Genomic DNA, 54,402 nt, shown 5'->3' on the forward strand with positions numbered 1-54,402 from the left:
TCTCTAGAGAGAAAATCTTCAAGGAAAAATAAATCATCATTGCAGAGTGACTTAGCAAGAGTCAGAACGCCCACATTTTCTGAGTCGACTGTCGCCAACCACTTTGCTATCGATCGCCCACAAATTGATCAATTTGATCGAATGAGGAGTCACACGATCATTGCAGAGTTCGCGATTCCAAGACACTTTTCCATCTTTAGACGCGTCTGCTGACTCTCACACGTTTAATCGTTTAATTGACTCCTGGCTGATTCTCAATTTTCACGATCAAGAGATCGCGATCTTACTCAAATGGTCACCTCCACAAAGTTCTTTCTAGTCATTGATGCGATCTTGAGATAGCAAAAAAAAAACATTTGCTTAAGCAAGGAACATGATCATTCTGTTTTTAGGCTTGTTGTTAATGGAGCTCATATTAAAATATTATGATAAAAAAAAACTTATAATTATTGCTTATCTTTGTTAAAAATTGTGCATATATTAAGAAAATTTTTTTTGGTCACTCTCTCTTTAAAAAAATCCATTTGAAAAATTTGAACAAAAAGATGAATATTTTCTAAGAAATGCACTAAATTTTATTTTTTTTTTTAGAAATTTTTTGAAAAACTGTTGATCATTCCAGATTTTCAAAATCTTTGAACAGAAAAATTGCAGACATTTTACATCTCTATCATTTTATCAAAGAAACACATTTGGGTTATAGGCTAGTTCTATTAAATTTTGATTCAAATGATTTATAAATTTCACAAATTTGTTTTAATATAAATTCGTATTTGCGTTCATTGTATAAGCAACAGTATTTTTTGCTATTTTGTGTATTAAAATGGTGATAGTTACTATTTGACTTCTTTGGTTATAATCATCAGGTATAAGTAGGAAGATAATGGTCTTTAAAAAGCTAACGAAAGCGTTCTAGAAACTTTTTATACTTTATAAAATACAGGATTTGCAATTTTCGGATTAGCATATTTTGTCCAACATGCCCTTGTGTAATCAACTTTAAACATCATCATAGAAAATTTATATAAGAGTGAACATTCTTTCTACTGTTAGGGGAAAGTGGGGCACTTTTAAAATTGGAATTTCTCACCAATTTTTAAATAAAATTGAACCTTATCGTGATAAAATTTAGCTTCTCAATCTGTTTGTGCAGCTATATTATATCCCGATAAGGCTCAATTTTATTTAAAAATTGGTGAAATATCCCAATTTCAAAGATTCCCAAGTTTCAAAGGTGCCCCACTTCCCCCTAATTTGAGATTAAGATTTAAAATTATAAAGTTAATACTACCTAAACTCTGATCTTAGATTATCGATTTCAATATTATTCACCCCATTATAGGAAAAGTTCTAGGTTATGTTAAAACTAACCTATAAAATGAAGTTCAAGACTTATGTTGCGTTCAAGAATCTTTTAATTTACTACCAATAAAAATTTTTGATAATTTCTTAGAAACGACTAAAATCCAAAAACTGTTTTATTTATGGAAAAGATTTTAAAAATTACTAAAAATCCAATTCTTGCCAAATAGAACGACTGAAAGATGTATTATTTTTTAAATGAATAACTGGACCTTTTGAACTCTAAGCACAGAAAATTTCTAGACAAGATCGGTATAATTGAGCGTCATCAGCGTTTAAGTAAGAATCCAAATTCCAACTCAAAAATAAATTGGAAATTTTCATCTAAATAATTAACTCAAAAATCTATTTCAAATGTATCTAAGGAATATAACAGTAATACAAAGTAAAATAACCTATTTTAAAGATAACTAAAAAAAAGTTTGCAAAAACTCGCTGATCTTCAAGAGAGAATTTCTTGGAAGTTGCATTGAAGAAATCGCCGTGAAATTCATGCAAATAACTTGCGATATTTTTGGGTTATGGAGCAATTGTGGTATCTTGTCTTGACCATAAACAGATGCTTCATGTAACTCCCCAATTCGTGCAGTTTCCAATGAAAGTTGTCCCTTTTCATCTCCATCCATATATCTTCTGCAGACATTTGAAGGTGATTTAACTAAATAGAAACAAACAGTTACAAGAATTAATCATCATACAAAAAGAAACTGTTTGTAAAATGGAAATTCACGATCTCAGAAGTGATCTACTGTTGATTCATCCAAATGATCTTTCGTCAGAGAAAACATGTTAGAATTTTTCTTAAAGCAGATACTAAATTTTTGTTATCACCCACACTTTTAGCGACAATTTGGGAACCAATTGGATATCTAATGAGTTCATTTGGCTTCTTTTTGTGTCAGATTGTTGGTTCCCAAAAAAAAATCAACCGCAAATGATGTCATTCGACGCATTCGCCAATATATATTTTGCTTTACACACGATCATGTCGGTTATATTGCAACAAGTGGGCGCTTCTGGAGACCTCAAGTCCGAGAGCATGAGTGAGATGGAAGGCGAAAAAAAAACAAAGCATTACTCACTCATGTCTTTGGGAGAGATTAAGAAAAAAATACTAAAGAAATTACCATAAACATCAGAAGAAATTACGTGAAGAGTATCTCAATGATGTCCACATAAATGGACAGAGAGAACTGATAGTGTACCAAAATTAAAGGAAATTCATCACATTAAGTTATCAATTTTGTCTCAATTTGTGATCTTTTTCATTTAATATTGAATTTATTACTTTAGGTTATTTTTTGGACGGATTAGTGGTATGAAAGTTGGCGTAAGTGCCATTTAATGTTGGTTGTTTGTTCATGAGAATCAGATTATTTGAGGTGACAGAGCATATTTTTCCAGGGAAGTGAAAGCTAAATAAAAGACACATGGCTCAAGGATACGTAATATAATCATATTTTCTTAGTCTTAAGAATTTCTTAAACTAGGCAATGTTTCATTTCAAAGTAAACTATGGAAAATTTAGTAAAATGATTCCCTAAATATTAACGATGTACATTAGTTTAGAGACACTCCGCTTTGTACGGTCAACCAAAATCGTTTAACATTTTCACATTATTATTATTATAGATAAATTTCACTAAAGTTTTGGAAATTTTCTCTAAAAGAGTTTTCGGTCTTTTCTAAAGTAATTAAAACTAATAAATCAAGCTTTAAAATGGGATGTTTTTTGTGAATAAAATATAGTCCTAAGTGTCATCTATTCCGAGCCAAAAAAAAACACCTAAATACCCAATCTGTGATGCAATTGTAAAGTGATGATTCTTACTACTATGTACTCAAGTAATTTGTAATTTTTTTTTACAAATACATGGTGCTAGTTGTAGATGTAGTCTACGAGCAAAGTTAAGGTTGATCATAACTAATCACTATACCGACAGATAATCGTAACTCAAAAACGCAGATATTCAGTTTTGTGCTAAACAAAGAAAAAGTTTGTGGAGGGTGCTACTTTAACACTTGATCTTGAGAAAATAATTAAAAAGGGGACAGCGCGCTACTTTCGAACGACTCAAGCTTCGGACGACTCTTTTTTTTTTTGCAATGTTTGTGATAGATTTGGCTCATGGCTCTTGTCAAGAAATTTGAGGTATTGGATTATCTATTAAAATATGATATTATAATGGGTCAATTCATTAAGAGCATATTTAAAAAAAATGGGTTGTTCGAAGCTTGAGTCGTCTGAATCTGAAGGTATCGCGCCCTCCCCTAATACGCGTCATTTTTTTTAAAGAGGCCTAGAGCGAACAAGCACCCCGGAAACAACCAAAGAAAATTGACTTAAGCGCTTCAGAAATGGCAATTCCTACGCACAGGACAATAGGACCAAAAACAACAGATAAAGCCGATCTGCAAGCAGTACTGTATGAAGATGATAAGATTACCATACGGGCGTATTAAATATGACTCACCAATATATTTTCAAGCATTTACAAAACGAAAAAAATCAAAATGTAGGAAAATCAGTACAAGCGCTACAAGCGATGAGAAATGGTTATCGATTGTGTATCCAAAACCTAAAGCATCGTAGCTTTCTGGCCAAGCGTCAAAATCGATAACACAAACGAATGCCTTGAGGAAGAAGACAATTTGCGTTACAGGGAAATCATATAACACCACGTTCTGAAACTGAGTGAAACTATCAATGGACATTGTTACCATTAAAAACCGATTTAATTCAACTATAAATTACTCGAAGAAAGGTTGATAACGCTCCATGTTATTGCACTTATGATCCATCAGACAAACAACAAAATTCTGAATTGGGATGTGCTACAGCTACTACTATGTATTCTCTAGACCTGGCCTTTTCCGATTATCACTTATTTCGATCAATGGTGCAGGCTTAAACTGCACTTGATCAATTTCGAAGAAGTGCTAAACACGGTCGTTAAATGGCTTCGGGCCAAAGACGGCTTGGTTTATCGATATGATCGATATGATGATGATCGATATGATATACGATATGATGGCAAAAATTGTGTCTAGCGAAGACCTGCTTTAAATAAACCATTTCTTGTATATCTCTAGAAATTTTATACCTTTCTCTGAATGAGAGAATTCAATAGTTGAGGATGTTAGGACCTTTTAAACATTTTAGAAGAATATCAAGTTTTATTCTAATGAAGAAACTAACTCTGAAGAATTTTATTCATGTGCCAAAAATTCTGAAATTTCCTATATTTCTTAAAAATGTATGGCTAGTAGTAAGACTAGAGTTGGGGAAAAGTTGTCTACCTTTGAGTGCGCCAGCCTTTGAATATTTCTTAAATTTTTCTTATTTCATTCTCTGTGTAATTTATTTCGCAATTGACAAGAAATATATCGCAGTTTTGTGGAAGAAATGAATAAAAATTTACCTAATTATGTTTAATTTTATTCTACTTCTTTAAAAAAAAAAGTAAGGGATGAGCCCAAGGGTGAAGCCTAATTTATAAAGAACCAAATCCCTTAGGTTTAACCCGAAAAAAATTGTAATAAGGTGACAACAGTACTTGTGGCCTGTCTTCACACAGCCTCTTCGCAAAACCGTCACAAAATGATTTCGCAAAGGCTCAAAATTGAAAATATTTTAAGTGTTATAATAGCACTTCACATTTTGGTTGGTTTTGAGAAATAGTGGAAATTATTTTATCCTACTTCAGTATATATTTTCGGAAATCCATTTTCTAGGAGGATATGGCATTACTGTTATCTCAATTAGAAATTAAGAAATTAATCTTTAGAAAACGTGGAATCAATTTTATCTCACACTATACAGTATTGATTTTCGTAAGTCCGTAGGAGAAAATTGTATTGATAATAAGGTGTTCTTCAAGATAGAACAGTTTTTATCTGATTTATCCCATTTTCGTATTGATTTTCGAGTGTTTTGTTATTGATTCTATCCCTTTGAGGTATTAATTTTAGGATACTCTGCTATTGATTCTATTCTTGATTATATCACATAGAGGTATTGATTTTAGACCTCCGGTATTGATTCCATTCTAATGTGGTATTGATTTTAACGGGTTCCTGTATTAATTCTATCTCGAAACACACTGAGATCAATACCGAAATGGGGTAGAAACAATATCAGGAGGGGAATTCTGTAACGCTCTGACAATGTCATATGACAAATTGGGTTTGAATTTTAGGAGAGCTTTTTCGAAAATGCGATTCTGTAGCCCTGACATTGCCATTTCAGCTCACGTGGCATTATCAAAAGTCACATATTTGAGATTTCTGGCAATTCAAATTACAACGAATTTTGTTAAACAAATCAACCAAGACGTACTGTATTTTCATAAAATTATCAAGTAAATGGATTTCATTAAAAAACCAATGAATTGCATTTTCGAACTCAAATGATATGACAAAATGGCTCGATTGGCATTTTCAGGTTTCGAACTCACGCGTGCTAATGCCACGAAAATTACAGAATTCCCCTACAGGACACCCTAATTTCAATATCAAAATGGGTTATAATCAATACCCAAATGTCCTAAATTAAGTACCAAAATGATATAGATATGGAATCAATACTCTAAAACTAATACCAAAATAAATAAAAAAAAAATAATACTACAATGAGATGAAGTCAATTACATAAAATCCTAAAATCAATACTGATTGTTATTAAAAATAAATAAATAAATTAATTAATGGTTTGAATTATTGAAAGAGATTTTCTTGAATATCTTCTTTGGGATATATCCCAAAGTACCTTAGAATTTAATAGCCACAGGAGTTTTTTTAGTACTAAAACTAACCCAAAAAAATAAAAAGTAATATTTGGCGGTAATCTCTAAAAGGCGTGACCTAAAATCTTTTCAAAGTGGAGTTTACTGAGTAAATTCCAAAATTTTCACCATGTAATAGATTTATAAAAAAAAAAAAACTGATATTGTATAGTAAAGCATTCTACACATAATATTTGTACATGAAAGTTTGGTTAAATTTTCATGTAATTTAATGTACTTTTTTTTACACAGTTTTTGAATTTAAACCTACCTTACATAGATTGTTAATTAATTTTTGGAGCATGAGGTGTCTGACCTATTTTAATATGTTTTTGTATTCCATAAGCAGAACAAAGCTTTAAAACAATTACATCTGCCATTGTATTTGACGCAAGTGAAAGTTTGCAAAACTTTTGCTTTTTTCAAGTGTATTTTTTTTATTTCGGATATTCTAATGCAGTGTCCATTATACCTGCAGCATGCCTAAACGTTTAAGATTCGAAACTCATCGTTTTTAAACTATCCCGAAAAGTGAAGAAGAAATGGATAGAACGGATAGAAGACATTGAAGGCATCATTTGTCATGGGTTAAATTAATCTAGAGATTATCGGGAGACACTTCTTAAGTGAATAATTGTCGTAGGACATCGTAAAAGAGTAATAGAGAGAGCAGAAAGAACATTGAGACACTCCAATATTGTGTAATTTCGAATAATTTATGCCACACACGCATCTAAGTAATTTCCGCCAAGGCCTCAAATTCAATTCATCATTGAACTTCCTTCTTTTGCGCCATCGTCATGTCATTCTAATTTCTTTCCTAAGCTCGAGGTGCTCGGAGGTGGACTCTCGTGTGGGTTTTTTATAGGTTAAACGAAATCATTTGCCGGTGAAGTTCATCGAACACTGAGCCTCTATCAATATCTGTTTTTGCATATTTTTTATAGTTTCGGCTTTTAGCACAGAATAGAAAAAACAACATTTTTTAAACATAAAAATTATTTTATTGAGAATTCAACAATTTCTTAATAAGAGGGGGTCTCTTTGGCAAGATTTCCGTGAGAACAATATAGTTGATCACACTTCAACAAACATCGTGGGTAATTTCAACAAAAATTCACAGTGTTTTCCATCGTTGTTTGCTGGGAAAAAATATCCTTAAAATAGGTTTTTTTCTCTTTTTTTTTTGATTTTGAGAAAATGAAAATACCGTTGAATTTTGTATATTTTCAATTTGATCAAAATTCTTTTACATACAGTGTACATTTTTTATTCGTCAGTCTATTTTTTGAAATATTCAGAAGGGGTGTTTTTTGTCAAAGGAAACGTTTTTTAAATAAAATTGTTACATTTTTACATGCAAAAAGGAAATTTGTAGACAAATTGCTTGAGTAAGGTCTTACAATTTTTTTTAAAGTAAATTAAACGTGAAAAGTATTGTTCACAAGATTTAAACAAAAACATTTCGAAATTTGATTAAAGCATTATTCACTAATATTTGATTTTATAGAATATTTTAGTTGCATTCCGTTTTTTGATTGGTTACAGCTTCGAAAGATTACAAGCTCCAGCCAATCACAGAACGCAACGTGGCAAAATGATTTTATAAAATGAAATATTCAATTAAATAGCAACAATATGTAAAAATCAATTTTCGTGTAAATTTTTAAGCCACCGAATAAATAAAAAAAATTAACACATTAAGCTCAAGAAATCTTCTACAAATAACTCTTTTGAAGGTATATATTAAAATCTATTCAATTGAGCTGAATGTTCACTTAATTTAATACATTTAAAAAACAATCTTACAATGTCATTTTTTACAGTTGGTTTTTGTTCAAATCAAACACCTTAAAATATCTACAATCAAAATACCTTTCAAAGAAATGTCAAAAATACAATAAAAGGGTCTCGAGCACCAATTTTTGGATTTTCCAAAGGTGGAAAACCTAAACAACTTCCCCTACTGAGTCATAAGAAAATTCTTCGCACTAATGCTTCATGGATTTGACAGCATAAAAGGACCGTTTTTCTACTAAAACCATTCCCGTAGTGTCAAACAAATGTCACAAAAAGCCCTTAACACTTGCATCACCAGCCAGGGAACCAAGTGATATGCCGGGCGACATGAAAATCTCCACAAAACCTCCCCAGAACTCAATCATTCTCGAGATTCTGAAGGGCAGATGTTATGGCCAAGGCTCCACCCGGGATAAATCTCACAAAATTATCTCCCACCAGAGGACCCATGGCAAAGAGCCCTTGAGGGCCTCTGAGAACGCGGTTTGTGTACTTATCCACGGCTATTGGATTGTTCTTCCCATCGAGAGGTGAATGAGGATCCTCACCCAGTCCTAGACTGGTCACTAGGTCTTCTGAGGCGCTTCTAGTTGGTTTAGCAGGACATTCGCAGGCTCTTATGCCCTTTTCGAAGTTATGACCGCAGATTTTCTTGTAATCCGGTCGTCGGACACGCTCACAGAAGTTCATATGGCGACATTTAACACAGAGATTCTTGAACCAAGCCAATTGACGTCCGAAAAAGGATGTGTTCTCCTCAATAGGTGGCTCTGTGGGGAACTCTTCAGTTGAGTGAACAGAGGACGTAGCCAAAGGCGATAGGAAACGTAGATCGGGGCGAGCTCCAATTAAAATGGCACAGAAGGACACTTCGAAATCTCTAGTTTCACCTGAAATAAATAAATACACTACTGTTATTATCGGTTTTCGTTTTGAAAAATGAAATTTTTCGTTTTCATATCCTTACTAATTCATTGACTAACTCAATTTTACAATAATTGGTTCATGTTGGATCTAAACTGGATTTCATTTTATTCATAAACTTATATAAACTGGAGCTTCGGAAAATAAAATATGCTTTGAATAAAATTAATCTGAAAACTTCTAAACGGTTTATATCTAAAAAAAAAAGGGGGAAAAACGTCTAGAGATATTGTTTTTTTTATTGGGGGTCATCGAAGACCGGAAATCGACATCTTTTACCGTTTGATCTCTGAGAACAAATTTAAGGTCCAGTAAAAAATTTTTCCGAAAATAATTATTCAAAATCAATACTTAACCGGTTCATTACCGATGAAGACCGATACAGCCGGGATCAGAATTTCAATACCTTTCCAAAAACTCCAAATTTAACCAAATCGGTTGAAAAATGGGCCCTGAAAAGTGGTTAACCAGTGACCTTCAATAATTGAAAATGGCGAATTTTCCTGTCATAAGTAAGTTAGGGCGAAATGTTCGCCTGAACTACCTCTAAAACATATCCGAAAATCACTGAAAAAGCTTGGACCAATTTTGAGAAAAATTTAAAAAAAAACATGGTTTTGGAGGGGTTAGAGGGGGTGAGGTGAAAAAAAAACGTTGAGAGATCTTGTTTATTTATTGGGGGTCATCGAAGACTGGAAGTCGATAGCTCTTATCGTTTAAGCTCCAAAACAGTGACAAGTTGAAAAAATGACGATTATATAACTGCTCTCTCTTTGAGTTCGAGCAGTAAAAAAAGTATTAATCTCTATCTTATTTAACAGTCCATTCTGAAGTTTAAATTTAAATTGTAACATGGATAGGGTAAAATGGAGTAATTTGGAATCCTTTCTAATTCGGAATTTTAAGATTTCCTCACGGTTTAAGATAAGCAAAGGAATTTTCTGCAAAGGACGATATATTTATTTTTTATTAAATTAATTATTTAAATTAATTAAATTAATTTAATTTAATTTAAATAAAAAAAAATTAATTAAATTTAATTAATAATGAAAAATCTATTAATGAACGACTTATTCGAAGATCACAAGCCCTCAATGTATGGCGGTTTGAGATAACTGTTTACTGTCTAATTAACAGGGTAAATATTCTGAAAGATCGGTCTGAGTCTTTAGAAATACCCTAGACCCTATACACACTTGCGACTTAAGTCGAAAGACGGCTTAATGGAATTATAATCAAAATAATGATCAGATAACATTTCCATCAGTTTCCGACTAATACGTTTCTCGGCTTAAGCTGAGAAACTGTTTAGTTAGTAGAAAACTGCTGGGAATCTAGTCAAATGGTGTCTAGGTCATAAGGCTTGTACTTCTTCGTGGTCTTCTTTTTCTCTTAGCCCATCTAAAATAGCGAGGAAATCTCAAAATTCCGAATTATCTCGGTTTAGCCTATTTGACATTTAGCAATCCGAACCATGATCGAAATATTTAGTAGCGTATGTGTCTCGGTTGGGGAACTTTTTTAAATAAAGTATTTTGCTCAGGGGCTTTAGTATTGAAATGAGTTCCACAATCGAGATCGAAGCCTCCGTGGAACATAGACTGTAACCACCGTTATAATCTTATTGTAGCCTCATCTGACTGAGAGATATATCGAGAATGCATAGATCACGAAGGGCTCATCCTATGATCCATACAACCATTTAAACAGCAACTGTGGACAAGACTGTGGAACTTATACAATAGGGGAAACTGGGGCAAAAAGTCACAAAACGGATATTTTATTTTTTTACAAGCTACTCGAACGCTTCAAAAATTTCTAATTAGCGCAGTTTTATAGGAAATTTACCGCTCTATAACTTTGTGAAAGTAATTTTCCTCTATTTTGTAAGGAAATACGTTTATCGAGCCAATTTCTAAAAGGTAATTTTGTGACTATTCTCAAAAATGCTGAGGCAAATAGAACCAGACATTGGGTATTATCATATTTTGATTCGCTTCATTACAGGCTTCTGTAAATTTGAAAAAAATACCTAGAGGACATATTTTCATAGAAAATTTATTCATCTACACCTTTGAAAAAACACCGTTTTCTCTGCGAGAAAAGTGACAAAACGAGAAAAGCCCTTTCAAGCTATTTTAGAAAAAAACACACAAAAGACTGCAAATCGTTTGACCAATGCAAACAACAAGCGGCGAGACATGATAATGACGCTCCTTTTCGCCGTGAGACATCAGAAATTGCTACTTTTTGCTCTATACCTTTTGTTACTTTTTACCCCAAGTGGCCATTTTTAATAAAAGGATTTCTGGAGAAAAGAACTTTTGTGAAATTCTAAAATAGATAGCGGATTCGTATTCAAAAAATCCAAATTATTTAGAAAATATTCACCAGTGCATCAATTTTGGAAAGTAAGTAGGTAATAATTGTTATCTTCTGCAAGGAAAATATTTCAAAAATAGGTCTAAAAATTTCGATATTTTTTATTTGCTAAATTCCTTGTTCGAATTCTAAGAAACTTACGACATTGAAGGTCTATGGAGGCTTTCTATAAAAAAAAATTTGAGCTGTTACCTTTTTTACCTTGGAAGATAATGAATTTTGAATTTTTCGATTCGTGACTTTTTGCCCCAGTCTCCCCTACTTAGGGCCTTGACAGACCTGAGGATTAGCCGACAGACGGCTTAGCGTAATTATATTAGAAATAATAGCTTTAGTGCATTTTCATCATTTTCCACTAAATCGTCTCTCGGTTTAAGTCGTAAATGTGTCTAGGGCATTAGGGGTCCCAGATTCGAAGAAGATTGTGTTTAATTAAATAATCTTCATACTTATAACAAGCTTGGGGAATTAAAGATTTTAAAGTCAGTAAACAAGAAGACTGAGAAGAAATATGAAGCTTTTTAATTTCAAGAAAGATTTTTAGGACCCTACCTGTCTTGATGTGGCGAACTGTTACCCGGCGTCGATCCTCGCCAGAAGAAGAAGGCACAGATACAACATCAGCAATTGTATGCTCTGGTAGAGGGGTGTAACAACTATGAGCCTCATGGGGGCTCTTCATCATCCTGTGTACTTCATGGTATTCCGGATACACATTCTCAGGCAGCATCTTGTCCAGTCCGGCTGTTCGGCTTCTGAACACATGGATCACGTGTATCCCAGATTGCCGGCAAATTGTTATAGCGTCGGCAGCACTTAAGCCCGCCCCGACGATCAAAACGGGTTTTAGGGTGCGTCTCTCTGACGGCCGAATAACCTCCAAGGCAGCTTCCAAATGGGGCAGTTCATGCTTGAGCCAAGGGATTAAGAGGCGTTCACCCCGAATTCCCAGACGATTGGCCAGGTCTGATGAGCCATTGGCTAGTACAACGTTGCGGCACAGAATGGTAAAGGCTTTGTTCTTGCGGAATCCAGTGACCATCCACCGGGCGTCCTTGGCCCTTCCACAGGTCTCTCTTCCTGGGAGACACCGAAAGGGTGTGATAGATGTGACTGTGGCGTCGTTCATAAAGAACCTCTCGAGATCCATCTCTTTGACGTAACTCTCATAGTATTCAGCCACTCGGGAGATTAGAGCTCGGGTTTCCACTTCTTTTGAGTGGTTCTGCCTTATTGAAGCCTTCCTTGGAGATGTCGATGATTTCCGTCTTTTGGTACATTGATGACAAAATGAAGAATCCTCGGTCAGGTTATTATTCTCCACATCAATCTTCTGACAGTGCTTGTCGGATGGTTTCCCACACGAACACTGACCATTTTCTCTTTCATTGCCTTCTGCAGAAGGTTTTGATGGATTCTTTGATTCCCATTCATTAAAACCCAGTCCCGGTAGAGACATCCATGCTGAGAGGGACAGAGTCCTGAGATTAGGATCCATCTTGTGCCATGATCCTCCAGCTCTTCCTTTCCCCATAACGATATGATCGATCTGCCATAAGAGAGAATTTTAAGATAAACTCTTAAAAGTTTCTTTTTTTTTGTACAATAAATCCCCTAAAAGTAGATTGAATATAACAGAAAGTCCAGAGAGCTTTTTTACGCACAAATCGATCACAATCGATATGATCGACCGTCTTGTTAGAACTTGAAAGACCCACACAGACGCAATATTTGAGCGTAAATCGCAAAATTGATCGCAAACTGAGGTAGTTGACCATGAAACTTCTACACTGTGTCTCTGAACTTCGAGTTCATAAACCCTTGGACTTTTTTATGCGAACGCTAAAGCTTTTTTGCCGACTGAACTTTGCTCATCTCGCAATGAGAAAAATATGCGGGCTAGAGTGATAAGCATTTCTCGGGGGTATTTTCGTGCAATTGTTGTACTAGAAATGTGCATGCAATCACTTTGCATGTGACCCTATCGCTGACATGCATTGCAAAAATTACTCACCTTCTTTTCAGGATGATATTTGTAGTGGACCATTGAGGGCAACTCCATGCCAAGATCAGCACAAGGATGCGTAAGACTGTCAAGAAGGAGACTGACAGGGTTTGTACTTCTACCCTCTAGGCCATCAGCCAGTGTGGCAAGATCCTGTTCAACCAGACTCTTCCCATTATCAGCATAGTTGAGCCTGGCTCTGAGGAGTTCATCAGGGTGGGATTCTACATCCTGTGAATTCCAGTATGGCCAGTGACCAGCCAACATGAAAGACAGTGCAATCCCACTCGGGCCATTTCCTGGAATAAATACATAAACATGTTTGTCAAGGAAGCGTCTTATACAAAAAACATGTCTCGTGTTTCAGAAATAATTTGCGAGTTTATCCCACGCGATGGATTGAGATGCGATTTTTCTCAGAATTTGCTTTAAGAAATAGATTTTCAATCCCATTGAGAGATGATATGGGTAAATTTCATTGAAAGGAGCTCCTATGTCTGGCAATGCTGAAGAATGGTATTTGAAATCGTCATTTTTGACCAAATTACCATCCATATTATTTATTTACTCATCGTGGGAGATGTGAATCACCAAGCAAGTGCCACTGGTGCGAAAAAATGCCTAAACATAAATATTTTAATAGCATCTCCATGCACCAGGCGTCTCCACTGTGGGAGCTTTAATTTTCTCTCTTGTAATAATTCGTTTATAGCCTCCTCAAGTTCAGGATCGAGACATTGGAGAGATGTTTTGCGAAAAAAAAACTAAAAAGACAACTCAGTGTAAATATTTATCTACACTTTTTTCTTCCTGACTCTCACCCAGGCAATTTTCCCATCCATTGAAGAGGCCTATGTCGTTGAAGTACAAAATATTATATATCCTCGATTAATTGTTCAGCGGTCGTAAAGAGAAGTAAAAGATGTCGTAAAGACGAATTGGTCAGGAGGAGTGGCGTTCTATCTTTTTGCGAAATTTAAGAATAAATTTATGAAAGTTTCTTGGTGTAATGGAAATTTATACAGCAAAGTGATAATTCTTGTTTAGCCTTCATTTATAGTAAAATAATTTAATCTGAGAACAGTGGTGCCATACCTGCCTCTCATGGCTTTTTAACGATAAGAAACAAGACACTGAAGATCATGAGAAACATGAAGAAATGAGCTTCGAAAAAAAAAGGAACAACGTGCGGGTGGAAGAATTAAAAATAATCGTAAATTTTTGGCATGTGCCTCCTTCACATTTAACACAATGAGATGTTGTGTCGCGCAAACCAAGAAAAAAAAACCTTCCTCCTTTTATTTTTGCCACAATATGGAGATTTTTTAATTAAAAAGAGTTGATATTTTTCTTCATTTCTTAAAAGAAAAAAAAAGAAATAATTTTACATTGTACAGTGCATCGGAAGTCGCCATTGAGATTTCTCACGTCGAAGATCATCCAATTAGGCTGAGAAAAAGAAGTTCAAGAGACAGTTCTATGTTTAAACCCAATGATGTTTGGCGCAGGAGATGAATGAATGGGAATTGTGTGTGGCTAAAATATCACTCATATCTAAAGCCAAAAACAGATTGGAGCGTCAAGAGACTGAAACTATCCTGTCATGAGTACTGACGTTGATGTTTAATTGTATGATGAATGACAAAAATCATTCGAGCAGAATTTGTGAAAAAATTTGCACGATTTTCCATATCTTTAATTCTCCACCTATAAAAAAAAATTCACGCTTCAACTGAAAGTCACTAAGCTTGGCACGAAATATATCACCCAAATCCTCTTCACGTTCGACGAAAAATCATCTTAGATTATTTCTCAGGAAGATCTTCTTATCGGCAGTTGCATCAAAAGTTCAATTCAAATTGATTTTTTGTGCTATTTTTAAAAGTCTTATTCAAGGGGAAATTCGCACATGATTATTTGATGCTATCGCGAGTGATAGTGGTTTATCAGGTGATCTAGATTTTTATGCATTGAATAAAAGAATTAACACATAAATTGCTGTGTAATGCTAAGGCGAAAAGAGGTCTCAACCTGACAAGAGTTGAAGACACTTAAAACAGTAGATAAGATTATTCAAAGATAGCATACAAAAGTAGTAGGTTTTAGTATAAGAGGATAATACGTGAGTAAATTTCCATTAGGAAGACCAGAAGTATTTTTCGTAGATTAATTCGAGTAATTATATCGCTAAAAATTAGGGCAAACAATGGAAGAGCGCTTGTTCAATCGTGCAAGTGTTCCGAATTCAAATCCTCTTTAGACCTTCAGGAATTTTGGTGGCGTAATATTCAAAATGAAGATTTACTGAAGTTCACCCAAATTTTAGTTCTGTAGCGTATAGAATAATCACATCCTATTAAGACAAAAAAAATGGCAAAGCATCCCAGCTTTGCGGAGTGCTGGAACTCACGAGAGAAAGCTCTCCGTGTATTGCCTTTTTGCACACTTTTTGGGTGCATACCGGTTTACTACCGATTGAATTGATTAATGTATTAAAAAAACAACATTCCGAAAAAATGGTTAAGAAAAGCACATTTTAGAAAATTTTAGCATGTGCAACAAGTAGATTGATAAAAAAAATAAATCTGAGAAGTGTATTTCATTTAAGGGTGCATTACCGATCAAGGTCGTAGCCAGGATTTGACGAAGAGGGGGCCAAAAATGTTTCAAAGGAGGGGGGGATGTTCAGTTTTCGGTGTTTCCATAGTACCTTTTCAAATAGTGAACTCATCCTCCGTACGAGGATCAATGGGCTTGCAAGGAGTGTCAAAAACATGGAAAGGCAGAAAGAGATTAAAAATATAACCGGCGAAAAAAATTTTAACGGAATTTAGATCGTGCAAATAATGATCCTTGTACGATAAAACTATGTACAACAAGAAAGATCTTTTCGTCAATTCATTTGATCAGAGTAATAAAACTTGTTAATAAAAGCTTCATTAAAGATCTCAAATCTTATATCTGTTTGCCGGGATCACATTCTGATTTCTTATTTAAATTATACATTTTTTTTTAATGTTTTCCAAAATTCAAAAAATTTTATCCGTTTCTATTGCATCTATTTATACGATTCTAATTACACGTAATTAAGTAAATGTATTATTAAGTTTATATATTTGAGGTTTTTTACAGTTTTACTAAACAACCGATTCATTACCGTTAATAACGGTAATACCGATTCATTACCGATTAATTCCGATGTAGTCGAGTTGGAAATTTAAAGATTTTTTAAAAAATCCAAATTTAAGAAAAATACCCCTCCCCAAAGTGGTTAAACTTTGATCTTCAAAAATGCGATATGGAAATATTTTTCGAACATAGGTGTCCAAGAACGAAATATTCACCTTGACTACCCCTCTAAAACGTATTCGAAAATGAAAAATTCTAGAAGTTGTTTTCTAAATAAACAAACTAAAAAGGCCTGGTTTTGGTGAGAAAAGCAGCAGTAGGGGGAAAAGGAAAAAGATTATCTTGAATTTAAAACAAAAAAACAATACACTTAGAAACTATTCTCAGATTACATTTTTGCACTGATTTTATCGAGTTTAACGGATTTGGACAGAGGTACAATAGTTTTCGTGTACTTGAATAACTTTTCTTGAATTGCGTTTAAGCTTGAAAATAATGTTTCAAAAGGAACGTTCTTGGACTAAAATAAGCTTTATTTGATTATTATTTAGATCGCTGAATAATTTTTCATTAGCTTTCAAAGAATGATTATTAGAACAAGGCAAAGAGATCAAAATTTTGTTTAGAAACATTTAATTTAAAATTCAATATAAATCCATTCCCATTGAAAAACTTTTCTGGAAAGAATCTTTTTAAAAAGTTTTCCAAAAAATGTGTTAAACCGGTTTTGATTATTTTAAAACTGAATTCCTTAAAAGTTTAACTGAGACTATGTAGCAAGGGGTAATTCATAATCAATCAGATTGGCTCGGGTTCCCAAAAAAATGTATGGGTTCCCCGGGTTTCCTGAGAAATATGTATGGGTTCCCCAGCCAGATTGGCTCGAGTTCCCCGAAATGAGCTACCCCTCGCTATGTAGTAGTTTGCTTTGAAATAAGTTGATCTAAAACTACCCCGTCCTCTCTACGCCTTTTTTTATGGATATGGCTTAATTGTTCTAATATTTTAACTGGTAAAACTTTTAACAAAATTTTCCATTATGATCGTGAATTAAAGATATTTTATTAAGATTTTGAAAAATAACTGTAATTGTTTAGAATATAAAACCCTCGGGAAGTGGGTTGAACCTCTAGCCTAAAACAATCTTTAGACTAGAAGTTTAGCCCAGTTCCCGAAGGTCTCAAAATCTTAAATACCAACCAATTTTATTGATTTTTCAAAATGTAATAGGCATTTTCATTTAGTAATCCAATCCTCAGTCAAAAATTGAGCAATATCGTTAGAGCTCAGGTCTGAATTCCGTATAAAGATCGTATAAAAAACAAGGTGGATTGGAATTGGAGGATCAATTCATGATTATTATCTTCTTACAAAGATCGGATATGATCTTTTTCGAAAATCGAATTCTTTTGCTGATCTTTTGTTATTTTCTTGCTGATGATAATTCTTGTGATCTTCGTGATAAAATTCTGGCATTCTTCATTCTTAAATTTCCCCTATACTTCCTTATCTCTTTAAGTTTTTCTTACTTAGAAAACGATAAGAGTAGCACAATTCGGATTTTAGTAAGCTTTATATATATCCCAACCGACTACACTATCCCCTAAACCTCCTTTAGACATTTTTAGTTTATTCTAGAACAAGAAAAAAAGAATAAATTAATTTCTTTTATCTTATCTAGAAGAATTTGCAAGACTTACAGTCAACAACTCGAATAACATATTATTCCCATTCAAAGAGCTACTCTGCTGTTTGTTCTAAGATTTATGAGTTTACATAATTTTTCACACAAAAATCTGCTCCAAAATCAACAATTTTTTTTTATGTTAAAATGTTAGTTGTAATCTCCAGCTTGAACTTGGGGATTTTTTCTATGTTATTTACATTGAAGAAACAATTCTATTTGAAACCGAGGAGGAAAAACCTTCGAAAAAACTCCATGAAGCGTGAATAGTGGAATTTTGGCCGAATTTAGGAATAATGGGATCCTTGGGTAGAAATTTCACGCTTTTTTGATTAGATTCAACTCACCTATAACCACGACGTCGCGATAGATTGTCTCCTTGGTCACCAAGCATTTTGTACTGAGGTCTCTCATTTTTCACAGCTCTTGAGTGTGGGATTGTCGTGAAGGTGCGTGTCCCTTGAAAGCTCTCTGCTTAATTAATTGGCATTCGTACTTGGTGTTGTCATTTGCTTAGTCCTACTCGAAGGTTTCCTAAAATGAGACCAAACAACCAAACATCAGAATTAGATGAGATGCTTATTAGTGCGTTGGCAGAATCAATTGAGAAAATGAAAAGAGAAGTTTCTAATTTAGCAGAAAAACTTTTGCACGAGAATTGGGAATCACAGACCGGAAATTAAATTTGGCTATTTTCGTCGATAAGTGCCTGTCTGAGTCATTTAATTTAGTTAAACACCTGCTCTGTGTCACAAAAACTACTTTTAAAAATCATGCCTATCAATCGCACTTTGAGCTTTTCCAGAAGCTTTATTTGCAATATCAATTAATTTATGCAATTCAGTCTTCTCTCTCAATAAATGAGTATATTTAAAACACATGTAAATAATTTATTGGTAGGTTATTCAAAGTCATAGAGACGTTTTTAAATTAGACGACATCGCCGGCACGTGAATGGGAATTACAAAAAAAAAATTTGCTCCCATGAAAAAGCTCGTGGCGTCACTAAAAGCTCGCATTGAGGGGTTAATAAACGGGAACAGAGACGCTCAGTGGAGCATTGCATTAGTAATGATAGTGTGTATTTAGCAATACATAGCATTATGTAATGTAATGATAAAACTTTGATGATTCATAGTGCATTATAGGCACATTCATCTTTTCAGATTTTATATTATAACTCTAATTCTATCTTATGAAACAACTTCTTTTATTATACTTAATTTTGGCTCTGTAGCTCTATGTAAATGGAAGAGACTTTCCAGAATATCACCTAAATATTTTACTACTTAAACCCTTTATAAAATGCCCTTTAAATATTTTAAAATCAACATTTTTCGTCCTATGACCATAAGTCAGGTAAAATAAAGTTTTTTTTTTTGTGAAATTCAATCAGAATAACATCTCATTTTTTATTAATTTTGCGGTTTAAGCTTTTTATAAACGCTAAATATTTCTTGCTAAAATTAAATATTAATAATATTAATTAAATTGGCATTTTTCAGTGATCGGAATGAATTCTTTATTTACAGCTAATGTTTAATTAAATTTCAATTAATTAAAATAAATAAAATTAATAATGTGTTTATTTTCAGTTTATTTGGTGAATAAATAATTCAGTGATCAAAATCAAATGAAACAAAATCAATAGGTGTTCAATTTTGAGATCAGGAATGTAATAACCGATGACTTATTCATCCCATTTACAGCTGGAGTTTGATTCCTGAAAAGTGTCTTGGATAAAAGGTAATTGGAACTCTATTCGCACAAAGTATCGTTAATGCTCGAAGAATTCAAATTTAATTTCGAATTCTCAAATTAAAATTTTCGAAGGTTACTATTATAAAGTAAGCTTTTAAAAGAATTACTGAGTGATTATGAGAGATGTTATAAAGTAAATTTCAGTAATATTATAACGTAGGTAATTGTATTGTTTTCCTTCTTAACAAACTAAAGACTGATACTCAAGACACTTTAAAATTCGAACAGTAGAGAAATTCTTTAGCGCTAGTAATGCCATATGACAAATTTTGTTCGAATCTCAGGAGAGCTTTTTCGAAAATATGATTCTGTTGCCGTGACATTGCTATTTCAGCTCATATTTGATATTTCTGACAATTGAAATGACAATGAATTTTATTAAACAAATCAAACAAGATGGAATGTATTTGAGTAATAACAATAAGAAAAGGGGTTTCATTAAAAAAATTAATGAATTGCATTTTCAAACTTTTCGAAGATATAAGGAAAATCTTCCTTAGCATTGTCAGGTTTCGAACTCACATGTGATAATATATTACAAAAATTATAGAATTCCCCTACATGAAATACTTCTGCTACAACGTGGACGAAACGAGAATGAAAAATGTATTTTCTTTCTCGAAACGTTGGAAACCAATCTTCGAATTTTTGAAAAGCAGGATTCGTGAAATTTCCTACATTCTGTTATAATATATAAAGTATTAAATAAATATCATTTAAAAATCTAGGATCTTCATCGTAAGCAGTGTAGAAGTGGTCTAAAGTTGATTTAAATACTAGACACGTTCACGACTTAAGCCGAGAGACGGCTTAACGCAATTATAATTAAAATATTGCTCACATTATATTTCCATCTGTTTCTGACTACTGCTGCTATCGCCTTACGCTGAGAAACGGCTTATAACTGATGTAAATTTACTCAAAACAATATTTTGATTATATAATTACGTTAAGCCGTCTCTCAGCTTAAATCGTAAGTGTGTAGGGCATATAAGACTTTTTCTAGTCGGGTTTATTTCGAAATTCATCTCACTGTGTTATGCACTGGAGAGTCTCCAGATACCTCCTTAGGTTTGTTTCTGAGATTAATTTTTTCGTCCTCTATTATAACTTCCCTCAATGTGTCCTGACTAAAATAGAAAGTCAGGCGAATTCTAAGTTCCATTTCAATATGTATCAAACATGTCACGCCGTGTTTTAAAGTCAAATGTGCAAATATTTAAGTCACAATAAAAAACAGGTTCACAGATTATTTGCAATCCGTTTTAAAAACGTACCGATGATGTAGGCCAAATGGTTATAGATATCGGATTGATTTAATTGAAATAGCCCCCTAACAAAAACTTAAATGACGTTTCTTTAAACTTTTGCACCAAAAAAAATATTGATACATAAAATGATAAGTAGATTTGCATTGAGGTTAAATTCACTTACTTGTTAACCCCCCAACTCGTTGAGTGACTCATATAAAAGTAGGTTTTGATCTAGTGGCGAAATCGCTCCACTTTGGAGCACATTGTGAGTTTGTAGGCGTTTGGGGGTGTAGAAAGGCTTCCCCATGGCAACTGCTAGTAGGACACAGTGTTGGAATAAAGCACCCACTAATGATAATTTTGACCATTTTACCCTCCATAATGTTAGGACTTTGAAAGATATTTTCGTCTGTGTATTGGAAGGTTAGAGATAAAATCACCAAAAAGCATAGCAATCAGTAGGTTAATTTAGAAAAGTCCCCTGAATAAATTATATATATGAAGAGTCATTCAAAAAGCCCATTTACGAAAGACACTGTCCATCAATAATTCATGATTATTTATTCAATCGGAATTAATTGTCCCCTCACAAACATGTTGTAATCTTTATTTTTTCTATCGAAGGACCCACTTCAAATCACAATCATTTCCTCTTTTATTATCTCCATATCACTCAAATTTTTTTTTTTATTTAACTGCGAAGAATGAATTTATATTGAGGCCCTAATCTAATCACTTTCTGTTATACCTGATTAATCATAAATTATATAGAATTGTTGAAAGTCAATTAAGTTTTTTAAGTCACAGTCAATTAAATATGAGGCTGTATTGTGAATTATACATGTGTTATGATTTTCCACCAGATTAGATTAGATTGTAGTGCAGTTGAAGGACAATTTGCCAAGAAATTTTATATATCATGCTGATGACGTGATATTGTGAAAATTGCCAGATGACGTTGGAAAATTTTATCTATAATAAAAGCATTTTACATACCATTCACTTCGCTCTAAAAACCAATTAGTTCTTAGATTAGTTAGAGAGGTTAATCAATGTACAAAAGAATTCTTTGTGCGAGGTTTTGCACAGGTCTTTTAGGCTGATTTAAATAAAGGTTCGATAGAAAATGTAGATTTAAGACGATTTGCTTAATTTTATTAAAAAAGTAATGTGAAATTAACATAGAAAAACAAAATAAAACAATAATTTTTACAAAGTGCTGAGAATAAGATTCAGAGAATCTTCTGGCATTAAAATGGTTAATTTTAAAAAAATTAATAATCTCATAATTTTATAAGGAATATAGTAAAACATATCCAGAAACCTTGCTCAAGAGAGGATCTAGTTCCTCTTTGTGATGATGCGTTAATACTTAGTAATTTAAGTCTAAATTAAAGAAGATAATGGAGAGATTGTACGTTTTCTCTGTGAAATGATTGACCCCATACTGCTAGATAATTCTGATACGACCGCAACAAGTTCAATGGAAAATTTCAATATGAGCTACTTTATCAGTCGTCTCATGAGTAGAAGCATTAACTAGCATTTCAATTTTGAATATAGTGTTATCAACCGCATGATAAGACAATCTTGTGGAGAAATTACTCGAAATCGAGAGGATATCACAAATTACATAAAAAAGCTAAATAGACATAAATGAGAGTGCAAAAATGATCAAATGAGTTCAAATTAATTTTCGTTGGAATTTGCTGAACGGTCAATTAATTGTCGAGTCTGCTGTAAATTTTATTGCGCATAGTTGTTAATTATTTTGAAATTTAAACCACATTTTTTTTTGTGCCGGAAGGTCAATGAATTGCATTCGCCATCAAAAATATCAAGTTTTTATATTTTTCACATTAAAACTTTTTACCAAAAATTATTGGGCAATATTTTACCAATAATCCACTTCCTCGAATAACAACAAAATTTAGTAATTATGCGCAGAAATAAAATCTGAATAATAATTGAGAGTAAGAGCATTAAGTGTTGGGTGTTTTGATGCTTTGCCATGATTTTTGAAATAAAATTATTTTGGGAAATCTTCGGACTTTTCCTGACCGTGTGTGTCAACAAATGTTCCCACGACAATAAAAGAGTTTTCTCATTCGATAGCTCAAGAGAGGTATTTTCATCAAAAGAGTTTGGCCTATTTCACTAATGAAAATTTACGCACTTTTCTCACAGGAATTACAACCCCATATCAATTCTTTTTTGAAAAATTTGGCTTTTGATCAGTCTCTTTATCATTTCTCTGTCAGTTGGGAAACATTTTATGAAATATCTCGTGAGGAAGATGATAATGATTTAACTTGAGAGAATTGCTTAATATTCTGAGCGAAAGAATATGAGGTGCGAAAAATATGAAGAATCTTTAAAAAAAATTTCTCTGTTTGAGTCTGAACAAATCGAGGGGAATTTTAAATTAAAGTCTGTGTTGATTCAAGCAGACAAATTTAGCCCATCATGACCAAGACTCAGATAATTTGCATGTGAAACAAGGGACTTTGAAGTAGGGCTCGAAAATGTTTCTTAATATTTTCTTTATAGATTTAACTGAATAATTTAAGGATAGATTCAAGTTGAATGTTAGGTCCTTTAGATATGAAATTATTTTTTTCACTTTTAACATAATCTCAGATATTGCGTAAAAAAATTCGAGAAAACATAGAAAAAGTAAAACAAATTATAAAAAAAAATGCAAGGCGAAGAATATAATATCTCGGTTAAAGATAATATGAATTTTATGCTCGCGTTTTTTTCAATAATAATCATTTCTTTTATTTTTAAATTTTCTTTCTATTCTTCTTATGTTAATATTCATTAAGTATCTTAAGGGGTTATGTGGACCGAAAAAACCAAGAGAAAACAGCAGATTTTACTGTATTTTTTTTTCAACGTAATACAAAATTATTTTAATTCAAGCTATTAGACATGTAAAACAACAAAATTTAAACTATTTTTTCTGAAATTTTCATTTAAAATTTATAAAAATTCAGCCTCTGGGACTAAATTTTTGGAAAGCTTTTTGAAAACTGTGTATACTTATCGATGGACAAGATTTCTCGGAATTGTATTATATAAAATCCAAAAATCAGATATTTCCTATAAGACGATGAGTTAAACTAGTCTTTGAAGGAAGCGCTTAAAAATGAAATTTAAATTTTTGGGAGAATTTTATACGAGAAATACTTTTTGGATGTATTTTGCAACATGTTTCGTCGTGCAGAATAAGTTGTGATCATGTAAATATAAAATCCTTCGTTCAAGTACTAGTTTAATTCATAAAAGCTAACATTTAATTTCAATTTTCAATTCAATTTATTGACTCACAAAACTTAGGGTAGTTCCCTCTTACAAATTTGTGGCATAAAAAAATAGTTAAAAAAAGGAAAATGAAACAAAATGAAACAAAATACAGCTAATAAAAGAAATTAAGAATTTAAAACATGAAAAGAGAAATTAGCAAGGTCCATTCTGGAAGTGCTCCCTAATAGTGTCAGGCGATCTACGCTTCTGAGGAGCGAGAGAATTATACATAAAAACTCCTTTGACAAATAGAGTTCGTCTGAAGGACTCATGGTGTGACTTAGGGACAATCATTCCACTGACTCTAGCCGACCCGCCAGGAGTCAAGAGTGAGGCCAGGTACCCAGGGCATCCATATGCAATCAACCGGTTAAGAAAGATGAGAGCGCGCATTTGAAGTAGCGATGGGAGATCACATCCTACAAAAACATTTCTATAAGAAGAAATGTGATCACGAGGGCGCAACCCGCAAATGTATCTCACACAATTGTTGAAAGCAACTGAAAGCCGGCGAATCGTGTCAGCATCCGACAGAAAGAAGAGCTCTGCTCCATAATTAAAAAATGGAAGTAGCAGTGCTCGGGCTAGGAGCAAGCGAATATCATAAGGTGTGATGTCCCGGAAGCGTCTAAGTGTAATTTATTTGCTTTTTTTAAATTTCAAATGAAACAATTCTGAGAAATTTTGTCCACTGAAAAGTATATTTTAAAATATATATCTAAAAATCAGGTCTCAATGGCTAAATTTTGAAAATTTTTAATCGAGAATTTTTGAAAACATAGTTTAAATGTTGTACTTTTAGATGGCTAAGAGATTTTATTAAATTTTTTTTTGTTATGCTGAAAAATATGGTGTAGATATTATGTATTTCAATCTTCTTGACCCATATAACCCCTTATTGGAAGCAATTGTCAGCATTACAATTACAAATTTATCTTACAATTGCGATAAAGTTAGGATGATGATGGAGAGAATTTGACTCCCATTGTAATTCGGTCTTCAAGTTCTATATCGACATATTTGAAGGCGAATTTTAATTAGGCATTGAAGATCTTTTAAACTTAAATTTAGGTTAAATCGTAATTTTGTATTATTTTAAAAGCGAAATTTTTTAGGTTTTCTTTTTGAATAAGCAGCTCATTCTTTAAATCTAAGTTAAAAATAAATTTATATATTTAAATAAAATATTTAGAGTTAAACTGAGGAAAAAATCAGCTACTTTATAATATAAATGATTATGCGTTTGCGAATAGCTTTTAAATTAGGAACCACTTAAAAATTTTTGTTATTTCTTTTAGAGTAAGTGTGAACTTTCTTTGGTTCTTACGTAAAGACTTTATGATATTCTACACTTTATAATAAAAATCTTTATAAGATAATGCAAATAGTATTTTAAAAATCTTTCAAACTTGAATTTTTCTTTTTCGCGTAAAGATGATATAGAAAATAAATTCTCCCTTGTTAGTACTATGGATGCTTCAAAAATATTATATTATATTTTGATCAAAATAAAATTTTAAAACATTTAAATTATAAATTTAGCGTCTTTAAAGTTTCCAGGCAATGGAAATAAATTCTATATCCATTACAATATATTAAAATTTACTGAGATTATCTAAGAATTAAAAAATTTGAAAAACGATCTGATCCTTTGGAACCCCTACGTACTTTACAAGATATATTTTGAGAAAGTCAATAAAATTAATTTTGCTGCTTCAAGCAACTGTGAAAGCCACTACTCATAAATCCGAAATGATTTGCAATAATTCCTTAATATATTTAATGTTCCTTCTCGTTTTAACCTGCACCTTGATGCTTAAATTGATGATTCTCACATATGGCGTCAGTTTTGGCTGCACCAATCACCAGTTATATTATGCTCGAGAAAATGCCCTGAGTGTCGTGAGAAATTGCCAGGCATAATTAATAAATTCTGTTAGTGACTTTATGAGGTCGCACTTGCCCACACATTTACCCAAATTTCCCACAAAAAGACCGCGATTTTCTCATGTGATCAGACCGATCGGAGCGACCAATTCAGGAAGTAATTGGTAAGACGTCTTTCCTGTTCTACATTCTATTTTTTAGATGAGCATTTTTTTTTTATAAACTCTCGTTGGACAAAATTAAGTGATCATGAGAACAATTTACAGAACATTGTTCCAATCCCCAATACCCTAAAAATAGTTCTAACATATGTACTCTGATTACTGAAAACAAACAAATGATTCATCTATAAATAAAGGAAATTAAATTAAACATTACTATCAGAAGTAAGACGACTATTTGGCAATTTGTGCAATTGCATGAAGAACATTATTTAGAACAGGAAAATTTAGGAAGGATATATTTGGCTTGTGAATAAATATTTAGTCTCAATATTGCAACGTAAACAGATTTTTCGTGCAAGTGTCTAGGAGTATCATGAATTTATTAAGAGCCCATTGAAATAAATTCTGAGAATGCAGGATGTTGTTAACAAATTGTACAAGATAAGCTACAAGAAGAAAATTTAAACTTTAGTACTGTACATTAAGAGGATTTTTGGTACAAGTTCTTAATATTCTTATCTGTACAATGAGAAAATTAAAAAAATTAATTTAAGATATATAGTTTATAAATACACCTTGGAAATATTAAAATAATACAAGTTATAGGTTTTTCAAAGAGAGAGAGAGATAACCCAAAGTATAGAATAAAAAGGAAGTGCCTGTATGACAATAATTCTCATCATACCAAGTCAAGTAAAATAAAGTTATTCCATTAAAGTCTGTCTTTTAATAATTTACTCTTTGAGGCAGTGAATAAAATTAGTTGCAAGAAAAATGATTTTTAGTACACGTACTTACTACTTCCATGTGTAAGCATTAAAGATTTAAAAAAAGATCAGTTTAAAAGTAATAACCGCTTCTTGGAATAAGTTTTAGAAAGTTTTTTTTAGCTTTAGTACACGATTTTTGTAAAAATATTAGAAAAATAAAACATTTAGAAACAAAGAAAAGCCTAATTATTCACAAAATGGGCCATGTTGATATTATTTTGAATTCTAGGCAATTTTGTAGTAATGAGAGGTCATTAATTTTTAGTTTCTTAAAATTTTCATTACAATGCCAATGCTTTCAAAGTACTAAACCGAGTACTAATTATATTTGATTTTTTTTACCGACCAAGCTTATTATTTTACAATTCAATAATGCAGCTATAAAATATTTTACATACACAGCATTTCGATTGAAAGATAATATGAAAATAAATGTGTGGAATTTCTTTATATTTGGAACAGAATTGATACTTTTAGAACATGATCTAAAGCGTAATGTTGTATTCAATGAAAGGCGGTTTTTTTGTTTATTGATAATTATTTTGTTTTAAATTAAATTAATTATATTCAAATTCTCACATTAAATTTATTGTTTATATTATTGTTAATTCATTTTCCAATTTTTGCATTTAGTACAACTCTTCATTATATAAAGTTATATAGCATTTTTATTCACTATAAGATATTTACACTGAGATAAAAAAGAGGGTGCGATTAACTTTTTTTCCTCATAACTTTAACACTTTTTATGTGTAAAAATATATCAACATTTTTAATGTTAATTTTACACCTTTTTAAGGGTAAAATTAACATGAAAAAAGGTAACTTTAACCCCCAATACACCTAAAGAGGGTAAAATTAACATTTCCGGAATGTTATTTTAACTTTTTCGGTTTTCTCTCAGTGTATGAATTCTTGATATATGTAGATATATTCTATATCTATAATTTTCAGAATTTCTTAACTAACTTCAAAAAACAATACTCAAATAAATCTGAATAAATATTAAGCATTAAAAGCTTCAATATTGACATTGAACTCAACTTGATATTTGTCTCAAATTAGAAGCAAAACTACATGACTTTTTAAGTGATCTTCGTTTTAGCTAATCACAATAATTATTGAAAGCATTTTTTTTTTAAATTATTTACTTTTAATTTTTTTAGATAAGCTGCCCATTTGAAATGGGTTAATTTCAACACAGTTAATGGGTTAATACGATCACTATTAGGTCTCATTCATTCGATCAAAATGCAGTAAAACTTAAATTGGGTGTGAATTGAACACTCAAATAAATTAAACGGCGTATGTTAAATAAATCAGGAAAGATGAGCGTTATGTAAAACAGCTGAATTTAATTATATTCTATTGAACTCGCTGTCCTTGAATTGTAACTGAGTGTTGAGCAGTAAAAAAATGATAAATATTTCTTCAGTCAATCGTTCGCCTTTTTTTGCCTCACTGCAAGATCATTTGCTTTTTTTGTCGACAATTTCGAAAAAAAACGATATTAGCGGTCAATTAAAATATTCTTCCATCGTCAGGAAGAATTTTCTTCAACTAAATATTTACATATATGGGGTGGGGAGCATGTGGTAAAGCGGGGTATTTTATAATTTTCCTTAAGATGCCAGATGAGAAAATGCAGGTAAATTGTGCAATTAAAATTGATAGAGCAAATAAGAAAATTGCATCGATTTTCTGCATGTCATGCTGAGAAAATTCTCACTACACGTTCAGAAGTGGGAGGCATAAGGGGTGGTTTGGTGATTTAGGTGGGTAGATTCAACCCTCGTGTGGGCAACATAACCTCCGAAAGAAATGCGCGTGTCGAGGCATTTGGAACGATTTTTTTCCATTTGTGCGAAATGCCACTTTGGAATTAATTTCGAAAAATTTTGCATCTTTAGAAAGTGGTCACCTTTCTGGGAAATTCACACGACAGTTTTTCCCCGAATACCACAATGAATGGCTAAACCTTCAATATCAAATTGATTGGTACACTTCTATGTAGATTTTATTGATTAAAGCTAAAGTTCCACTTGGGAACTCACAATTCTGCCGACAAACCTCAAAATGGGATAAATTTCTCATACAACATTTTCTGCACCGAGCTTAACCAATCATTAAAAATCCATATTTTCCCCATACTCCCGGAAAAAAATGTTGAGCAATTCCATGTGTTAGAATATTTTTTTTATGAGAAAATAAAACTTCTCATACTTACACCTTGTGCAATATCTCACAAAAAAGAGAATACGATGAGTATTTTTAAAATAATATCCAAGAGAATAGGTGGAGGATGGGGCCAAGAAGATCACAAATGCGGCCGGGATTTGATTTATTCTTTCCCGGTGTATTTTTATGCCTCAAAAAAACTTATTCTGGTTCTCAGTGACTTGACATGAAATACACTAAATTGTGAAATCACGACCACTCGCTTCGAATACTGCCGATTGACTGATGACACAAGCGACCCGAACATCCGAGAAATACTGCACGGTCTACGAGGGGACTACTAACACATGGGAGCCGTGTGAAGAACACCACATGAATGGACTACCAGGGATAGGTAACCTTTTGTAATACCCATGCGCATTACCAACAAGATTGCGCCCTTAGTTTGGAAATGCTCTTATAAAATTTAGAATTGTTAAATTTATATTGTTTCCAATGTCAGAAATATGGTCACATAACAGTCACATGTTTTATAGAATTTAAGTGCGTATACTGTTCTGCAGTACACTGTGATACACAAGTGCTGTAGCATACAATTTGTAACAGTTTTTCAATTAAAAATGTAACTAAAAGCATTATAGTGTAAGTCTTAAGACCGAAAGATGATTGCTTACATCCTATACCAAATTCATACACGATTTTGCTTAATGATCAGATCTTATTATGAACGTATTTGTAGATTACACGCTATACGAGCATTTCGTAAGTCACCAGTAGGAATTCAAAAACAATGATGAACAATTTAACGAAATACTTATTTTTCTCAGAATTATATGTATTTCACTGAGAGAAATGCGAAAAAGTTAAAATAACATTCCGGAAATGTTAATTTTACCCTGCAGTATTGATCCAAAATCGATGTAAATATTACCCTTTTTAGGTGTATTAGGGGTTAAAAGTACCCTTTTTCATGTTAATTCTACCCTTAATAAGGTGTAAAATTAACATTAAAAAATGTTGATATATTTTTACACCTCAAAATTGTTAAAGTTCTGAGGAAAAAATGTTAATCGCACCCTCTTTTTTTCTCAGTGTTCTTATATTAACATTATAACAAAACGATTTCGCTGAATATAAAACAATTGTAATAAAATTTTCTCTTCTGTTTATTATCCTATAATTAAAGAATACTTTGTGAAAAGTTGGTAAAGTTTATCTGGCTTGAAAAAAACTTAACAATAATTAACTCAAATAAAACGAAAATGCTAAGTACTTGATTGAGTGCTTTACGTATAAAACCTACGCAAAATATACTTACGTCTGAAAATGTAAAACATTATACAGCATTTTTATGACCGTTGTTTCGTTTTTAAATATAAGCCTGATATTACATAAAAAAGAGTTAAAGAAAAAATAGTTTGCACAAGTTCGAACCGGTTTCGTTCCAAGCATGTAAGTAGAGTTAAATATGTATATCTTCACGTACAATACGTTCATTGTGGAATAGTTATACACTGGATTACTCACACATTCATTCATGATAAACAGAGTAAGATAAACGGTATATTAATATTTATTATTAAACCATAAGTGCTAATTGGATGAATTTCATAAATCGCCTGGAATGTCCTCCAAATAATATCAGAAAAAAGATAAATAAGAAAGTTAATAAGCATCTTCATTGTCTGCTATACTGAAAACGGTTCGAAAATCGGCCCGTAGTGCCAATGTTTTTCGCCCATTATTTTCTTATCAGTGTGTTGAAAATTGTGCGCGTAAAGGCAAATACTGTGAGAACATCATGATTTTTCTCACATTTTTCTCTTCCTCTCTCGCTCTTACTTGTGAAATGAATTAAAATAGTAGAAAAGCCTTAATAATCTTATGAAAGCTGTGATTATTTACAAGTAACCTCCAAAGATTTTTAATTTATATTGAAAATTTACATTTGGAATTTGTGACAATATTAAAACAAAATTTTGCGGTTGGACAGGTTTCATGCAAATAATATGACGATCAAAAGGTATTTAAGATTATCTTATCACTTTATTGACCTCTGGTAAAGAAACGTTATTTGCTGCAACTGTACAACGTTTGAAAATAAAAAATCTAATTGTCATTGTATTTTAGTCGAGACGCAATTAGGGATTAACATAAGCTGGAGAGATCTTATCTCAGGAACGAACCATTTCGGGAGATTTTCCAAGACTCATCACTGATGATACGTCATCGGTACAATGTCCAGTGATATTCATTTATAAATACATTAATAGAGGAAAGCTATCAGGCTTCGAATATACTCTGGCTTCAAAGACTTTATATTTATCCTATATTTCTTTAATGAATTTGCCCTATTGTGGCACTATATTTTAATATTAGAAAGTTGTTTAAGTCGCACAATTCCTGATAAAGAATAGGTCAGATTTATTAAAAGAATATGGAAAAATGGGAAGTGATTGAAGCCAGAGCATGTGCGAAGCCATGAAACACTTCCCCTATAAATTCATTTTGCTTCTAGGAAATGTCCATCTTTTTATAAAACAATTTTAAGTATAAACAAGGAACAACAGGAAAATAATTAAAGGGTAAATGGCTGTAAAATCGATAGGGGAAAGTGTCCATGCTTTGCACGGTTCCACGCTTCATAATAACTAAATTTCTCTTATGTTTCTGAATAAATGTGACACCGCAATTTATTTTAAAAACAGGACACTCTTCCCTAGTTTTAAAAATATGGGTGCGATGAGTCACATTTATTGAAAAACATAGGAAAAATTTAGTCATTACACTGAGAGAAATCCGAAAAAGTTAAAATAACATTCCGGAAATGCTAATTTTACCCTGCAGTATTGATCCAAAATCGGTGTAAAATTATGCTTTTTAGGTGTATTAGGGGTTAAAGTCACCCTTTTTCATGTAAATTTTACCCTTAAAAAGGTGTAAAATTAACATTAAAAAATGTTGATATATTTTTACACCTAAAAAATGTTAAAGTTATGAGCAAAACAAGTTAATCGCACCCCCGTTTTTTCTCAGTGTCTAAAGCTTGGGACCGTGCAAAGCATGAGCACTTTCTCCTACTTAGAGTATGTATACATATTTATTGTTTTTTATGACGAATAAAATGTACTTTTCTAAATTGTAAGACCATTCTGAATATCAGGAGTATCACATCGAATCACAGAAGCTGTGAATGGAAGGAATACCTGTTAAAAAGACGAGGCACTCAATATCTATTTCTCTGTGAGAGAAGAGTCTCAAAAGAATAAGTAAAAAAAAGTTCTGAACATGTATTCTAATTTAAACTCTTTTTCTACAATTGAAATCAACCCTCTCTCCGGCATTTCAAGAAGCGCGAAAAGGCGCGAATAAAACAGAAAGGTCATTGTGAGGAGGCAGATTCAGCCAGAAAAAAAGATAGTCGTTTTGCCTTATCACTGGACTCTCCAATTTCGTAATATTGCTATACAGAGAAGCAAATGGGATTTTTTTGCGAAGAACAGTGCTTTCTTGACAGAAGGTACATAAATAAATCTCTAAGCTATGTTTACAGGGGATTTTTGGATTTTGGTCTTCAAGAATATGTTGAAGAGGTAGATTTCTTTTTTGTAATTTAGAAAAAGCAATATCCCAATGATCAATAAAAAGACTTTTTTTAATCCGTAAAAAATAAGGATAGCATACGAAATTACCAAAATTCCAATTTAAAACGCTTGTAAGGAAAATTAAATAACTCTATACCAAAGTATAACTTTTCAAATTATATTTTCCTTATGATTAACTTGTTATAATTCTCTACTATCAATTTGTATTTTTACCTCAAAAATTATTCCTTCATTGACTAAAAAATCACACCATTGAGTAACTTAGAGAAATGTTGAAGCCTACAATGTAACAATGCAGATTGTAATACGTTTTCTAGAAATGGCAGTATCAATAAATGATAAGCAAAAACTGCCATGTAACATTCATTAAGACACTGACGCCCTATCGTGAGTAATAAAGTTATCAGGCACGTGATAAGCACTTGGCCCCTCATTTTTCTCCCTGTTAATAGTAGAAGAGAGATTTGTGTTTCTGGTGAAAAAAATTGATAAAAGCTAATTAGGTGATACCGCAAGGTATTCCTGTCTCTAAAGAAAAAAAAAGATCTCTGCACTTAAGTGAGTAATATTTATTACGCCGTAAGCTCATATATCACCAATTCGAATTATGTTTACAAACCATCCGATGATGTTACATTTTTAGTATCCTTAATATTGAGGTATTTGGTAGAATTCTTGGACAATTGTATTCAATAGAACAATGACTTTAATAGAAACCCTCCTAAGAGTCTAGAAATGAAACATTCTTCAAGAAATACCGAATAAGTCTGAAGAAAAAAACTACCTGAACCAACAATATTTCTTAGAAATTGCCTTGAGATTTAATTTATGAATGGTCACTCAAATGGTGACTTCTTCGTTTAACATATTTTTATCATTATCTTGAAAAAACTGTAACGTCTCAATTTGTTTTTGAACTTCGACTATTTTCCGCATTGTGAATCGAAGCGTTGTGTTTCAGAGCTTTAAGCTTCTGAAGCAAACTTTTAAGCTCATTTGAAATTTGAAATAAAATATCAACTGTACAAATACAAATGTTTTGTTATATTTCTTTTTCAAACCAAACTTTAAAACTACATGGTTTTATTTAAAATAAATTATTCCCGTCTAACAATAAAATTTACAGAAAATTTTATGCTAAAAAATAAGTCATCTTTATTTATCTCAAGTACACAGAAAAAATATATTTTCTAAAATACTTTGCAAATGTTTGTGAATTCCTACTGTAGACTTACGCAATGCTCGTACATCGTATAATCCACAAACAAGTTCGTAGAAGTTTGTACTTTTTCCACAAACATCGTTTGATCATTTGATGAACAATTTTGGTATTTTTATGAACATTTGTTCGTAAATGTTCGTAAACACACAAGAAAAGTTTGTAAAATTTTGTCTTTTGTTCGTAAATTTTTGCTAGACAAATAAAAACGCACGAAGAAATGCTTCTAAAAGAATAAAAAATGTTTGTCAAATGATCATGCTGCGAACAAAGTTTGTGGAAAAGTAAAAACTTTTACGAACTAGGGTGAAAGGAACGTCTATTGACACTTTAAGAACTCGTGTCAGCACCTATTGACACCCTACTCTGTACCATTTGGGATACGAAATTTTAACATCTCTGTTTATAGTAAAAGGTATATTACAGAAAAAACGTTATATTACTTATATTTTACTAGATATATTCAAAAATTTTTAACATTTTGACAAAAGTGTCAATAGAGGTTCCCTGTCGAACAGACGTTCATCCGACCCTATTTGTAAATAATACGCTTCATGAGCATTTCGTAACTCCCCCCAGTGAGAATTAACATTATAAACAACTTTACGATTTTTTTTTCTTTCTGTGTAGGGTAAAGCGGTACAAATTGGACAGGGATTTTTACATTACATTTATATAATATAATATATTTATTCACTCGAGCTTTACAAGTATAAATATTGTCTCAGCAGAAAGGGAAATTGAAAGTAATTGTTAGAAGTTACTAGCAGCTCGAGCGGCGGCTGCCGCCGACTACACACACATTTTGTCTTGATAAATTTAGTAATTCATTTTTATTTGCATATTTTTAATGCTTTAGTTTTATAATTTGGTTCCTTGTGCTTAAAAACAAGTTTTGTACTGTATTTATCAAGAAAAAAGCTACCTGGGTCCTCGGACTCAACCCTCTGCCCCCCCCCCCCCCCTTTTTAATGTATCCAAGTGTCAGCAACACGTGCCTTTTTTTTGGCCAAGCTGGCACTAATCCCTCAATATGCTTGCTCCTGTTGCCCTTTTCCCCACGCAACGACAGCGCTCTTAACTAGCTGATTGCAATTGTAAAACTGCATAAATCCTGGCATATACGATCTATGATTCAGGGTTTCTGCCGTTTACCTGATGAGATCGGTCGTGGTAAGTCGGCGGCAGACGCAACCAAGCATTAATTGAGGAGAAATATATAAATTGAATTGAATTGAATTGAATATATATATATATATATATATATATATATATATAGTTTAAAATAAAATAACAGTTTTCAGTCTTGTAATTAATAAAATACCGGAACTGTTCTAAATTATTTTACTGTTCTAAATTATTTTAAAAGGAAAAAATTAAACATAAACAATAATATTTAATTCATTAAATATGGCAAACTTTTATATATAACTTCATACATATTTCACCACAAGTTAATTGTTCTTATCAGTAATAAAAACGAATGTGAGTGCGTATTAGTTTAATTATTTTTTCAGATTACAATTAGAGAAGCAGATGATTTTGCGAACTCATCTCAGAAAAAATGTCCATGAAAGTGGAATTAGAGGTGTTTGATCTCAACAAGCTCCTCTGACAACTTTCATAATCCCGTTACAGTCCAAATATTTATAATCAAATTATGTAGAGGGTTTCATAGAGAATGATAAAGCGACTAAGCTTTGCAGAATACTCGAACTCGTGATACAAAATCATTTTAAATTAAATTCAAATAACTTCCCCTCTTCAACTTCCTAATAACTTTTAGAACTTTTAGGTATGGCCCCTAAAAATTCTAAATCGCTATCTCTAATCATTTGATCTCTACTCTTCGTAACTTCCAGAACGATGTAAAGACAAAAAAGTAGAGAAAGGAAAATTTGTTGGATGTTATAATGTTTCTTCAGAAAGATCGTGCAACAAATAAATTGTGATATACACACATTCGCAATTATACCAAGCTAGTTGAAGTGTTCACCATCATCTTCCTGGTACTCCAAATTTCCGAGTTTCACAGATAATTTAGTGTTAAAGTGAAAGTCCGAGCGTTAAGATGCATTCGCCAGTGTCCTATAACAGTGAAAAGAAAATTTGGCGCGGTCCAAATAAAGTGGCATGGTTGTTCAATGAAAAAGCTAATTTGGGGAGGATTATTCTTAGTTTCCTGGCCAGAGATCCCCGAAAAGTGGCCCAGATCAGTGATAACAATGGCATAAGGATGACCAACCGGGAACTTTCGTCGGACACTGAGAAGATTGCCGGTGGCTTGAGACGTAGGGGATGCCAAAGGGGAGATGTGGTTGGTTTTATGGCTAGGAATGGTCACAATTTAACACCAACATTGTTTGCATGTTTCCTCCTCGAAGCTCCAACTCATGCCATGGACATCCATCAAGAAGAAAGTTTGTTCATTTCGTCAAAATCATCTTCAAAAACTTTAAGATAATATTCTCTTGGGTTTTTTCAGATGAAATCTATGGCCTGTTTAGTATCACTAAACCCAAATTCATCTTCTGTGATGACGAGAAGATTCCCCTGGCAGAGAAGGTTGTTAAGAGATTGCACAATTCGCCCACGATTATCGTGTACGGGAGAAAAGTACCAAACTATATTCACATTGAAGACCTAATGAGAGAAGGCGATAGTGATGAGTTAAGAAAGTGAGTAAGCAGTTAGCAAAGAATTTATGGAGTAATTCAACAATTTCTGTTTATCTCCAAGTCAAGATAAAAGTATAACCGTGGTATCACACTAGAGAATTTCACATGAAAATTTTCATGTGATTCACATCAATTGTTGCTGATATATGCCCTATTGTGCAATTTTCTTCAAGAACTTTTAGAAATCGATTCATTTAGTGATAAAAAAGTAGACTCGAGTCACAAAAATTGGTTTAAATAGATTAAAATAGCATAAATACGATTGATAACTAATGAGCAAATAATGAGCAAATAATGAGCAAAATTTGCTCATTACATTTGCATCTGGTACTACTTTATTGCAATCATTCGGGTAGTTTCTGCACCACAACTCTCCCACCAGTTTATTAGTGATGAAATTGTGATTAAAAGTAGTGCCAATTTATCGTAAACGAGATGGAGAAGAAAGGGCAAAGGGCATTGAAAAAGATCGGTGAAGAGGATAAGTAAGAAAAAAGCTAAACAAAAATGTGTTCGATCTACATTTTATATTCCTTCATAAACTTCTAGGATTTCGTGGTCAAATGAGATGGTGACCGAATTAATTGAGGCTGTACATCAGGAAACCGTAACTTGGAACTACAACTGCCGGGAATACAAAAATAGAGGCAGCCGATCTGATGGTTTTCAGGCCATTTGCGACAAAGTGAGTCACCAATCGCCGGAACTCACACCTCAGTCGGGATTTGGGTGGTATTGGCTCCCTCATTTTCGTAGTTTTCTTTTGTAGATAAGGCCCTACGATTTGAAGAAGCTGTTCAAATTCCTCCGAAGTCATTCGGAGAAAATCATTGTGTCCAAAAAAATCTCCACTTGCGATGTTGTCATAAAGATTTTCAACGAAACCATGTGAAGGTCGCGTTAAAAGCCATTCTCTCGCCCACACCCTCCTTCTTTTCCCTTTGCGGGTCCTTTTGCACAACACAAAAGCAATGTACAGGATGAGAACTTCCTCTTCTTCACTAAAATCACACATTTTTACTTAAACGACTTAACGGTGTTATCACACTAGAAAATTTCACATTGAAAAGTTGCTCATTAAAACTACTAGAACCACTCGAAATCGCTGATTTAGTCAGGACACATTGCTAGAATTGCTCAATGTTACGATGGCACACGGGTTGTCAGATGAGTGTTTTTGTTTTTGAAGCATTTCAGTCGTTTGAGTGAAAATGTGTAATTTTAGTGACGAAGAGGAAGTTATCCTCCTGTACACTGCTTTTGTGTCGTGCAAAAGGACCCGCCAAGCGAAAAGAAGGAGGGTGTGGGCGAGAGAATGGCTTTTAACGCGACCTTCACATGGTTTCGTTGAAAATCTTTATGACAACATCGCAAGTGGAGATTTTTTTGGAGACAATGATTTTCTCCGGATGACTTCGGAGGAATTTGAAGAGCATCTTCAAATCGTAGGGCCTTATCTACAAAAAAAGGCGATTTGTGACTCAATTTGTCGCAAACGGATTGAAAACCATCAGATCGGCTGCCTCTATTTTTGTATTCTCGACATATTTTGTAGTCCCAAATGACGGATTCTTGATGTATAGCTTCAATCAATTCCGCCACCATCTCATTTGACCACGAAATCCTAGAAGTTTATGAACGAATATAAAATGTAGATCGAACACATTTTTGTTTAGCTTTTTCTTACTTATCCTCTTCACCGATCTTTTTCAATGCCTTTTGCCCTTTCTCCATCTCGTTTACGATAAATTGGCACTACTTTTAATCACAATTTCATCACTAATAAACTGGTGGGAGAGTTGTGGTGCAGAAACTACCCGAATGACTGCAATAAAGTAGTACCAGATGCAAATGTAATGAGCAAATTTTGCTCATTATTTGCTCATTAGTTATCAATCGTATTTATGCTATTTTAATCTATTTAAACCAATTTTTGTGACTCGAGTCTACTTTTTTATCACTAAATGAATCGATTTCTAAAAGTTCTTGAAGAAAATTGCACAATAGGGCATATATCAGCAACAATTGATGTGAATCACATGAAAATTTTCATGTGAAATTCTCTAGTGTGATACCACGGTAAGTCTGATATAAAACAATATCTGTTTACCTTCTAAGTCAAAGTAAAGGAATCGCCACGAACGGTACCTACGTCATAGGTAACAACTTTTGTTCTGGGACCAATGTTCTAAACCATGGAGGAATAGTTCTAGAGCATAAAAACTATTTTTTGGAAGGAAGAATGATCAAAAGTATATGGGCGCTGGTTCATATGCATACAAATATGAGAGTAGGCACATTTTGAATTTGACTTTTGTGGTTAAAAAGTTTTCTTTAAGCTTTGTTCCCATGTCGCACTTCCGCTTTCTACCTCCTCTTAGAAAGGAGTTATAAAGTAAAGTGCCCCCATTTTGTATAAGGGCTATCAGAATAGGGGGTGGAGGGAGAGTGTGGTATGAATAAATAAAAAATTTAAAACATACACTGACCCTATACCGAATTTCAAGATCACTTTAGCAGTTCTTGTGTAAATCGTTGTCAAAACAACGATTTATTGGAAGGATAAAGGCCTTTTTACAAGGACTCCCAGCGGTTATCGTTCTGGGTCCCGGCATTTTTTTAACCTTATATCAGTATCTTCAAAATGCGCCTACCCTAAGTTGTGGTGATTCCGGGACCAGCGCCCATATAGTTTTAACCATTATCCATTACTATAATTGAATTTGAAAAGTAATATAAAAATTGATAAGTAAAAATAGGTCAATAAAAATGCAAATATGTTACCAGCAACGTAGAAATTTGATCAGTAAAAAAGCAAATTTAGGCCAGCAGAATTTTCGGAATTAATATAAACGGACGGGAACGGTTTTTAGCCATCCATATATTCGTGATCAGGAAGTGTCAAAACACATTCTGGCAAAGTTTGGGGCCAATCGGAGGACATGAGATTTTGTTAGGATTATAGTAGGTGAGATTGTTAAGAATCTCACCTAATATGCAACCAGCACACCTTTTAGATCAGTAAAATTTCATGAAATCATAATTCACGTCCTTTACTTTCTCTAGAGATTTGCATAAGTGTGTCCCACGCTTTCGGACTCAAAATTATGATGGACTATACTTAATTTGATGTGATGTTTAAAACAAGAAGAAAAATGTGAAAGAGTAGGATTTACATAAGCAAAATCTGCGAGAAAAAAGGGACGTGAATTTTGACTTAATGAAACATTCACAATCTAAATCTAAAAGATGTGACGGAGCCATTAAAATATCAATAGAAAATATCAATTTGAATAAATATTTTTATTTTTTTTATATTTCAATTTCAACTTAAGTACCTTACGAACCATATTGCTCTTTTTACTTCTCTTGATTTGTTCCTCGTGGTTTAGATTAAAATCTTGCAGACAAATCTTTAATTTTCTTTGCAGGTTAAAAAATCTAAAAGTATTAATTCCGAAACCAAATATTACTGTGTTATCACATTTGCACATTAAAATTTTAATATGATTCACATTAATTGTCGCTGGTGAGAGTCAAAATGTGTAATTTGTGTGTTTGAATCTTTTTATATTCTAAATTTGATCTATTTGTTGATAAAAAGGTGGACTTGGCCCGCAAAATTTGATATAAATTGATTTATAGCATTAATGCGAAAAATTAATACGATTTTTTCTTTGATTTTTGTAATGTGAAAAATATTTATGCTTTAGGTAAATTTAAACTTATTTTTGCAGGCCAAGTCCACTTCTTTATCAATAAATAGAAAAACCCCAAATATTAGGTGACTCAAAGACACAAATAACATATTTGGACGCTCACAAGCGACAAATAATGTGAATCACATTAAAATTTTAATGTGCAAGTGTGATAACGCCGTTATAGGTTTAGATTATCTTTTCAATTTTTCTTTAAATCACAAGAATTATTTGAGTTTATTTTATGACTAAAAACAGCAAGAAAAGGTGTCCAAGAAAAGAAACCATTTTACAAATTGTAGGTATTTAAAGCCCTATGACTTAAGACATAAAGTTCGAAGAATAAGAGTAGTAATACGGGCTTCAGACGTTAGACATCTTAGACATAATAATAAATGGACCACTACTGGTAAAATAAAAGGATCAAATTGATCCAAATTTGATTCTTTTGCAAGGGATGGGTCAAATTAACGTTCTATTATGATAAATGAGCATTCAAAATTTGGAATTCAATCCATCCTTTGCAAAAGGATCAAATTTGGATCAATTTGATCCTTTTTATTTTTACCAGTGTCCACTAGATTCTGAAAAATCAATAAAATTGCTTGTTAGGATTACAAAACTTTCGGGAATTATGGGCTAAATCTCTGTAGACCGTTTAACGCCCACGAGATTTTATAAGCTAATACAAAATTTTATATTTTTCTTTTTTTATGAAAAATTCTTCTTGACCAAAGATATTAATTTTATATGTTTTAGATAAAAAAAATATCAGATAACATTACATCTATTGTACAGTAATAAAAATCTAATTTTTCTAATGCAGGGAGATCTACGAGGAGTCCTGCAGAGAAAGTGAAGCCAAATATCATATAATTGTAAGCTCTTCAGGAACAACTGGACCATCTAAGGCAGTTTGTGTTCCTTACCAAACACTTCTTGTACCTCATTGGACTAAAGATATTAGCAGCACCTCAACGGAATATTTGTTCAGCTTTTGCACACTTTTCTGGTAAGAAAATCATGCTAAATTATGCTAAGAACTAAAGATTAATCAACTCAATCTTTAAGTTTGAAACATCTTATATCAAATTAATTTATATTTCCTAAAAACAATGATAGTTTAAATTCAGAATAAAACATTATTCACTTGCAATTTAAATTATTATTATACAATTGCAATTGAATTATTTAAATTATTATTTAAATAATTATATTATTATTTAATTATTATTATTATTATGAAAGCAAGTACTTAATTAAATTGTTTGTAAGAACAGAATTAACACGAATTGGACAGAACATATGAGATAAAGTTCTAGTCATAAATTTAATTATTTAAGTCAGTTAAATTATATAATAATTCTGTAAACCGGGTATAAAGCTTAAGATTTTTAAATTTACCAATTCTTTAAAAGTGATTAGATTAAAAATTACACTGATTTCTAAACCATTCTTTCAGGTCCGTCAGTTACCTTGTCCTCTTCATGAGCGTCTTTCAAGGCATTACACGCATCATAACTACTGAAACATTTAGTCCTGAACTATATATACATATAATCACCAAGTATAAAGTAACTCATACAATTATGTCACCGTTATTCCTGGAACATATTCTAAATTCTCCTAAATTCACATCCTCAAGCTTGTATCCCCTAAAGTATATTTGGGTTGGTGGAAATATCATTTCAGAGCAATTGCTTAGGAAGTTGCTGCCCCACATTCCTAGCAAAGACCTACTGATTTCATATGGAATGTCCGAAACTGGTGGGATATCAAGATATTTATACGACCCAACAAGGTCAGTAAACGTTGGGTTCATCGATCCTGGTATAGAAGGGATTGTTGTGGATGAGGAAGGGCGTAAATTGGGCCCTGGTGAGCAAGGAGAGATATGTTTCAAAACGCCTTATAGTTTATTTGTTAGTTATCTTATTTAGAAACTTAATTTCAGGATAATTAAGTGAATTCCTCTTTTACAGGAATACATGGGAAATCCGGAAGCTACTGCAGCTTTGAGGGATTCAGAAGGGTATCTACACACAGGGGACTTAGGGTACTACGATGAGGATGGTTATCTTCGTATCGTGGGACGGTGCAAAGATGTGATTAAGTACTTCATGGACCATGTTTCCGGTTCAGAAATTGAAAGAGTTGTAGGGAATCTTCCAGGAGTTTTGCAAGTGGCTGCTGTTGGGATCCCTGACGAAAAATGTTATCAACTGCCGGCAGTTGTTATAGTTAAGCAGGAAGGGGCTTCAATTGTTGAAAAAGAGGTTTCTGAAGTTGTAGCCAGAGAACTCCCTAACAGCCACAGACTCAGAGGAGGGGTATATTTTATAGATAAGTTGGCAAAAACTTATTCAGGAAAATTGAAGAAAAAAGAAATTGAAAAATATGCTAAGGAGCAGTATTTTATTATGAAGAAAAGAGAATACATTTAAGAAAGTTTTTTGGCTCTGATTGAGTAAAAGATTGATAAAATATATTCACAAATTATATAATCTAAGCGTATGACAATAGTGAAATATTATTGTCAAATGTAATATCAAATAGTTGTAAACCATCTTGATATCTCAGACATGGCTTAAAGATATTTCTGATTAATTTTACGTTTTTAATTAACTAAATAAATGAAAATTTACTGTCGAAAATTGAATGTTTTACTTGCTACAATTTTTCTGCAAAGTTTTTATTTTCCTTTTCTTTGTTGTTTTATGATTTTAATTCTTAAAATTTATTACTAATTATTACTAAAAATTTCTATAAATAACCTTATATCCATCGTAACGACTGTAAGATACCCATAACAAAATTCTAAATAATTAATAACTTCCGTTCTGAAGTTCCGTTCTGATTAGCCGATTTTCGAAAGATAAACATTCTCAATCAAGTTGATAAAAATTTTTTTATAATCTTCTGTCGATTCAAAAATGTGAACACTGAATATCATGATTTATTGCTGACTCATTAAAACATGATTTAAAAATGTAGCTATTTGTTCATCATCTGTGATCTCGCAATCAAGTTCATATGATCGGACCATTGGAGCATAGGCCAACATCGGCTCTTCGAAACATACAATCTAAAGTTTTTTTTAGACAGGGTCAATCTCATCTTTGGGAACCAGGTAATATTGATACGTTTTCTTCAATCAATCCTTTAGATATAGCCTTAAATATTTAATTAGACCTTTAAAGACTGATTCTCCGAATGAAGATCTTCAATTTTAAAGTCTTAAATTTCTTTAAAGCTTCATTCTAAAATGTAACAGATTTCACAATAACGTAGCTAGAAATAAAAATCTCAATCACTTTAAAAATTTCTTTAATTTTTAAATTTTATTTGGAAATAGATACAGATTTTTTTTTGATTAGATTGGGCTACATGAAGCATCATTAATCTTTAACTCGGAATTGCGAAGCAAATTTGATATTTTTAAATGCTAGAGGGGTTTTAAGTGATCTTCTAAAAATATTACTTCAAAGAACTTTTTGATAATAAAGATATTAGAGATTTTGAAACATTTTCGGCATTACTATTTCAAATCAGTTGCTTATCAATATTTTTGGCAAAGGTTGTGCTGTTATAACTTTAACTATAAAAGCATCTCCCGTATACTTATAACATTTGTATTATCTTCACATTTAAAAAAAAAATCTCTTGAAGTTTACCATATTTCCATTCAGTGTTCTTATTTTGTTGGGGCCTGTTCTATTTTAAAAAGGCAGGTGCATTTAGAGCTAAGTCCAAGATTGTTATTGAGGTTGTGTTTTGCGAGTCTTTTTTGTATCATCCCATTTTTAATAAAATTTAAAATCAAATAATAATAAATCAAATACATTACATAGGTAAGATTTTAATTTGTGAAGGAGGCATGATATAAAATTATTATGGATACAAGATCTGATGGAATTTATAAGAAGATCAAATACCTTATATTACGCTGAATTGTTTGGCAAATTTATATGTATAATTGCAAAAAATATTTTCAAATCATAATTTTATTGACAAAAATAAAATGAGCAGAAAGAAATGATAAGCTATATGCTACCGTTTGAATTGTACATTCACATAAAGAAAAACAGTGCCTTAGCATTTCACAATCGACCAAGGAGTCTTATCAGTAATAAAATAATATTTACAGTCACATTTTTTTCATATTCTCAGATTAAAATGAGACCAACAGACAAATTTTTAAATTCCTCACAGAAAAAAATGTCCATGAACGTGGAATTAAAGGTACTTGATCTCAACAATTTCCTCTGAGTGGTTTCATAATTTCAACACAGTACAAATATTTATAAACAAATCATGGAGGGGATTAAAAAAAAATAAGTCATCTCGATAGCTTTTTGTTCTCGCAGTTATACTGTTACTGAACTTGTTGAAGTGATCAGCATTATCTTTCTGCTACTCTCAACTTCCGAGTTTCACAGATAAATCAGTGTTAAAGTGAAAGTCCGAGAGTTAAGATGCATTCGCCAGTGTCCTATAACAGTGAAGAGAAAATTTGGCGCGGTCCAAATAAAGTGGCATGGTTGTTCAATGAAAAAGCTAATTTGGGGAGAATTATTCTTAGTTTCCTGGCCAGAGATCCCCGAAAAGTGGCCCAGATCAGTGATAACAATGGCATCAGGATGACCAACCGGGAACTTTCGTCGGACACTGAGAAGATTGCCGGTGGCTTGAGACGTAGGGGATGCCAAAGGGGAGATGTAGTTGGTTTTATGGCTAGGAATGGTCACAATTTAACACCAACATTGTTTGCATGCTTCCTCCTCGAAGCTCCAACTCATGCCATGGACATCCATCAAGAAGAAAGTTTGTTCATTTCGTCAAAATTATCTTCAAAAACTTTAAGATAATATTCTTGTGGGTTTTTTCAGATGAAATCTATGCCTTGTTTAGCATCACTAAACCTAAATTCATCTTCTGTGATGACGAGAAGATTCCCCTGGCAGAGAAGGTTGTTAAGAGATTGCACAATTCGCCCACGATTATCGTGTACGGGAGAAAAGTACCCAACTATATTCACATTGAAGACCTAATGAGAGAAGGCGATAGTGATGAGTTAAGAAAGTGAGTAAGCAGTTAGCAAAGAATTTATAGAGTAATTCAACAATTTCTGTTTATTTCCAAGTCAAGATAAAAGTATAAGTCTGATTTGTTTAGGTTCAGTACATAAACTTATCTTTGCACTTAATAAATCTCTATAGATTTCTTCTTTGTCTTTATGCAGGGAGATTTACGAGGAGTCCTGCAGAGAAAGTGAGGCCAAATATCATATAATTGTAAGCTCTTCAGGAACAACTGGACCATCTAAGGCAGTTTGTGTCCCTTATCAAACACTCTTGGAGCCACATTGGACGACAAATATTAACGCTACACCAACGGATTCTCTGTTCAGCTTTTGCACACTTTTCTGGTGAGAGAAATTGTTCTTCAATGTTTTAAAAATTTTGGTGTCTATAATTATTTGAATTTGGATCATTTTATATAATGAACTTAATTGCAAAAATGAGACTAAAAATTTATCCACTTGTGATTAGATATTTGATTCTGGACAAAAAAAAATTATTACCATTAAGTCAAAGCATTCAAAATTACACAAAAAGCATATTTAAAATTTAAAGCTTTCAAAAGCTCTAGACTAGACAGTTCGTTGAACGCATTGAGGCTAAAATATTTAAGAGAATAAATACTTAATAGTTTGCCGGCAAAGCGGACTTCAGACTAGAGGTTTAGCCCAGTTTCCGAAGATCTCAAAATCCTAAATAGAACTAATTTTATTGCTTTTACAGAATTTAATAGGTCATTTCTTCTTAATAATCCAATCCTAAGTTAAATTTTTCCAAAAAATCTTGATTGTTGAAAAATTAGAGCAGTTCAGCCATATGGTTAAGTCTCATGTCTGAAGCCCGTATAATGCTTAACAGAAGAATTAAAACCCATGTCTGGAATTTCTATTCCAATTAAAATCTTTGAATTACCAAAGTGGTACTCCCTCCGTTCCGAAATAAGTCGTACGTTTGGGAAAAAATCTTGTTCCGAAATAAGTCATACATTTGGGAAAAATTGGGATTAAGGGAAAGTTTGTTGGTAAATATTTTGTGTATCAATAATTATCTCTTGCAAGGAACTATTGCTAATGTCCAGAACTAAAATTGGGGTCCAGTCTTGATGGTATGTTGAGGAACGAATGTCTTAAAAATGTCTTATTTTTGGCGTTTTATTTTCAATCTAAAATAGGTGCAGAATGGTGAGAGATACAGATTTGGGACCTTCGTGGGACCCCCCCATAAGTTGACCCTGGGACCATTAATATGTCCTTTATTTTGCCCCCACTCCTTCCCTTCCCCTCCAAAATCATGTTTTTTGGGATTGCTCGAAAGCACGTCGTGCGATTTTTTTTCTTCAATTCTGGATATGTTTTAGAGAAACATATAAATTGTCCCAGGGTCAACTTATGGGAGGTCCGCTGAAGTCCCAAGTCCCTATCTCTCACCATTTTGCATCCAGATATTCGTACACATAAAAAAGAAGTTCTTTTTATTGCTTATTCTTCAAAATTTGAGATATAAAAAAATGTCATATCGGTAATAACTGTTGAGTTCTACTTGTGCATACTAAAAATTTAGAACAAATTCTAGCCTGTAATGTTAATCACGGTCCGTCTTGTAGTAATTAACTATCTACCGGAGCTCTTTAAAAAAAACGCGAAAAATGGACAACTTCAACATATCGATTCCTCAACTTACCATCGTGATAGGATCCTCATATTATCCCTGAACATGGAGGATAGTTCATACACAAGATATTTGCAAATAACAAAAACATTCTTTGAAACCATTTCTTAATCCATAATTTCTCGCCAAACGTACGACTTATTTCGGAACGGAGGGAGTATTATTTAATGCAATAGCCCTATTAGTATTTAAAAATCACTGTAAATTGGTGCACAGCATTTTGATGAAAAATCTTAAGCAGTCATATAATTGTTAACAAAGGTAAAATAAAGCAGTTATAAAAGTATTTTGATCTTGAAATGACATTTTGAACTACTCACTGACCAAACATATCTTTCTCTTTTTTTTTTTAAATCTTTGTTATTTGCCAATAAGACTATGTTTTAAAGGGTTAATAATTTGTAAAATTTATTATCTCAAATTTTATTTTTTTTTTAATTACAGAAGGGATCAGCGGAGTTTAAAACCGTTTTGTATAGTTTTTTTTTGTTTATGAACCATAATGAAGAAACAGAAACGTACGAAAGACATTAGTAAATAATTTCACATTATTTTTTTCAAAGAAATCATATTCAGATTTTTCTTTTTCTTTTATTTCTTTTTTGAAATTACTCTTTTCTCACTCAAGTGAAAAATGCATTTTGTTAGTATTTTATAAATAAAACAGAAATTATTAATTACATTATTAATGAACAATGTAGTAAAAATATTTTGTTCAAAAGGTTCCCCGGGTTACCTGTCTCCCCAAAATGCATTAACTCTTGGTTTTTATAAATAAAACCCCTTTTAATTGCACGAACTTTAAATTGGCAACTACAGAAACTCTTTAATGATTAAGAATTATTTATCTTTCTAAGAATTATTATCATCATTTTCAATCACTTATCCCTATTTCCTTATCCCTATTGCCTGTGACCTTATTAAGGTCATAGGCAACTAAGAATTAATTATTAATTATTTTATTTAATATTTATTTGGTAAATTAAAGAATAAGGAGCAAATATTTACAAGATTTACCTTTTTATGAAAAAATAATAATTAAAAAAAAACAATTTGAAAAGTTTAAAATACCAAGAAAAATATTTTTCTAAAATGAGTTACTGAATGTTTGCACCCCAACTTTACTTCCAACTTAAATTAAATCCATCATATTATTTTTTTATTTTATTTATGATAATTATATTATGTTTTTCTTGAATTTGTCAAGATTTTGCTTCAACTTTTTGTATACTTTTCAAAAATAAATTTCAAAGTTCTAATATTAAATCTTAATATAAAACTTCAATCTTACTTTCAGGTCCATCAGTTACATTGTTCTCTTCAAAAGTGTCTTTCTGGGCCTTACACGCATCATTACTACTGAGACTTTTAATCCTGAACTATATATACACATAATCACCAAGTATAAAGTGACTCATACACTTGTATCACCGTTATTCCTGGAACATGTCTTGAATTCTCCAAAATTCACATCCTCCAGCTTGTATCCCTTAAAGCACATTTGGCTTGGTGGAAACATGATTACAGATCGATTGCTTATGAAGTTGCTGCCGCACATTCCTAACAAGGACTTCCTGATTACATATGGAATGTCCGAAACTGGCACTCTATCAAGGTACATGTATGATCCAACAAGACCTGCAGCTGTTGGATTTATCGATCCTGGTATAGAAGGGATTATTGTGGATGAGGAAGGGCGTAAATTGGGCCCTGGTGAGCAAGGAGAGATATGTTTCAAGACGCCTTATAGTTTATTTGTTAGTTATCTTATTTAGAAACTCAATTTCAGGATAATTAAGTGAATTCTTCTTTTACAGGAATACATGGGAAATCCGGAAGCTACTGCAGCTTTGAGGGATTCAGAAGGGTATCTACACACAGGGGACTTAGGGTACTACGATGAGGATGGTTACCTTCGTATCGTGGGACGGTGCAAAGATGTGATTAAGTACTTCATGGACCATGTTTCCGGTTCAGAAATTGAAAGAGTTGTAGGGAATCTTCCAGGAGTTTTCCAAGTGGCTGCTGTTGGGATCCCTGACGAAAAATGTTATCAACTGCCGGCAGTTGTTATAGTTAAGCAGGAAGGGGCTTCAATTGTTGAAAAAGAGGTTTCTGAAGTTGTAGCCAGAGAACTCCCTGATAATCACAAACTCAGAGGAGGGGTATATTTTACGGATAAACTAGCAACAACTTATTCAGGAAAACTAAAGAGGAAGGAAATTGAAAAATATGCTGAAGAGCAGTATCAGCTTTTAAAGAAGAATGAATAAATTTCTTTCTTTTTTTTTATTTCGTGAGGTATTTTGGTTTTTATTGTATGATATATTTTAACTTCTTGGGAACTAGTGGATAACCGTTTAATCCAAAAAATCATTCTTTTCTAAAATTAATTTTGGGTTTGTAAAAAAATATGCTCTATAGGGGAAATGGGGCGCCTATGTGGAAGTTTTGAAATTGGGTTTTTTCTCCTCTTTTAACATTGAATTAAGCCTTATCACAATGTAATTTAGCTTCAAAATTAGTTTGTAGAGCTCCATTATATCACAATATGGTATAGTTCCATTTATAAGTAGGCGAAAAGAGCATAATTTTAAAGATTTTAAAGGTGCCCTAATTCAAAGGTACCCCTTTTCCCACTATGACTCATGGTGATCCGCTGGTTGCCAAAGTTTTAATTCATGAAATTTATCTAATTATAATCAGTAATTAGTATGAATCATAAGAAATATGCTATTTCTATTCAAATTCAAAATATAAAATTTTGTAGGATTGATAAATAAATTGTTATGGTGGTTGCGAAATAATATCTTTTGATAGAATTTATTCTTATCAATTATTCACATTGCAAAAAACACAAGGTATAAATATAAATTTCGATTTTGAGTGTTAATTTCATTCAGTTTACAATTTTATTGCTCTCGTGATGGACGCACAATTTTCAATTCGCGAAGAAAAAGAGTCGATGCATAATTATTTTTCTTTTAGAAATCGTCCGAGAAAATTATAAAGTTATTCAAGACATTGATAATATTATTGAAGAAGAGTATGACGTGCTCATGGAAATGTATATTTTGCTTCAGGAAGAACAAGAATTTACCAAGGAGGAACTGGCTCGTGTCACTGTCGAATGGAGTAACCAACTAAAGGAAAATCTTATGTTAAAAGACAAAATTCGGAACATGAAGAATATATTTGAAAAAATGCAATCACATCTGTCCGCAAATCACGAGAAATGGGAAAATTTAGTTGATTGAGGTGTGTGATTAAGAAAAATACATTGAGGTTAAATTGATTTCAGAGTCTAAGGACGGAGAAGGAAAACTAAGAGTAATTTCTAGAGCTAAATAAATTAAGGAAAATAAAATAATTAAAAAAAAAACATCACTAATAAGACCGAACACATAAATTTAATAATTGAAACATAATTAAATAACATTAGCAGTATACATAATTCTTTTCCAATGACATCAACTTTTTTTTGTGAATTTTTGGATATAAAGTTTTTTAAAGTTGTTATTACACTGTTATGATGAAAAAGTTGCAAAAGTAATATTGTAGCCTCTGTAAGTTTTTGCGCCTCAAAATACTTTTCATTTTCCAAATAAAATTTTCAAAATCAAGAAAATGATTTTAAAAAAGTAGGGGAAACCGGGATACTTTTAGCCAGCAAATGAAGCTTTTTTTCGCGCAAGATTTGTGAAAAAATGATAAGGTTTGTCTAATGTTTTCCTTTTTTGCTTTTTAAGTAGCATTAAGATATTGACTGTATGAAATAGTGTAGTCCAAGGCTCTAAAATCCTTGCTTTTTTCTAGAAAGGAAAATGAAAAAAGTATGACACATTGGCTCGGTTAAAGTCATTTAAGAATAATTTAAGGCAATATTGGGTTCTTGAAACTATATTTCTCCTGAGTATTGAATGAAAATTTCATGAATGGATATAAATTTCGAAAATCTCACAAAGAGGTGATTGTGATCCATTGATCCTTAGAGGCTTAATGCAGGAAGTTTATTTAACTATACTGAGTAATTAGTTTGAAGCACAGTAAACAGATCATTTCTATTGAAATTGAAAATTTAAAGTCTAGTTAAATTGATAAATAAATTGTTATAGTGATTGCGAAATATTAGCTTAATTATTCACATTATTCATTAATTATTCACATTATACTAAATACAAGATATATAAATAATCACTTCATTTCGAAGAAAAAGTAATCGTATTTAGAATCACCTATCGAAAAATCGATATTCTAATTGTTAATTTAGTTCAATTTACAATTTTAATTTTTTAAATAAAAGGTATGCAAAGTGCTAACATAACTTCTCAAGAATAAAAATTTTGGTTAATTATTTTTCTTTTACAAAGCGGCCGACGAGAAAATGGAGGATTTATCCAAAAGTATATTTTGCTTGAGAAAGAACTGGGACTTACCAAGGCGGAATTAGGATCGTGTCACTGTCGAATGGAATAACGAAGGAAATTTTATATTGAAAAATAAAATTCGGTATTCGGAATATATTTTTAAAAACTTCAAGCTCGTGTGTCCACCAAGCACGAGAAATGGGAAAATGTATTGCAACGTCTTGAGACTAATTTCATGAAAATGTCTGAGGAAAGAAAAAGAAAACTAAGTCCAATTTTTGAAAAAAATGAAATTAAGTTATGAGTATAAGAATAAAAACTAAATCGCTCAAAAGAGGGTCATAGGGGAAACTGGGGCACTACCAAACACGGGGTACCACCAAACAGTAATTTTTATTTCTAAACTACTTGGACTATCTCGATCATTCCTTCAGTGGACAAGCATCCCTATAGTGCCTATAAATTCCTATCGGTCTTATCCTCTGATATCCAATATCCGATTAAAAAATCGCAGTGTTTGGTGGTGCCGCAGTTTCCCCTATACAATTTATTAAAGTCATTTGCCAATGATATTTTATCAGTGTAATCGTCCAATATCTTATTAGATTGTAATGCTAAATAAAACGTCTAGAGATATCGTTTTTTAATTGGAGATCACCGAAGACCGGAACTGGTATCTCTTACTGTTTAAGCTCTAGGACGGTGACAAATTGAAAAAAAAATCGATTATGAACTCATCTCTCTTCGAGTTTGAGCAGTAAAAATCTAAGTGGGGTATTGTGGCCTATGCAGGGCGGAGCATTCTCATACATTTTCCGTGCAAAAGTATGGTATATTTTTTCTAAAGTTATTTTTTAGTTTTAGTATAAAACCAAATGCAATCATTTTAAAACTTTTACCAAATGAAAGAGTATCTAATGTTATGTTATTGGCTCAAAATGTATAATGATTGCACGAGGATAACAGTTCCTAAAACCTATATGAAAAAGACGTAAAATTCGCAATTTTTTAAATTTTACTGACAAATTTTCTATTTGTAACATCAGTAACATTTTAAATTCAATAAAAATATATTCTTTGTACATGTGCCTACCATTTCATGTTATATTTATTTTTATGGGATCTAAGACTTAAAAATTATAAAGAATTTAAGTAAAATATACCATTTCTGAATTAAAATGTTCCATCTGTTAGTTAATCATCCTAGGGCCTATGTAAGTTTTTGCACTTCAAAACGCTTTTTATAATATTTACATATAAAATTTTTAAAATTGAGAAAATAGCAGAAATAAAAAAGATATTAAAAATCCCACCTATCCAACTGGTCCATGTAAATTGAATTGCACTTTTAAAACATTTTTTTAAATATATCAATATCTGTGTCTATCGTACATGTAAGTCGTAATAAAATCTGCTGTTTAAAAAAATATTACAGACTTTTTCTAGTAAAGTACTATAACGTGCTGAACTTGGAGATGGACTGCCAAATAAGCTTAACTGAAACTGATCCTCAATTACTTTGATCATGTTATTTCTACTGTAAATAACTATACTCAGCAAATAAGGTTTATTTACAGAATTCAAACTTTAAGTACTGTGACGTTAGTAAAATTTAGGACATAAGATTCAGGTTACTGCTACCTGAAGATTTGAGTCACTTGAGTCCATCGCTTTCATTAACAAAAATTCTAAAGATGAACTGCCTCGTCTTCCACTAGATGTTTATAGATTCAACTCCAAATCGAATTGGCAATTGGCAGTCATTCTGATTTAGATTAACTTTAAGAATTTTATTTAAAGCTCATCTAGACTTTTCACTAGTTTTAAGATTTACATTCAATTTTATTTAGTATTGACGACCAATTTTTGGATGACTTAACAAACCGAAAAGATAAATTGCTAATATTAGAGTATATTTAAAAATTATTCCAAGAATTAAATGACTGAGATAAGATATGTTATCACACTTTTCATTCACACGAAGTACTCAAGCAAATTCATTTGAGAGCTTCGCACTCGCTAGAAATTCATCTTGTAGACATGAGTTCTTGCGAAAATCCAAATGGTAACTTAATAATTTCCGCTACTACTTACCCTTTCAAATATTTCTTTAAACTTTAGTTCCAGAGGACCTTGATGAAGACTCCTCCAAAAGGGAATTAAAAGAAATGGAAGAAGGCTTCCACGAAGTGATGAAAAGCATAGAGATGATTAAAGTTTTAAAGCAACTCCAAGCATCACTCGAGGACAATATTCTAGACCTTTTGGAGGGGAAGGATGAGCTTGGAGATACTGAAGAACAAGGTGCTGCTGGAGGACATCGTGAGACACACTCAAAGCTTGAGATGGAAAAGCTACAAAATTCCAAGGAAGAAGCATCACAAAGGTATGAAGATTTTAAGAAAACTCTAGCTGAAGGCGCTAAAGAATCCTTCAAATGCAAAGAATTAGAAGAACAAGTGGCCCGAATGATACAGGATATGCAGGAGTTCGACGCGACTTTAAATTTAATATCCAATGAGGAGGCAAGTTCAAAAAATAATTAGTTAAATTACGATCTTTAATATCACGAATAAATGCTCAAAAAGCCTGATCACATTGAGCCCTGGCCATTAGTGCTATCTTCTGGGCCTTTTGTACCACTTCTGGACACCTCTTCTTCCGGATCAGCCGACAGTCCTGGAAGAATCCTTC

The 54,402-nt window shown here is 32.4% G+C and overlaps 4 protein-coding genes across 4 annotated transcripts in view; 2 read left to right on the plus strand and 2 right to left on the minus strand.

Moving 5' to 3' along the window:
* Nucleotides 1-7,353: 7,353 nt before the first annotated feature.
* Nucleotides 7,354-29,710, minus strand: LOC129800311 (uncharacterized). The gene is made up of 5 exons (XM_055844600.1): nt 29,442-29,710; nt 18,418-18,604; nt 13,267-13,556; nt 11,805-12,801; nt 7,354-8,836 (listed from the first exon to the last, which is right to left on the minus strand). The coding sequence occupies exons 2-5, from the start codon at nt 18,482-18,484 to the stop codon at nt 8,304-8,306; spliced, it is 1,887 nt and encodes a 628-aa protein (XP_055700575.1). The 5' UTR covers nt 18,485-18,604; nt 29,442-29,710; the 3' UTR covers nt 7,354-8,303.
* Nucleotides 29,711-35,778: 6,068 nt separating this feature from the next.
* LOC129800247 (uncharacterized) lies at nt 35,779-43,246 on the plus strand. Its single transcript, XM_055844516.1, has 5 exons — nt 35,779-36,636; nt 36,702-36,894; nt 41,419-41,604; nt 42,055-42,514; nt 42,575-43,246. Exons 1-5 carry the CDS (start codon nt 36,288-36,290, stop codon nt 43,034-43,036), a joined length of 1,650 nt encoding a protein of 549 aa, XP_055700491.1. The 5' UTR covers nt 35,779-36,287; the 3' UTR covers nt 43,037-43,246.
* A 1,712-nt stretch (nt 43,247-44,958) lies between these two features.
* LOC129800248 (luciferin 4-monooxygenase-like) lies at nt 44,959-50,145 on the plus strand. Its single transcript, XM_055844517.1, has 5 exons — nt 44,959-45,416; nt 45,482-45,674; nt 45,835-46,020; nt 48,639-49,098; nt 49,159-50,145. The coding sequence occupies exons 1-5, from the start codon at nt 45,068-45,070 to the stop codon at nt 49,612-49,614; spliced, it is 1,644 nt and encodes a 547-aa protein (XP_055700492.1). The 5' UTR covers nt 44,959-45,067; the 3' UTR covers nt 49,615-50,145.
* Nucleotides 50,146-54,254: 4,109 nt separating this feature from the next.
* Nucleotides 54,255-54,402, minus strand: part of LOC129800249 (MORN repeat-containing protein 4 homolog) — a 4,536-nt gene continuing 4,388 nt past the window's right edge. The window contains exon 2 of the mRNA XM_055844518.1: nt 54,255-54,402. This exon is cut by the window's right edge and continues 353 nt beyond it. Coding sequence (XP_055700493.1) covers nt 54,289-54,402 — 114 coding nt within the window. The 3' untranslated portion in view covers nt 54,255-54,288.

Source organism: Phlebotomus papatasi, chromosome 2, assembly GCF_024763615.1.
Source record: "Phlebotomus papatasi isolate M1 chromosome 2, Ppap_2.1, whole genome shotgun sequence".
Lineage (NCBI taxonomy): Eukaryota > Metazoa > Arthropoda > Insecta > Diptera > Psychodidae > Phlebotomus > Phlebotomus papatasi.

Coding starts and splice junctions, on each gene's coding strand:
- LOC129800247 (XM_055844516.1), top strand. CDS start 36,288: ATGCATTCGCCAGTGTCCTATAACAGTGAAAAGAAAATTTGGCGCGGT. Junction 36,637..36,701: donor GGACATCCATCAAGAAGAAA/GTTTGTTCATTT, acceptor GGGTTTTTTCAG/ATGAAATCTATGGCCTGTTT. Junction 41,605..42,054: donor AGCTTTTGCACACTTTTCTG/GTAAGAAAATCA, acceptor CCATTCTTTCAG/GTCCGTCAGTTACCTTGTCC.
- LOC129800311 (XM_055844600.1), bottom strand. CDS start 18,484: ATGAGAGACCTCAGTACAAAATGCTTGGTGACCAAGGAGACAATCTAT. Junction 13,557..18,417: donor TCGCGACGTCGTGGTTATAG/GTGAGTTGAATC, acceptor TATTTATTCCAG/GAAATGGCCCGAGTGGGATT. Junction 8,837..11,804: donor AGTTCGCCACATCAAGACAG/GTAGGGTCCTAA, acceptor TATTTATTTCAG/GTGAAACTAGAGATTTCGAA.
- LOC129800248 (XM_055844517.1), top strand. CDS start 45,068: ATGCATTCGCCAGTGTCCTATAACAGTGAAGAGAAAATTTGGCGCGGT. Junction 46,021..48,638: donor AGCTTTTGCACACTTTTCTG/GTGAGAGAAATT, acceptor TCTTACTTTCAG/GTCCATCAGTTACATTGTTC. Junction 49,099..49,158: donor AGACGCCTTATAGTTTATTT/GTTAGTTATCTT, acceptor CTTCTTTTACAG/GAATACATGGGAAATCCGGA.